General features: G+C 42.7%; 2 protein-coding genes across 2 annotated transcripts; one reads left to right on the plus strand and one right to left on the minus strand.

The window, feature by feature from the left end:
* The first annotated feature begins 8006 nt into the window (after positions 1-8006).
* Ccdc113 (coiled-coil domain containing 113) lies at positions 8007-31625 on the plus strand. Its single transcript, XM_046434259.2, has 9 exons — positions 8007-8197; positions 9716-9842; positions 10568-10726; positions 12692-12847; positions 13883-13963; positions 17388-17543; positions 22316-22423; positions 28799-28954; positions 30349-31625. The coding sequence occupies exons 1-9, from the start codon at positions 8097-8099 to the stop codon at positions 30433-30435; spliced, it is 1131 nt and encodes a 376-aa protein (XP_046290215.1). The 5' UTR covers positions 8007-8096; the 3' UTR covers positions 30436-31625.
* On the minus strand, positions 30503-41171 carry Prss54 (serine protease 54). The gene is made up of 6 exons (XM_058575919.1): positions 41114-41171; positions 37364-37535; positions 33621-33879; positions 32945-33076; positions 31109-31433; positions 30503-31066 (listed from the first exon to the last, which is right to left on the minus strand). Exons 1-6 carry the CDS (start codon positions 41169-41171, stop codon positions 30870-30872), a joined length of 1143 nt encoding a protein of 380 aa, XP_058431902.1. The 3' UTR covers positions 30503-30869.
* Between the last annotated feature and the right edge of the window lie 30757 nt (positions 41172-71928).

The following is a 71928-nucleotide window of genomic DNA, read 5'->3' on the forward strand; positions in this document are numbered from 1 at the left end:
TATTAAGCAATCAGAACATTACCTAATGGGTAATAAATATATAAGAAATAGCAATGGCAATTATCACTATTATTATTTAAGGCCTGAAAGCTGAGTCAGTTTGTCACATAATAATCTACTATGAACTGCTGCCAATCTGGGACAATGGCTCCTCCCAGATGGAGGAGGTGCTGGGTGCCCATCTTGGCTTCATACATTTAAACTACTACCTTTTCTTGCTTCACACCACTTAAGCCTGACAGTAACCTTGTAAGACGCATAGGGTAGTCACTTATAAAGTAATGTCCCCGTTCTCCAGAGATGGAAATTGAGGGACGAAAAGCATTGGGAGACATACGTTTTAAGCAGCCAGTGGCCAAGCCAAGGCTGGAACCCTGGGTCATTAAACAATCTGCTTCTGACTCCCCCACTTCCAAGCCATTCCCTTCCCCACTTCTTCTAGACACTGGCAACCACCTTCAAGAGCCAAACTCCAAGAACAGAAGTCAATGACTTAGGGTTTAGAGTGACTTGTATGTGCCAGTCCCCTCTTCTGGGGTATCTGTAGAGTAAATCTCTCTGTCCAGTGGGCAAACAGTTTTTGGAGCTGAGATGAAATCCTCAGGCAGTGGAGTCCAGATGTATTTATTAGTCAGGATCCTTTAGGAAATAGAAATCCACACAGTGCCACCAAAGAGACCTTAGCAAAGGCAGAGCTGAGGGAATCATCAAGCAAGGCAAGGCACCTGGGGACCTGCAGCATGGCCAGTTTGGTGTGCTTGTACAGGTGCTGTGCCCGGCCGGAACTGTAGTGCCAAAGGAGGGAGGTCGCAGGGAAGAAATTCCTGGGTGCTCTCATTTCCTGCTTTCTGGTCTCCCATGGATGCCTCTCACTGACAGAAACCAGTCAGCCAGAAGCCTGGAAAACTCACCAGGAACGGCCTTCCAGGGCGTATTAGCTTCTGTCACCAGAGGATATACCTCACATAACCAACTTGTGAAGCAAAAGGGTTGACCTTGGCTTATAGTTTTGGAGGTGTCCATCCATGATCAATTGTCCCCATTCCTTTGGGACTGCGGCAAGGCAGCCCATCATGGCAGAAGTGTGCGGCAAAGCAAAGTTGCTCATTTTATGGCCAGGGAGTAAAAGAGAGGAAGAAGAAAGAGCTGGGGTCCACTGTTCCCTTTGAGGGCACACCTAAGACGTCTCACTAGGGCCTTTCTCTTAAAGGTAACACCGCCTCCCAAAAGCACCAAAGCTGGGGACCAAGCCTTTACCACATGGATCTTTGGGGACATTGCAGTTGCATACTATAGCACAGTGTCTAGGGCGGCAGGAATGGGACAGGGGGAAGGGGTCCAGGGAGGGAGGAGTATCAATAGCACAATCATGGGTAGGGCGACAACTTGAAGGGGCAAAGTGAGGGCTGGCAGCCCTGTCCCCAGGAGTGGCGGGGACAGGCTGTGTTGGGGTGAACTCTTCTGCCCTGACAGGAAGACTGAAAACACACTGACTCCGCCCCTTGGATTCCTGGTGCTTGTTTCAGAATCAACCTACTTTGCTGGCTAATTTCCAGGGCTGAGAAGCGGGCAGAATGGAGGGGACATCCTTGAAGGAGAATCAAATCTGAAGAAAGTGAAGGGAGCAGTCGTGTGGCTCACCTGAGGGGAGAGTGTCCAGGCAGAGGGAATTGCCAGGGAAAGGCCCAGAGGCAGAGGCATGTCTGGCATGCTTGAGCAACAGCCAGGAGACCAGTGTGACTGGAAAGGAGATGGAGAAGGGGTCGGGGCAGGAACTGAGGTCTGAGAGGAAACGGCAGGTGCAAGGTGGAGAGGGTATACCGCCATAAGGGACTTCGGATCTTACTCTAAGTGACATGGGAAGTCATTGGAGGGTTCTGTGCCCAGGAGGCATGGTCTAATTTTTATATGGGAGTTGGCAGAATCTCCTTCCTTCCTGTTTTCCTTCCTTCCTTCCTGCCTCTCCCCTCCTCCTCTTTTCTTCTTACCCTCACTCTGTAAGAGTCCCACCCCACCCTCGTTCCAGTTTTATTGGTGTGTAACAATACACAGTGGAGAGGTAACTGCGGGAATTAAGGCAAGAGATGATGGTGACTTGGACCAGGATGGTTATAGCTATGAGAAGAGGTCAAGTTCAGGATTTGTTTATTTAGGTATGAGGGATTGAACTCAAGGGCACTTAACCACTGAGCCACATCTCCAGCCCTATTTTGTGTTTTTACTTATTTATTTATTTATTTAAACACTCTGGATTCTTGGGATTCCAGGATACCAGCTATGGTCCCCTTTCCCCACCCAGGAGAAGTCTATGTTACCCCTTTAATTTATTTATTTATTTGGTGGTAGTTCATCCTTCCCTTTTTGGATAGTATACCACTGTATAACTGAGTCGCAATTTCTTTATTCTTTTATTTGTTGATGGATATTTGGGTGTTTGTAATTTAGAGCTACTAAAAATAAAGTTGTGAACACTTGTGTCTTTGGACATGAAGTCTTTAAATGGGCACAGGTTCTCATTTCTCTTGGGTAAATATCTCAGAGTAGAATGGTTGGTCATAAGGTAAAAGTGTTTTTTTAGCTTTTTAAGAAACTGCTAAACTGTTCTCCAATGTGGTTGTACCATTTTATATTTTGGAAAGAGGTAGGAATCTTCACCTAATACTTAGTATGACCAGTCTTTTAAAATTTTGTGCACTCTTAATTAATAAGTGAATGTAGCTTGCAGTTTTAATATTCATTTTCCCTAAGGACTGATGATGTTAAGCGTCTTTTCATATGCTGGTTTAGCATTTATATAGCTAAGTATTTCATATCTTTAGATGCTATTAAAATGCTATTATTTTATATCAAATAGTTTATTGCTAGAATATAGTAATACAGCTGATTTTTTGCATGATGTTTTATATTCTGTAATGTTGCTAAACTCATTTGTTCTGGTAGATTTTTTTTTTCTGGTAGATTTTTCAGTACAATTCATTGGATTTTCTATACATATAATCATGTAGTTTCTTAATAAATATTGTTTCATTTCTTCATTTCTGATGGGGGCATCTTTTATTTATTTTTCTTATCTTATTACACTATCTAGAAACTTCCTGTACATTATTGAATTAAAGTAGTAAAAGTGGACATTCTGGTCTCTTATTTTTATTTTAGGAGGAAAAAATTCATCTATTACCATTAAATGAGATGTTAAAGTTTTTTTTTCCTTTTTTCTTTCTTTTTTTTTTTAAACATATTTATTTATTTATTTAGTTATTGGCAGACACAACATCTTTGTTGGTATGTGGTGCTGAGGATCGAACCCGGGCCGCACGCATGCCAGACGAGCGTGCTACCGCTTGAGCCACATCCCCAGCCCCCTTTTTTCTTTCTTTTTAATGTGTTATTTGTCAGAGTGAGGAAGCTTCCCCTCTATTCTTAGTTTGCTGACATTTTAAAAAAAAAAACAGAAATGGATATTAATTTCATCAAAATCTTTATACATGTATAAAAATGATTATATATTTTTTTCTTTTTTGTCTGTCAATGTGGAGAATTACACTTATTAACTTTAATGTTAAAACAACTTTGTATTCCTAGGATATATATACCACTTGATCATGATATATTATCTTTTTATATATAGTTTGATTCTATTTGTTAAAATTTAAAAAAATTATGTCTATGTTCATGAGGGATATTTATGTGTAACTTTCTCTTTTTGTTATGCCTTTGTTCACTTTGGGTATCAGAGTAATGTACATCTACTAGAATAAGTTAAGGAGTATTTCTTCCTCTTCTATTATTTCAGAAGAATTTGCATAAATCAGTTTTATCTTCTTTACTTGTTTGGTAGAATTCCCAAGTGAAGCTATCTGAGCCTGGAGGTGTGTGGGTCTTTTTTTGTGTTGTTTGTTTTTGAAGTTTTTTAAAACTATAAAATCAGTTTTTAAGTAGTTATAAGGCTATCAGGTTATTCATCTCTTTGGAAATTTGTGTCCTTCAAGAAATTTATCTATTTCATCTAAGTTGTCAAGTTTATTGACTTAAAGTTTTTAAAAAATATTTTCTTCTTATTCTTTTAATATCTTAGAACCTAGAGGAATGTCTCCTCTCTCATTCCTATTGATAATTTGCTCTCCTTTTTTCTGATCATCCTGGTTAGGGGTTTGTTTACTAATTGCAAAAAAAAAAAAAAAAACAATTTTGTTTTCACTGATTTTTTTTCCATGTCTTTAAAATATTTCATTGATTCCCCTTTGATGTCTACTACTTCTTATTTACTTTGGTTTTTGTTTGCCCTTCCTTTTCTAATTCCTATTAATAATTGTGGTAAAATATGCGAAAAATTTACCATTTTAACCATTTTAAAGTGTATAGTTTTGTGACATTAACTACATTCACACTGCTGTACATCTTCTTTTTCTATTTCCCCTTTCAAATTTTTTAAGATAGAAGCTTGAGGTCATTGATATAAGGCTGACTGGCTGTCCTTTCTTTTTTTCTGGCACTTTAATGCTAGATTGGGTTTCCTTTTTATTCAATTGAAATTATTTCTTAATTTCTTTATTGATGTCCTTTCTAATTCATATATGATTTGAGTGTGTTGTTTCCAAATATTAGGAGATTTTCCAGATATCTTTCTGTTATTAATTTCTAATTTAACTTCATGGGTGTGAGAGCACATTCTGTGTATGATTTCAATTCTTTTAAATTTATTGAAATTTGTCATTTTGTGAATATGATCTTCTAAGTAAGTGCCCTGTGTGTACCTGAAAAAAATATGAATTCTGCTGTTGAAGAGTAGAGTGTTCTATAGATATTAGAGTGAGCTGGTTAATAAAGCTGCACATTGTCTTCTATTTCCCATTGATTTTTATGTTTACCTGCTCTATTAATTACTGAGAGATTGGCAGTGATGTTTTTGAAATCTTTAATTGTGCAATTGTCTGCTTGTCTATTTCTTCTTGCAGTACTACTAATTTTTGCTCCATGTATTTTGAAGCTCTCTCAGTAGGTGCATGAATATTTATGGAACCCTTATTTGTTATAAATGACCCTCTTTATCACAGGTAACATTCTTTGATCTGAAATCTACCAGGTCTGATATTAACATGGCTACTTCAACTTTCTTCTGATTAGTATTTGTATGGTATATCTTTTTGCACTCTTACTTTTTTTTGAGGTGGGCAGGGTCTTGATATATTGTCCAGGCTGACCTCAAACTCCTGGGCTCAAGCAATCCTCCTGTCTCCTGAGTATCTGGGACTACAGGCATCTACCACTGCACCTGGGTCCCACTCTTTTACTTTTACCTATTTGCATCTTTATAATTAAAGTGCATTTCTTATAGACAGCATATAGTTAGGTTTTGCTTTTTTAAATATTATTTTTAATTGCAGATGGACACACACACACAAAAAAAGAATTTTTTTATGTGGTGCTGAGGATCAAACCCTCACATGTGCTAGGCAAGCTCTCTGCCACTGAGCTACAGCCCCAGCCATTACTATTACTACTACTACTACTACTACTACTGTACTGTGCTGGGGATCAAACCTGGGCCCTGAGCATGCTATACAAGTACTCTACCACTGAGTTACACTCCCAGCCCCTACTTGTTCTTTTTTAAAAAACAGCTTTATTTTGGGGCTGGGGATGTGGCTCAAGTGGTAGCACACTCGCCTGGCATGCGTGGGGCCCGAGTTCGATCCTCAGCACTACATACAAACAAAGATGTATGTCCGCCAAAAACTAAAAAATAAATATTAAAATTCTCTCTCTCTCTCTCTCTTTAAAAAAAACAGCTTTATTGAGATATAATTCACATGTTTTAAAATTCACCCAAACCATACAATTCAATGGCTTTTAGTATGTTCAAAAGTTGTACAACCATCACCACAGTTAATTTTAGAATGATTTTTCTTACCTCAAAAGAAACTCTACATGACTTAGCAACCACTCCTCAACCCTCATCTCTACTGCCCCATCCCTAAGTAATCATGGATCTACTTTTCCTGCATGTATTTTCTTATCTTGGGTAATTCTTATAAACGGAATCATATAATGTATGGTCTCCGGCAATTTGCTTCTTTCACTTAGCATAATGTTTTTATTGCAAAATAGTATTCCATTGCATAGACATACCACTTTTGTTGGTCTATTCATCACTTGATGGGCATTTGAGTTATTTCCATCCTTCAATTACGGATTATGCTGCTATGAACATTCATGTTAAAGTTCATACATGAATGTATGTTTCTATTACTCTTGGCTAGATACCAGGAGTAGAATTGTTGGGTCATATGGATTTACCAAACTGCTCTCCAAAGAAGTCGTATCATTTTATACTTCCATTATAATTTAGGAATTTGCTAAATTTGTTTTTATTTTTTAAGTCATAATAATGGTCATTTATATATTCCAAATACAAGTCCCTCATCAGATATATGACTTGAAAATTTTTTCTCTCACTCCATGGATTCTCCTTTCAGTTTCTTTTTTCTTTTTAATATTTATTTTTTAGGTGTAGATGGATACTCAATGCCTTTATTTTCATGTGGTGCTGAGATTTGAACCCGGGTCCCACCCGTGCTAGAAGAACGCTCTACCACTGAGCCACAATCCCAGCCCCCTTTCAGTTTCTTAATAGTGTTCTTTGGAGCACAAGGATTTTTAATTTTGAAGAGTTCGATTCATCTATTTTTTTTTTCTTTGTTGCTTGTGTTTTTCTTGGTTCTTTCATATTTCCGATTTCCTTTTTTGTTTTCTTTTGGATGAATTGGACGTTTTTTAAATATGTAATTCTATTTTATCTCTTTTGTTTATTTATAAGTTCCATTAGTTTCATGTGACTGTTGTAACCTATTGCCACAAACTTAGTGGCTTAAAAGTACACAAATTTATTCCCTTATAGTTCCAGAGGCCAGAATTCCAAAGTGGATTTCAAGGAGCTAAAACCAAGGTGTCAGCAGGCTGCCCTTCCAAACCAACACAAAAAACAAATTTCAGTTTTAAAAATATTATTCAGAGGGGCGCAGTGGTGCACGCCTGTAATCCCAGTGACTCAGGAGGCTGAGGCAGGAGGATCACAAGTTCAAAGCCAGCCTCAGCCAAAGCAAGACACTAAGCAACTCAGTGAGACCCTGTCTCTAAATAAAATACAAAATGGGGCTGGGAATGGCTCAGTGATCAAGTGCCCCTGAGTTCAATCCCTAGTACCCCCCCCCCCCGCAAAAAAAAAAGATATTCAATTTTTGTCACATATTACATATATTAATTAAAATTTGCAGATACCCAACCAAAATACTACATCCTGAAGTTCACATTTGGTTTCACTGCTTTACTTTTTTTTAAATTGTGGTTTAAAATAACAAAATATGAAATTGCCATTTAACCACTTCTAAGTAGACAATTGTGTTAAGTATGTTGCTACAGTGATCAACCAAGTCAAACAGGCTGCATTGGCTTGTTTAGGGGCCATTTTCCTCAATTAACCAGAAACCCTTCGAGGGCCAGAATCTTTTCTGCGTATTCCCCCTGGGTACTCAGGACTCAGCAGAGATTAGTGCCTATTTAGTCATGTTTCTTGAATTTATACGAAGATGTTGATATCTAAGAGAAACTGCAGCTAGCACGCATGAAACAGCAGGTGGTGAGCAGGGTATGGGCCTCGTGGGGAAAGACAGACAAAATGTTTTAACTGCCTGGATCTCAAGAACCTGTTTTGAAGAATAGGCAGAATAAAATAATATCACAGGGTTGATGCAAGGATTTTCATAAACTGTGCTTTCACACAGGGCCAAAAACATAGGAAGTGCTGAGCAAGGGTAGCTGCTAGTATGACTGTCAATTTAAAAGCTATTGTTAAAAAATAAAAAGAAAGAAAGAAACTAAATGCGCTTAGGTGGCTGAGAAGGCCCGGAACTTGGCTCAGGTCAGCGCGGTGACAGGCCGAGGAGCACTGGGCGGGGCCTTCCGCAGCCCCGCCCCTCTGCCGGCGTCCGGTCGCCCAGGCAACGCTCCACTGAGTAGCAGCCTGAGTGACTCGTGGCGGCTGGCGTCCGGCGCTCCTGGGCACACTCGGCACTGGCAAGGGCCGCTTGGGTACAGCGATGACTGACGAGGACTCTGAGAGCGTCCACACCGATTCCCAGACGGGAGAGGACAGCGAGCTTCCTGTTATCCAGCTGTGCGGGCTAGTGGAGGAGCTCAGGTACCCCTTGTCGGCTGTTGCTGGCCGCTTCTCGGTACGGTGGATCCCCTGCCGAGTGGCCTCGGACCTTGGCTCCAGCCTGGAGACCATCCAAGCCCACACTGAACGCTGGGAAGTCCAAGACCCCCAAAGTGGGTGTCCTGAGTCTCCGTTGCCACTGAGCTGACAAGCTGTTGCCAGGACCTGGTGAAGGCGCGAAGGGGCAGGGCCTGGGGGGGGCGGAGCCCAGAGGGTCATTGGTGACGTTGGAGTTTCCGCCTGGTGTCTGCTTAGTGCCAGATTGTGTGCCTAACTGCTCCCCTGTTCTGCACCAGAAAAGGCTTTCCAATGCTAAGATTCTATGGTACAATCAATATGGAAGCAGGACAGAAGGAAGCTGTCCAAATGATTTTGCTGTGAGGCAACCTGGGCTTGAACCAGAGAGTAAGTATGGAGGTAGACTGAAAAGAACAACAGGCCCAGTAGGTTTGTGGCAGTCTGTTTTATATCTGCTCTAGTAAGTAAATGGAATATCATGATTGTATGAGTACATCGCACATCTTACTGATTTTGCACAGAATATCCTGACTCTGGAAGTTGAACAGATGTTATTTCTATGCATCTATAAATAGTTTAGGCCAGAATTGAGGCCTTATTACCAAGAGCAACAATTTTTGAGTGTTATTATGTGCTGTGTATTTTGCATATATGACCTTATATAATGACACAGCAATCCTAGGAGGCACACAAATTTAAGGCACTTTCCTAAATTCACACAGCTTGAGAGTACTCATGCTGGGATTCAGATTCAGGGACAATTCCACAGGCTATACTGGGAATGTGATATATGCTGAGAAAGCTAGACATTTTGGTATTTTGTGTTTTCTAGTCAACCTTCTCCACTAATCTTAAAGTTCAGTCCAACAGGAATTATCTCAGTAACATATGAAAACATCAAAGCCATTCTCACTCATGCATATATAAAATATATATGCATTATGCACATGAAGCTAAAGTAAATTTGTCATCTCTAGTTGTTTAAAAAGATATTGTTCAAAGTTTTTCACAATCTATGATAAACTTCCAGCAGATTCTTTCATCTATTGGGTGCTAGAAATAAAAGAGTTGAGAAATATAAACCAAAGGAAACACCTGGAGTTGGTGAATATGTGTAGTTTCAAAAAAAATAGTAATTCTGAAGGAATTTCACAAATGAGTTAGATGACACTTGAAGATTAAACCAGTACAACAATTTTCAATATAATACCAGTGTTGCGACTTTTGGGGCTCATTAAACATAATAATAAAGATATCTGAGCCTTAAACAGCACTTGAATGTGGCCAGCAACTGTCTTAAAATCTTTGCATTCCTTGTTGCGACACTAACAGGGAGATGCAATTCTTATTTCCTTTTTATAGGTGAGAGAAATAAGATACCAAGAGGCTGCATGTCTTGCACACGTGGCCAATAAATGTTATTGGTTATTTGGCGTTTAAACTCCTATTAGAACTTAACTTCAGTAACCCACTGTCTTGCAGCTATGGAAACTCTGCTCTCAAAACGGAGACAGAGATGTTTGAGAAATATTGCTGTAAACTGGAGTCTAGGGAATACCGACCTCTGCGAATTTCAGATGTTAAAATAACAGCAGCAGAATTTGCACAGGTACCTAATAGAGATCTGAACTGTACTTTATCCTATCTGTCCCCTTATATGCAGGTGGTATTTGTGTTTCTACCTGTGGTGTGCCAGAGTTTCTATTTCAAATCAATGCGAAGGGAGTCAGGTTCAATTAGTGGTGAATTAACTCTCCCAGAATATCTTATTTTATTTGAAAGAAATCCCTTAAATTGGAGGATTCAGCCGTAGAAGACCTGCTGGTAGCCCTTGTCTCAGAGGGCCTATCTGTAGGTTTAATCCTTTGAAAATCAAATAAAGTTACTTTGAGGCCCAAGATTACCTGGATCACTTACTTGTGACCTTTGCCTTAAATGTCTAGGAAATCCAAGACTTTGATTTATTTGTCTGTTTTGCTGAACACTGTGCCCCTGGATGCAGTTTCTCTTTGTGTTCAGTTTAGGAAGCGCTGAGTTCCAGCCTTCTCCTGATCTTGATTTAAATTCTAGTCTACAGTGATTCACAGTCTTTCACCTGCAAGAAGTTTTCAGTTACTAATTTTTAATTCATTGTCAAACATGGGTCTTCAAGGAAACTAGCATAGGATCTTAGGCTGACTTGTGAAATAAATGCCACCTCTGGCCAAATATCCAGAATCCTTTCACCATGAGTTTGTTTCCCCTGGCTCTCCTTTGGGATAAGTTCTAGCAGTTCTGAAGAATCATGTTGATGCCCACCTCTTTGACAGTGGCTTTGGTTTTTTTGGGTTGCAGTTACGGAGCAGGCGTAAATCCAAACCCCGGGCAGGTGACCGTATGATAAGCCTCAGTGTCGAACAAAAACTTGACCTTGTGCAAAAGGAGCTGGAAGACATGAAGGACGAGTTGAGGCACATGAGGGCAAATGCTGAGCGGGACCTGCAGTACCACGAGGTGATCCTCCTCTCAGTCTCATTAACCTATTTGGACTCCCATTTCCACCTGGTCAAGAAGTTCCTGTGGTGTGTCTGTGTTATTATTGATGCTTTGAAAGAAACAGAAGTAGGATAAGACAGATTGAGAGCAGGTCTTTAAAGAACTTACCACTTGCTTGAGGCAACAACAAAATCTAAAGCATTTTAAATGGAAAATTTCAAATGTACTCAAATGTAGAGAATTAACACCACAAATCCCTATGGACTCAACACTCAGATGCAGCAAATGCCAACATATGGCCACTCTTGGATCATCAATGTCCCAACTGTTTCCCCCTCACCCCACTGGGCTGTTATGCAGAGAATCCTAGACATACCATTTATCTCTAAATATTTTAGATATGTCACTAGGATATGGATTTTTTAAAAATGTAACCACAATAACCATACATGCCCTTAAAAATTTGCAATAGTGCCATGGGGAGAGTCCTGAACTGGAATGATTTGCAGTGAGACCATAGATACTTTCTCATTTTATGCTTTAAAATTATGTGTGTGGGGGCCCAGGGTTGTAGCCAGTGGTGGTAGAGTGCTTACCTAGTGTGAGGCGCTGGGTTCGATTCTCAGCACCACATATAAATAAATAAAATAAAGGTTTATCAACAACTAAAAATAATAATAATTTAAAAAATTATGTGTGTGTTTATTCCAAGGCAATCCATATTTGTTATACAGCATTTTAAATTGAAAACATTCACAATGGTACCTCCAACCAGAAGCCATTATGGTTGACCACTGAATTTATCTACTTCTGGAGTTTAGATCATTTCCTATGCATATATGAATTTCTTTTTTTAAAAGGATCATTGTTTTGTGAATTGTATCTTTTTTTTTTAACAATATCTTTCCACATCAATATTCCATAGTTCCCCTTTATCTTCAGAGGATGTGTTCCAAGACATCCAGTGAATTTCTGCTGCCTTGGATAGTATCAAGCCCTATATGTACCATGTTTTTTCCTCTGTATACATCTTATGATATAGTTTAATTCATAAATTAGACACAGTAAGAGATTAACAATAACTAATAATAAAACAGAACAATTATAACAATAAACAGTAATAGAATTGTCCCAGCATCATTACTCTTGCTCTTTGGGGCCCTAATTAAATAAAATAAGGATCACTTGAATGCAAGCCCTGCAGTGCCACCACAGCTGATCTGAGGTGGCTCCTAAGTGACTGATGGCCAAGTAGCATATTATAGAAAGGTACACTGGACAAAGGGATATGCATGTCCCAGCCAGGACAGAGAGGGGCAGCATGAGATTTCATCATGCTATTCAGGATGGTGCACAATTGGCAACTTATGAATTACTTATTTCAGAAATTTTCCATTTAATGCTTTCAGATGGTTAGGTGGTAGAAAATGAAAATGTAGATAAGGGGGGCTCTCTATATGCATATCTATATATAGATATAGATTCATTGATAACATCTTTTAAAACTTTTTTATTCTTTTTAGGTACACATGACAGTAGAGCATATTCTGACATATTATATGTATATGGCATATTACTTCCCATCACTGGTAACATCTTTTTTTTCAAGTTACATAAGTGTATAATAAGAATGCTTCATTATTTCACTACTTCATCTGTTTAGATTTAACTGGGTTCCGGTTTTGCTGTGTATCCTCTCAGGCATTTTCCACATGACATAATTTTTAATGGTTGCATAATATTTCAGATATGGAAATACATACTTATATCTGAGACCTCATTTTTGATTGCTCACTTTTTATGGATACTATCACTTTTCCAAAGCATGCTTTTTAATATTAATACTTATATAGTCAGGTTTATACCTTAGGAGAGCTCTAAAACTAAGAGGCATGTGGCCTGGGGACAAAGACTTGGGTATCCTCAGAGGATTTATCTTTGAGAAGCTTTGGAAACTCTCCTCTCTTGTGCTGCCTTTCCCAGGCTATCATCGAGGAAGCTGATATTCGGTGGACTGAAGTCCAGAGAGCAGTGCATGACTTTGAAAAAGATATTCTAAGAACCATATCCAAGAAGAAAGGGAGTATTTTGGCCACTGAGAAAGTGTTGAAGTACATCGAGGACATGAACCACCGGCGGGTGAGTTGGCTGGAGTTAGAGCTTCCAAAGGGAGAATGGATTCATAGAATGACACAAATTATGCATGTGGGGCTGCCTAACTTTGTATATGTTGCCCACATATGCATGGTTTTCACATCCCATGAAGAGAGAGAGAGAGAGAGAGAGAGAGAGAGGAGAGAGAGAGGGGGTGGGAGGGAGAGGGAGAGGTGTGGTGTGTTTTAGAATGCATTTTTTATCTAGGCTAAAACCAGTAAGGCAGGATGAATATTGGCAGAATATCAGACTAACTTTTTTTTTTCTTTTTTATACCAGAGATTGAACCCACTTAACCACATCCCCAGCCCTTTTTATTTTTTATTTTGAGACAGGGTCTCGCAAAGTTGCTGAGGCTAGCCTCAAATCTGTGATTCTCCAGCTTCAGCCTCCCAAGCCACTGGGATTACAGGTGTGCATCACCATACCCAGCCAACTTCCTCTTTTCTGTTGTTCCTATTTGTTTCAAGATCTAATGTATTTTCTTGAAGAGGTGTGGGGCTGGGCTAGTCAGGTGACTACATGGAGTGGGACAGGTCAATCTCAAGCTCTTTGGGTATTCTTACTATTAGTAAATGGACCCCAGGCTGGCATCGGAATGGAAAGAGAATGTGGGGGCACGTAATGTGTTCATTTCTGGAGATTTTATAGCATGGCAAGATTTGGGCCCTGGGGACAGTTAGATTAGCTTGGTAACTCCAACATGCTATGAGTAATAGCTATCAGAAGAATATACGACCAACATGAATCATGAGATCATTTTTCAGGAAAGTCCCCTATACCACATCCAAGTAGTCTTGAATTTAAAAGCATTGTAAAATTCACATGGGGCAGACCCAGTTTTCTCTGCATCTTGATCGTAAGTGAAATGCCATCACATGGCTTTCTTGGGCAGAAATAGAGAGATCTGAAAATAAACCACTAAATGTTAGGGTTCAGGTTTGGTTTGCACCCCTAGGTCTACTTGTCAAAACAACAGAAAAGATATTCATTAACTTATGCTTTGTGTTTGTTTGTTAGGATAATTTGAGGGATAAATTACGTTTGAAGAATATTTCTCTCAAAGTTCAGAGGAAAAAACTTCTTTTACAATTGAGGCAGGTATGTGGCTTGTTCTTCCTTTATTTATTTATCTACTTATCTATTTATTTGTTTATTTTGTTGACTGAATGATATCGCCCACACCAAGATGTCCCTGTCTTCATCCCTGGAATCTATTGATGCGTTGCCTTCCACGGTATGAGTAATTTAAGGATCTTGACATGGGAGAGGATCCTAGATTACTGATTGGGCCCTAATATAATCTCCCTCCTTATCAGAGGGAGGCAGGAAGATGAGAGACGATGGTAATGGAAGCAGAGATCAGAGTGATGCGATTCATGAGAGAGGAAGGGGCCCTGAGCCAGGGTATGTGGACCGCCTCCAGAAGCTAGAAATTCCAAGGAAAGGTTCTCTCCCAGAGCCTCCAGAAGGAAAGCAGCCCTGCTAACATCCTGATTTAAGTCCCAAACCCTTTTCAGACTTCTGACCTCCAGAACTGCAATGATAACTTCGCCTAATTTTAAGCCACTGGTTTGTGGCAAGTCATTTTAGCAGCCTTAGGAAACCAGCAGTTACTATGCAGGCACGTGGAGGTAGATGGACTTGGATTGGATTTAAAAGACCCTGGTGACATATTCATTGGCCCCTTTGGGGAATATGGCTGATGCAGCACAACCATACTGTGCTTTGGTGAATCTTTGTGCAGCTGACCCTAAGGGCCGTAAGACAGACATGGCTCAGGGCCTTGGGGCATGACGTGTGGCACCCTCCTCCTTGACTTTTATCACTAAGTCAAATATGAGTATTGATGTGCCAAATGTGGGCATATGCATCAGAGGTGGCCGTGGACGGTGACGCAAAACTGAGCAGGAGAACTAACTTACTTGATTGTCTCAGGATCCAGCATGCTGTAGTCAAGGTCACTCCAGGTGAATTGGGCTGAATAATCACACAGACACAGAAAGTACCTTTTTCTTGGGGTTCAGTGATGGCTCCTCGGCCCCAGCTCCCACAGAGAAGGCAAGGGAGGCTGGCAAAAGAGAGACAGCATGCCGAAACCCTATTTATTTACTTATTTTAAAATTTTTATTCTAATTTGTTATATATGATAGCGGAATGCACTACAATTCATATTACACATATAGAGCACAGCTTTTCATATCTCTGGTTGTATACAAAGTATATTCACACCATTCGTGTCTTCATATATGTACTTAGGGTAATGATGTCCATCTCATTCCACCATTTTTTTTTTACTCCCTTGACCCTTTCTTCCCCCCCCCATGCCCTATCTAGAGGTCGTCTATTCCTCCCATGCTCCCCCTCCCAATTCCACTATGAATCAGCCTCCTTATATCACAGAAAAAATTTGGCATTTGGTTTTGGGGAATTGGCTAACTTCACTTAGCATTATATTCTCCAACTCCATCCATTTACCTGCAGATTTTATTCTCTTTTAATGCTGAGAATTGTGTATATTTACCACATTGTGTATATTTACCACATTTTCTTTATCCATTCATCTACTAAAGGGCATCAAGTTTGGTTCCACAGTTTAGTTATTGTGAATTGTGCTACAATAAACACTGATGTGGCTGTGTATACTGTTTTTAAATCTCTAGCAATTAGAGATATGTAAATCAAAACTACTCTAAGACTTTATCTCACTCCAGTCAGAATGGCAGCTATTAAGAATACAAACAACAACAAGTGTTGGCGAGGATGTGGGGAAAAGGCACACTCATACAGTGCTGGTGGGACTGCAAAATGGTGCAGCCAATATGGAAAGCAACATGGAGATTCCTTGAAAAACTGGGAATGGAACCACCTTTTGACCCTAGCTGATCCTACTCCTCGGTCTGAAACCCTATTTATTGAGGGGAAGACACCCAAATGAGGCAAGGGATTGGGTTTCAGGGGGGTAGCCCAGCCCCACTGGGTGACGCCCACTCCCAAAGCTGTAATTCCTTGCTGAGTGAAGGTGAGGCCCACTTGCTTTCGCACTGCGAGCAGAAGCCAGTCTCGCACCTTCATCGCTCAAGGCTAAGGGTACGTGCTCAGCTCCTGTTCCTGGCGGCCCCTGACAATCCTGGAAGATCTCGGCAAGCTGGAATAACTGTAATGACATGACTAAGGACAAATGTGAGTTCCTGCACTTTGATCCCCTGAAATACCTGTACCAGTACCTGCTGGCTACGCCCTAGGGACCTGATAGTCAGCTTGGCTGGAATGCTGTGGCCCAGCTGCCCCCATAGGAACATGGCGCCCAGACCAGGAAAGGGCTGGCCTTGCTCTGTGCTGTTCTGAGTAGCCCTGACCTGGAGTTTTACATCCACCGTGGGCTCCACCCTGGGAAGAATAGCAGACTAGAGTTCATGTAGAGTGAAGATGTTGGCGAGGGGAGTAGAAAACATGTGGGAAGATCTGGGATGACAGGCCCAGGATGGCCATGACCACTGTCTCAGAGGACTTATGGAGGGTGAACATACCAACTGGCAGGGCCCTGAGGCCCGAGCTGGGCCTGGGCTGGAGGTGTCAGGAAAAGAGCTTCGAGTGCCCCAGTGGAGCTGCCTGCAGAGCGTGAGTTCTTGTTCTTGGAGTCCATGCAGATTTAGCCATTTTGAAACAGGGACTTTAAGGTTGACTTGGGGAGAAGGATGACCTCCACCCACACACCATTTCTGCACAGAAATGACACAGATTGGACCCTGCACTGTTGAGCTCAGACTAATGTGTCATTGAGAGAAAGGAAGGAGGCACAGTGCTGTACAGAGGCCACCACAGTAGCAAAGACCCAGAGCTAAAGCTTCTCGAGGCTCAGGAGAGAGGCTGACTCCCAGGTATAAAGAACAGGTTGGAGCGTTGGAGAAGGAGGATGGGTCATATTTGGGGGGAAGGGGAAGAAGCAGTCCTGGAACTCACACAGCCAGAACAGAGCACTGTGGGGAACAGCAGCCCCTGAGTTGGGCTATTGCCACCACAAACATAAGATGGCAGAAACCTGGTGGGGCCAATCAGAGAGGCCATGCAGACACACCTGCTCTACAGTAATGCCCTAGGATCAAAGGAGGGGAATTTAGAGGCTGCTTTTTCTGGGGTTTCCAGATTTTAAAATGACTTTTAATGGCCCGATTCCTAATTTTCCTTCACAACTTTGTTTGGGTACTATCTCTTCTGGGAAGCCTGCCCTGGCCTGGCTGAGGGGCTCTGGGTGCACTCTGCCCCTGTCCACCTCCTGCCCCCCACCCACACCACTCTTGAGTTAGCACCTGCGGCCGTAGACCCTCATAGTATTCCTCAAGGCCAAGAAGCACTGCATTTACTCTAATCTATCCCCAGCTCCTAGCACCACGCCTGGTACCGAGCAGATGTCCAGGACATGTTCATTGAATGACTAAGTGATAACTGACCTCCAAAGTCTCACCAAGTTGCAGGTGTGAAGTCACACCTGAACATAACGTCTTTTCTTCTTTCTGAGCCGTAGAAGGAAGAGGTGGGCGAGGCGCTCCATGACGTTGATTTTCAGCAGTTGAAGATTGAGAATGCTCAGTTTTTAGAGACGATTGAAGCACGGAATCAAGAACTGATCCAGTTGAAACTGTCATCCGGAAATACCCTGCAGATCCTCAACGCATACAAAGTAAGGCCCACCCCAGTGCTGGGCACCCCCACCAGGCCTACTGCTTCCAGATTTCCAGCCCCCGGATGAGGACTAGGTTTCAAACCCAACACTTCAGCATCCAAATGGTCCCACAACCCTGGCTGCACATGAGAACCATGTGGGGAGGGTTTTCTTTTGTTTCGTTTGGGTACCAGGAATGGAACCCAGGGTTGCTTAACCACTGAACCACATCCCCAGGCCTTTTATATATATATAATTTTGGACAGGGTCTCACTAAGTTGCTCAGGGTCTCTGAGTTGCTAAGGCTGGCTTTGAACTTGCAATCCTCCTGCTTCAGCCTCCCGAGCCTCTGAGATTATAGGCGTACAGTACTATATCCAGTGAGATTTTATTTTTTTTTAAATAAACCAATGTTCTAGTCCTACCCTAAGTGAAATAGGGATAAATTTTACACACAAAGCTTTATACACCACCGCATTTAGGGCCCTGTTTAATGTAAGTACTTCCCTGCTTCTAACCCTGCAAAGGAAAAGAGTCTTAGCTATAAAATCAGAAAACTACTAAATTATTTATCATCCAAATGCAATGCTCTTGGGAGAGAAAAGGCACTATTAATAATTAAGCAGGGATTCTGGGCATGAATAGGACCTGTCCCCAGTAGATCAGGCCATCTGGTTACCTTCTAGCAACCACCTAACGTAGTGGTCAGCAAACTGGGCCAATGTATTTCCATCCAGTGTCCTGTGAGCTAAGAGTAGCTTTTATAGAACATCTGCAACTGACTGGATGATAGAGAATACAACTATTAAACCCGGTTAGGCAAAATTACTTCTTCTCTTGAAATTCCATTCTATTCCCTAGTAGACCCGTATTCCAATATATCATACTCAATTATAATTTTATCAATAAAACATATGATCATCAATAAAACATTTGTAGGATTTGGGTTTTTTCTCTTATTAATATAAGTGAATATGTAATAGTTATGGTTGTTTTGCCTCTGGGCCTACGAAGTCTAAAACATTCGCTATATGGTCCTTTATAGAAAAAGTTTGCTGACTCCTGGCCTAGTGCCCAGGTGGCAGCGGTGGCTGTGAGCCTAGATAGGTAGCTTACAGGTGGCCTTCATTTGGCCCACACAGTGTCATTTAAAAATGTAAATTTGAATATGTTTAGATCAGGCTGATGCTTGTCCAACATTTTTCTTTCACAATGGAAAACACGGAGTCTCCGAGATGCAGAGTATTAGCCAGATTCAAGCCACAAGTTAGTGGCAGAGCCAGGATGCCCAGCTCAGTGTGTGTCCCCCCAGCTGCCTTCTCCTGGGTTACAGTATGTAGAAAACATTGTGGCGGCCTTTTGAAGTTCATGTGTCACGAACGTCCAACTTTTAGGTTATCTCATCACACTTGGTATCTGATCACTGTTCTTTCAAGATGAGGCCAGTCCCTGGGCCTCCCAGGCCTTTGCTGCGGACCACCTTGGCTAACAGGTGGTTAGGTCACATTGGACCTGGATCTTATCCTGTGGAATCACTTAACCAGCACAGGACCTGTCTGGTCTTGGGATTTGGGAAGTAGAGCTACTGCTTTATAAAACGAATCTGCCCAGGGTGCAGGCCCTGAGCTCTGTAAAGTCGAATCTAAGCTCACAGTGCAGACAGTGGCAACACCAGAGGAGCAGCAGCTGCACAGGCCACCGGGGGCCCAACAGGAGCCATTCTGGTCCAAAGCTCAGTGGCCACTGTGCCCATAGATCTCTTGTATGTGATGGCAAGCAGATGGCGGAACTTGGGGGAGCTGCCCCACAGGAGTCCAAAGGTAGACACGAGCAGGTCAAGGGTCAAGCCAACCCACTTCCTCCATGACCCACTTCAGCTCTCCTGGGGAAATGGAGGCCGAACAGCTGTGAATGTCGGTCAGACCTCACCTGGGATTGCAGGGGGAGATGCTTCATCAGGGCAAGACGCCTCACCTGTCAGATGTAAGTTTTTTGTGCCTTACCACCCAGGATGGAATTTTGTGTAGTCTGTGCTGTGTCCCCCCGCAGAGAAAGGGCTTAGCCAATATTATCAAATGAACTGCTGGAGATGAGAGAGCAGCACGGTCACAGTCAAAGTGGAGGCCGAGCAGGGCCGTACAGGGGTGTTGCTCCAGGGGGTCAAAACTGGCAAAGCAGAGCCAGAGCCCCCTGCCTGGGGGGACTTTAAGCTCTGGAAGTCATTCTCCTCCCCACTCCTCCTCTCTTCAGGCTGTACTTCTTTAAGACTCATTTCCTGCTGCACATCCTGCACGTGAGTAGGAGACCAGATTCAGGGGGCAGCGTGGGGCGGGGAAGGCAGTTCACTTGACAGTATTGGCTGTGTGTGTGTGGGGGGGAAGACAAGTAACAGGAGGGGCCACTTTGAAATAAATATCAAAGACCCCAAAGTGGACCTTGTTAAAAACACACAGAATAACTTCCCTCTATTAGCAAAAGTACCAAGGCCTACGTTCTGCCAAGCACATCCAATGCCAAGGGTCTAGTGCCTAGACAGCACAAGATAGATGAGGTCTCTTCTGTGACTTTCCTGAGTGATCCTGAATCAGATCATGATCACTCTCCTGTGACTTTATGCCCTCGAACCTGCCTGGTGTGTCTGATAGAGCACAAGCCAATGGCTTTTCGGCTGCAGTAAGTCACTCTTGACTGACAGAACTAGTGACTGGGTGCCCTAGAGAAGGTAGACTGCTAAGACGTCCCCCAGACCCTGCCCCCAGGTGCATTCACTCTTCTCATTCCAGCCAAGGCTGTGAATGTGACAGCTTCGGTCATGAGGTTCTGCCTGTTACATTGGTTATGTCAGATGGCACATTTGACCTGAAGATGGGGAGGTTATCCAGTCGGGGCTGATCAATCACATGATCCTGTTGAAAGCAGAGTTCCTCTGCCAAGGAGTCAGATACGTGAAGCACAGAGGAATTTCCTAGGCCAGACTCTCTCCATTACTGCTTGAAGATAGAGAGGCCATGTGGAAGGGCACTTAGCAAGGCCTCTAGGAGCTGAGAGTGACCTCCTGCTGGCAGCCAGAAAGAAAATGGGGACCTCAATGCTCCAACTTCAAGGAAGTGCATTATTCCAACAATGAGTAAACTTGGAAGAGAACCTGAGCCCCAGACGAGAATCACAGTCCTGGCCACTCTTTGATTTCAATCTGGTGGGGATCATGGGCAGAGAATGCAGCCACCCTGTGCCCAGACTTCTGACCCATATAAACTGAGAGATAACAGATAGCTGTTGCTTTAAACCTCCGAGTCTATGGTAATTGGCCACACCACAATAGAAAGCTCTGGAAGCCTTTCCAGCGGCAGCCTCCTCAAGTGACCGGCATCTGAACAGAGCCTTGGACGCCAGCTCTTGCCACACTTTGTGAAGACCCTGCCCCACCAGAGCCAGCCCTGGCCTTGCCTTGGCCCTTGCAGGTCCACTCTGTCCTAACCCTCTAAGTCGCTGGTACATGTCTTCCCTCTGCTCTCTTTCTGTCCCCCTGAATGGCTGGCCTGCAGTGGAGTCTTGTCCTGCCTCCCCCAGCCCAAGCTGACCCCCTGAGTCTGGTCTCCTATTCAAGTGCAGGAGGCGGAGCAGGAAATGAGCCTTAAAGGAGTGCAGGCTGGAGAGATGAGGAGTGGGGAAGAGAATGACTCCCAGAGCCTAAGGTCCCCCGCGGCAGGGGGCTCTGGCTCTGCTTTGCCTAAGTTTTGACCCCCCGGAGCAGCACCCCTGCCCAGCCCCGCTCTGCCTCCACTGTGGGACTCTGCTGCAATCTCCTCTCCTCTCCCAGTTCTTTTTGCACCTCTTCCCCAGGCTCTTTCCTCAGCTTGGATTGTTGCTCTCTTCCCTCTTTCTGCAGCTGTCCCCAGTTCAGCTGTCTCTCCAGCATTCCTTCCCCAGACAACCTTCCCTGACCCTGTCCTGTCTGCTGTTTCTTGTTGCATTTATTTGACTGCCTCCAGATCTCTGAGCCGGCCTCCCAGAGGCAGGACCTGGCTGGCTACCCTAAACAGTGTCTGGGACAGGGTGGGTGGGTGTGGGTTTGTTGAGAAGCACCTGGAAAGTCCTGGCTCCTTCCCTTGACCCACTCCTCAGCCAGGCAAAGCATATCTCACCTATTCTGGTTGATTTCCCCCTGGGGGACAGTACCCACAGGGGTACTAGTCTGAGAAGCAGGGACCTCAGGGAGCTGGTGAAGAGCAAGTGATGAAATGGGAACCTTTGAGGGAGCTTTGCAGGATCCCTCCGCCCCCCAGCATCATGGTAGATGGAGCCCATGGGATCACACTGCTTGGATTCAAATCCTTCCTTCCCCATCTCTGTGATCTTGGGCAAATTGCTTCAGTGACTTAACTGGAGATAATGGTAGCACCCACTTCCTGTGGAGTACCCCTCCCTCTCCATCCTCACCAGGTAGTCATGACAACTATTTGTCCAATGTCCTCCGTATGCCAGGCACTGTGTGCCCAGCTCTCTACCAGGAACCTGTAACCTTGCCAAAATATAAGGTGACTGGACCAAGTTCAGAGGGGTCTGGGACTTGTACAAAGCGTCCCTTAGTAAACAGTGGATTCTGGTGTCTCCAACCACTGTCCATCTCTCCTCCCCTGCCAGTTCTCAGACTCGAGGTCTCTGAAAACCTGGGCACCCGTGAGAAGGGCAAGCCCGAGTTCCTGGACGGTCCTGTTTTTCTGCTGTCTACCCTCCCACCGTTTTCAGAGGCCTCTCAGCTCAAGACTCGCTGTGTTGTTGTGTTTCAGAGCAAGCTTCACCGAGCAGTGGAAATGTTCATCTGTCTGGGCAAGGAGATCTTGCTGAGAAAAGAGCTTCTTGAAAAAATTGATAAAGAAACCATACAAGTAGAGGAGGTAGGAGAGGGCGAGACGTTTCTGGCGTTTGTCTCTTGTCTGCGAGGATTTGTGTGAATGTCCACCCAAATCCAAGGTGCTTGGTTATGTATCTGGGGAAGCCTAGACCAGAAAAATCAAAAGAGCTCTGAGCCATCAAAGCAGAAGGTGGACTTACAGCCCAGGAGTGTTACATTTACTGTGGAGTGAGGGTCCAGGGTGAATTAAAAATCTCACAGAGTCCACATAACACATCCGTAAAATACGATATTCAAAGTTTTGTCCTGCGAGCATATAGAAAATGTATACAACGTGGTCATATAACTGATATGACAAAAGTACACCTGACAACATATGATGTTTTGAATAAGAGAGAGAGAGAGAGAGAGAGAGAGAGAGAGAGAGAGAGAGAGAGAGAGAAAATGCTCTTTTAAAAATAACTATTTCTTGGTGCAGTGGTGGCACTGACCTTGGTTCCTCGGTGCACTGCCTATCTGTGAAGGATGGCAGACCTATGACCTCGGCCCCAGGCTCACTCCAGAACCTGTGGTCACTGTGTGGAAAGGTGAGAGGGATCAGCTGACCTCCCTACATATCTGGCCTGCAAGTTATCTCTTGCATTATTTTCTGAGCACATGGAGCTGAATTTTTGTAACTTTAATGCACACAAGATGTGACTCAGCTACACATAGGAAGTGAGCTTTTGGGAAGGATGGGAGAAAAAGAGCACTGGACACCAGTTAAATGGCCTGGCCTTGGGTTTCATGCTGCCAGCTTCTGGTCTTGAATAAACCTTTACTTAATTATTTTTTTAATTTCTGGTACTGCTGGGGATCTAATCCAGGGCCTCATATATGCTAGGCAAGCACTCTAACACTGAGCTGTATATATCTCTCTCCCATATGGATAAGACTTCAAATGAGACAGGCCGGTTTTCAAAATGTAACATAGAGGTCACAGCTCTTGTTGTGGCAATCAGGTGAGACCACACATAATGATGCTTTGTCAACTCGAAAGCCATTAGTACAATTAGTGTTGTTGTCTTAAGTAGGTCTGAAGTGTGCCCATCAGTGTGGCCCCAAACCTGCCCCCAGTGGCCCACAGGGTTACTTGTGACTCAGTTTTGTCATGCCATCCACATCATATTTACATCAGTCAGGTTGTCATTGTGACCAAAATACTGACGGGAACAACTTAGAGAAGGAAATATTTCTTTTGGCTCATGGTTACAATGGATTCCGTCCATGGTCAGCTGGCTCCAAGGCAGAAACATCATGGTGGAAGGGCTGGTGGAGTAGGGCTGTCAGCTCATGGCAGCCAGGAAGGAGAGAGAGAGAGAGAGAGAGAGAGAGAGAGAGAGAGAGAGGAAGAGATTAGGGATGAGATAAATCCTTCCAGGGCACACCCCCTGTATCCTACTTCACCGAGGTCCTACCTCCCATTGGTTCACCCACGTATCAATGGATTAATCCATTTGATTAACCCACTGATGAGGTCAGAGCCCTCATGATCCAATCGTTGCCTAATATCCTCACCTCTGAACCTTACTGCATCAGGGACCTTTTCAACACACAAACTTGTGAGGGACATTCTAGATCCAAACCTTAATAGTAGCCTCAATGGAGAATCAACCCTCTCTGCAAAAGTCCCAGCCTCAATACAGTGTGACAGGTGACAAAGCTGAAGCAGAAGCCAGTGTTCTCACTCCATGAAGGATTTTTGTGCCACTTACTTGTTTTCTCCCGGGGTTGATAGTGATTAGATAACAAGTGAAACTTAAAATTGACTTTTAAAAGCCTACCATTCACTACTTAGTGTATTTAAATGCCCGGGATTCTGTTTGTTAACTTTTTGAAACCAGTTTTATTGAGATATAAACCACATACCATATCATTCACCCATCTCACCCATTTAAGTATATAGTTCAAAGGTTTATGGTGTATTCAGGAATTATGTTAACTATCAGCAGTGATGTTTTCATCACCCCAAGAAGAAGCCCTGCATCTATTATAAGTCCTCTCCTCCCTACATTACCTCATTTTCACTCTCCAGCCAGAAAACTACTAATCTACTTCCTATCCTTCAGATTTTCCTGTTCTGGACATTTCATAAAAAAGGGGTCATAAAATATGTGGTCTTTCATGTCTGGATTTTTTAACATGGAATAATATTTTCAAAGTTCACCTTGTAGCATGCACTAATACTTTGTTTCTTTTTATGGATAAATGATATTCTGTTGTGTGGATAGACCACATTTTATTTTTCCATTCATCAGTTGATGGATATTTGGGTTTCTACTTTTTGGCAAAGATGAATAATGCTGGATCTTGAACAGGTTTTTATGTGACTATGTGTCTTCTTTTCTCTTGGACATATACCTCAAAGGAGACCATGAGTTATATGTGGTAACTCTATGTTTAACATTTAGGGAAACTGCCAAATTGTTTTGCAAAGTGGTTACACCATTTTATAGTCCTATCAGCAATGTGTGAGTCTTCCAATTTCTGTACATTTTCATCAACACTTGTCATTTTAAAAAAAATTTATTGGTCATTGCCATTGGTGTGTAATAGTATCTCAATGTGATTTTACTTGAATTTCTCTAATGAGGAGCATCTTTGGTCACATGTCTATCCCTTTTTTTGGAGAAATATATACTCATGTCCTTTGCTCAGTTTTTAATTGGGTTATTTATTTTTTATCCTTGAGTTATGAGACTCTTATCTATTCTGGACTCAGCCTCTTATCAGATATATGATTTGCAAATATTTTCTCCCATTCTTTTTAATGGTATTATCGTTTACAACACACAAAAGTTTTAATTATGGTGAAGTCCATTTTTTTTCTTTTACACTTGTTCTTTGGTGTCATATCTAAGAATCCTTTGCCTAATGCTAGGTCATAGAGATTTGCCTCTATACTTTCTTCAAGAGTTTTATACTTTTAGTTCTTATATTTAGGTTTATGATCCATTTGGAGTTAATTTTTTAAACGGTGTAAGGAAAGGGTTCAAAACTGAAAAAAAAAAGAAAGAAGATAAAGTTTGTTCACAGATTTTGTTATAATAGCTTTTTTTGGTCCTCTTGTATTTTTCTCCATTTCTTCCTGTGGGTCTGAATTACCATCTGCTGTAACTTTCTTATTCAATTACAGTTTTGTTTCAACCTGCCTTCTTTATGCTGTTACCATCAAATATGTTACATTTTTATGTTATAGACCCTCTTTAATACACATGTATTATTCTATTCACTTGCTATTCAAATCAGTTAAGAGAAGAAATATGCAATAATATTATATTTTATAATTACCTACATTTTTTAAAACTTTATTTTTTAAAAACATGTGAGTTCTGAATCACTACCATCTAGTGTTACTTATTTTCAGCCTGAAGAACTTCCTTTACCATTTCTCATAAGGCAGGTCTGCTATTAATGAATTCTCTGGGTTTTTGCTTATTTGGGAATGTTTTAATTACTTCTTCATTTAAAAAACATATGAAGAGATATGAAGTGCCATCTTCCTGGCACTACAAGAGTCTCTAGGTTCATCTTGGGATTCCTGCTCCAGCCCCCAAATCAACCATCCCTCCACAAAGAAGTCCTGAGTCCTTTCAAGAATGGCATCAGAAATCAAGATCTTTGTGTGCTCAGTTGTTTGCTTTTATTATTGAAAAACCGTTTTTGCTGGATATAAGACTTGTGGTAAGAGTCATTTTTTTCTTTCTCCTTTCAGCACGTTTCATCCCATTGCCATCTAGTCTCCATTATCTCACATGAAAGTCCGCTGTTAATCTCCTTAGGCTTTCTTTCATCTTATACAGGGTGAATTGTTTTCTCTTGTTGTTTTGAACAATCTCTTTGCCTTGTGTGGATTTCTTTGTGTTTACCATACTTGGAGGTGTTCTTTGGGTGTATAATTTTAAAATCAAATCTGGGAAGATTTCAGCCATCAAGTGAATATATATATTTTTTTCTGTTCCTTTCTCCTTCTCTTGTTCTGTCACTCTCATTGCATGTACATCCACATTTTTTGACATTCAGTTAATTTGTTCTTTTTTATCCCTGATTTTCATATTGCATAATCTCTATCAATCTACTTTCAAGATTACTGATTTTTTAAAAATAATTTTTTAGTTGTAGATGGACATAATACCTTTATTTTATTTAGTTTTTTATGTGGTGCTGGAAATTGAACCCAGTGCCTCATGCATGCAAGGCAAGCACTCTACCACCAAGCCACAACCCCAGCCCCAAATTCTTTTTTTCTTATGGCTTATATTTTACTGTTGATTCCCTTGTGGTAAAATTCTACTTTCAGTTATATTAAAAAAATATTAAAATTTCAATTATATTAAAAACCAATTTTCCATTTGGTTCTCTTTAAATAATCTTTTAATTGATATTCTCTACTTGATGAGGCATTATCAACATGTAGTCCTTTAAGTCCTCAAACATGATTTACTTTGATTCTTTGAATAGCTGCTTTGAAGATCATCAGCTAAGTCCACCATCTGGACTTCCCCAAAACAGTTTATGTTGCCTGCTTCTTTCCCTGTGTGGGTTGCACTTTCCTATTTCTTTGTCTATCTCATAATTTTTGTTAAAAGCATACATTTTAGATGATATGGTGACTTTGGGTAATCCCTGTCCTCCTTTCTTGGCTTGTCATCATTTACTGACTTGGTTAGACTAGGTCAGGAGTTTGCTGTTTCCCTTGCTATTAGTGTCCTCTGATGTTGTTCTCAGAGGGTGCAGCCTTGGTCTTGATACAGTCTCCCTGACAACAGAGTTGATTTCTGTTTCAGCTGAGTTCTCTTTGGTTTTTCATCTTTCTGCCAAACTTCTGGCTGCCTCAATTGGCATCAAACCTAGCTATTAATCTTTATTAATTGCTACCCAATTTCTCTATTGCTTTCAACAACACCCCAAGACATCAATTTATCACATCCTAATCCAATTAAAGTCAGGGCCCTTTGCAGGGGCAAGTTGTTGCTAGTCTTTGAAGCTTGCCCAAACCTCAAGAGGATTTTTCGTTTTGTTTATGTGTGTGTGACACTGTGGTGCTGAGGATTGAACCCAGGGCCTTGCACACGCTAGGCAAGCACTCAACCACTGAGCTATATCCCCAGCCCTTCTTAAATTTTTATTTTGAGTTAGGTTCTCACTGATTTGCCCAAGTTGGCTTCAAACTTGTGGATCCTCCTGCCTCAGCTTCCAAGAAGCTGGAAGTATAGTTCTGGCAAGAGGGCTCTTCTTAGTGGTTTCTTTCTCTAACTCTGCTGGGCAGGGTGGTACACATCTGTAGTCCTAGTGATTTGGGAGACTGAATTAGGATTTTCACAAGTTTGAGGCCAACCTCAGCAACTAGCAAGATCCTTGACAACAAGACCCTTCCTCGAAATAAAAAAACTAAAAGGACTGGAGAAGGAGCTCAGTAGTAAAGCACCCCTAGACTCAATTACCAGTACAAAAAAAAAGTCAGCCTTAAAACGGAAGGACATGCTGGGTGCAGTGGCACATGCCTATAATCCCAGTTGCTTGGGAGGCTGAGGCAGGAGGATTGTGAGTTAAAAGCCAGCCCCAGAAATGGTGAGGTGCTAAGAACTCAGTGAGGCCCTGACTCTAAATAAAATACAAAATAAGGCTGGGGATGTGGCTCAGTGTCAAGTGCCCTGAGTTCAATCCCTAGTACCAAAAAAAAAAAAAAAAAAAAAAAAAAAGGACGTTCTGATACATGCTATACTGTGGATGAATCTCAAAGACATTATGTTAAGTGAAATGAACCAGTCACAAAAGCACAAATATTGTATGATTCCATTTAGAGGGAGGACCTACAGTAGTCTGAATCATGGAGACAGGAAGATTGGTGGTAACCAAGGGGTGAAGGTAGGAGGAAATGGTGAATTAGTGTTTAGTGAGCAGAGTCTCAGTTTGACAAGACGGAAAAGTTGTGGAGATGGATAGTGGAGAAGTCACACAACAGTGTGAGTCTATGTAATGCCGCTGAATGGAAAATTTTATATGTATTTTACAATAAAAGAAGACAGGAAAGTGAATTGAGACTGATAAAGTGTACTTCAATACACAATTTTTCACATACACACAAAATTAAGAATTCCTTAATAAAGGAGAGAAAGAAAAGAAAAAAGGGGAAATGAAGGGAAAGAAGATTAGTATTTCTGAACTGGATTAAGATATCCCAATCTGTTAAAAACAAAACAAAACAAAACCCAAAACAAAAAAACTCAGCAGAACTTCATGATTTCCCCGCCCACTGAATATGGAACCGTTATCATTTGAATTACATGGAGCCTGTGGGGAGAGATGGCAGGGCCAGCAAGTCCTCAGAGGAGAAGCCACCAGGATTCCCTGGGGTAATTGGTCCTTTCCAACCCAGGATCGGGCCAAAGCTGAGGCTGCCAACAAGAAGTTGCGGAAGCAACTGGCCGAGTTCCGGGCGCCACAGGTGATGGTGTACCTCCGGGAGAAGATCCTCAATGTGGAGATGGAGAAGACCATCAAGATGTGGGAAAGGAAAGTGGAAATCGCAGAGGTGAGCCCCTGAGAGCCCCGTGGGCTGGGACTCCACATTTCCATGGGGTTGTCAGTCTTTCATACCTGTGACATTTTGTTTAGGATTTTGTTTTGGGGGCCAAGACTATGGATGTTTGGGTGGGCTACATCTGTGAGAAATCTCAGCAGTTGCTTCAACTATTAAACCAAAATGAAGGATGATTTAAAAAATCAGTTCCTTTTTCACCATTAGGGACACAGTATTTTTAGGTATCAGGGAGACACTCTGTAGTAATAAAGTGTTTGGGGTTTTTTTTTTTTTTTTTGGTACCGAGGATTGAACCCAGTGGTGCTCAACCACTGAGCCACATCCTCAGCCCTTTTTTATATTTTATTTTAGAGACAGGGTCTCACTGAGTTGCCAAGTGCCTTGCTAAGTTGCTGAGGCTGGCTTTGAACTCATGATCCTCCTGCCTCAGCCTCCCAAACGGCTGGGATTACAGGCATGCGCCACCACATCCCGCAATCAAGTGTTTTTATTTGCTTGTTTTCCTTTTCTTTCTTTTCTTCCCTCCCTCCCTCCCTCCCTTCCTTGCTTCCTGGTTACATCCCCAGCCCTTTTTATTTTTTGTATTGAGACAGGGTCTTGCTAAGTTACTGGGCTGGCCCCTAACTTGAATCCTCTTGCCTCAGTTCCCTGAGTTACTGGGATTACAGGCATGCACCACCTGCTCCAAGGGAGTTGTTTTCTTAGTGAATTCTAGAAGCTTCTGAATCCCTCCACACCATAGGTAATTTGGTGGTTGCTACTTTATACATGGAGAAGCCAGTTTTTTAAAAATGAGATAACAATGGATTTTTAATATCACTCAGAACCCAGTTCCATACATTGACAGAGTTACCGTGGGCCTTTGTCTTAAACTAATCCCACAGCCTTTGAATATGGTCCTGTGTGCCCAGGAAGTGCCCTGGCTCCCTGTGAGCTGTGGAAGAGAAATGGGCAACGTAAAGACACTGTATTGGTGTCAAGACTGCCACAGCCAGGATGCAAACCAAGGCCACTTGGAAGACATCATTTAAATAGCTTCCGGGGCAGGCCGCTTGGAAAACTGGGGGCTTGGTGTCTTCACGTCTAGGACCTCACTCCACTTCCCTTGTTCCTTTCTCCTGCCTTTTCCCTGGTCACTTGGTGGCAGGGAGAAAATTAGGATTCAAACTTGGGCCCCCCAGACTCCAGCCAAAATCTACAACTCCTCAGGCTCCCTAGAAGGATCTCCTGATGGCCACTTCCCCTTGGTGGCATGCTGCAGGGCAGAATGCTGCCCCCTACAGGTGGCCCACATTTGCAGCAAGGCTGGATGAGTGCCCCATTAGGTATAGGCACTCAGATTTCCCCAACTGACCTTCTTCCCCTCCCCTTTTGCCATTTTGCAGATGTCCCTGAAAGGCTACCGCAAGGCTTGGGATAAAATAAAGGCAAGCAACGAGGAATTGCAAGCAATTGGCTCTCCTGGGAAATAGCTAGGGGCAGGAGCACGGATGGCTGACCAAGAAATGATCCATTAAAGCACTCCCCTCTCTTCTAGTCACAGGGTCCTCTCACTGGTGTCCCCAACTCCCCAGACAGGCTGGCCATCACCTCCCAGGCTACATCTGCCCACGGGGAGTCTTCACCGCCTGGCCCCTGGAACCATTGTCACTGAAAGAACCACAGGGCACGCTAACGGTTTGACACTTGTTAGCCCACGTTTAGTTCACAAGCACAAATGAAAGTGACCTTTCCGCATGTGGGAGTGGGACAGAGGAGGGAGAGCCAGCCCAGCGTGTGCTGTGGGGCCGTCCGTGGCAGCCCAGGTGTGCAACTATCAAAAACAGACACCCCAACATCATGGCGAATGCCTGGCACGTGGCATCCTGAGCTTCCTCTTCAGTTTGGTGGATTAGCTCCCCTTAGACTAGACACCGCTGCCAAAGAAAACAAGCACGAAGAAAACCAAGATGATTTCTTGGGGCTGATGTAACCTGTTCTGACCTGCAAAAGACCCCCCCTCCCCAGCCTCCCCACCGTAATAGTCATAGTACATGGGTTGAAGGGCCGCCTCCGAAGATCTGCCCGATTCCCGGAGACCCTTTTCCCTAAAGTCTAGCTCATCTCTAGTGCTGTTCGTCAGCTGTGAAGTCATAGTGGAACTACTTTGTTCTTCGAAGGAGGTTTGGGACCGTCTGGTTTGGCTCACTTCAGAATGTGTGCTCCTGTGGCTCACTTCAGAATGTGTGCTCCGTGTCACGGCAGCGTGCTCTTCGAAAGAGGGACGAGGTATAAAATTGTCCCAGTGTTGGAGTGAGAACAGGGGATGGTCATCCCTGGTAGTCATGGACATGATCCAGTCGCTGTAATCTTCCACCCTGGTGTATATAAAGATGCCTGGGCATGTATCTCCACCTTGGGTCAGGATTCCTCTCAGGATCCACAGATCCAACTGCTGTAGCTGGCACATCATGGGGCTTCCTGCTTCCCCCTGCGACAAAGGACAGAAGGCTTCAGGTCTTAGAAAAACATGTTTTCTTTTTTTAATAGATCCTTGTGCTGTTTTTTCTAGAAATGTTTTACACGGGTTCTCCCTGGAAATAAGGCAGATTGTAGGATACTATTTCAAATCTACACAGCCACCACCACAAATTCCAACATGATTTTCCTTTTATTATGCGAATTATTTGTGGACTCCTATGATTGCCTGAAGTTTCCTGGTTCATACTGCATTTTCTTGTCCCTTTCATGTCCTAAGTACTTTGACTACATCTTCCCTCTTTGGGCTTCTCATTCCTCAAATATTGGTATTACTTACTCTCCTTTCTGGCTTTACTGCATGCTATTCCCCTTCTCCTCCCTAGCTTGCTCCCATCTTTCACCCAAGCTGCTCCTTTCCAAATGCAATCCCAAAGGGAATGTCTAGAGAGTGAGGGCAGAGCCCCCAGGGAATGTCCACTGGGTTAGCCTCCCAGATTTCCCCACCCTAGCCAAGTAACGAGGTTCTCTCTGAGCCCAAGTGGGGACACAGTAAATGCCTCTAACACATGCAAAGCACCATGGTACCGTGCACACAGGATGCACTCTCTATCATCTTGATGTCTATAAAAGGCCACCAGTTTTCTACAAAAAGTTGAGAAAAATGGGAAAAGCAACAAGACCATTACTAGGCATGATTTACTTGTCCCACCCACTCTCCACTCCAGGCCTCCTCTTAAAGGAATGTCCCACACCCACCTCTAGCCCATGGTCCATCTTAGGTCTCTGAAGAGGGCTGTCCTCCAATGGCTACTCAGCCAAATTGGACCAGTGAGGCCTGCCTGGCTGGAAGAGCAGGCAGTGAGATGTTGCTCTCACTGTTTGAACACAGGCAGACCCCGAGTGTCTGACAAAAGGAGCAGATTCATCCATGAGAAGCAGAGAGGCAGAAGAGCGGCCACTGCGGCCCCTTCCCAGGGTGAGGCCAGGGTGTTTGGTCTGTTTGGGGTATCCTCCTTCAATAAGCCTCCCTTTTCCTGAGGAAGTCACTCCAAAAGAGAGGTGAGAGTAAAGAGAAGAAAGAGCAACTTTGCAGGAAGGGCCTATCTGTACAGCCCTCGTATGGGGGGAGGGAAGGGCTTCTCACAGAAGAAAACCCCAATATCTGACATTCACCAGCACTAGAGGAGAGTCTAGATTCCACACAGGCTGGTTTCAATGACTCTTCTCCTACAGACCTGCTCAGATATATCTGCATGTGGAGTTCGGCACCGATTTTCAGCCCATTTAAAAATCTGTGACTTAGACATGCTTAATCATGCCACACTGAACATGGGAACTGGTTTGTTCATTCAGCAGATTTGTGTTGAGCCATCTGCCCGATGCTGTTCCTTCCGGTGATAGCCTTGAATCCCAAGGCATGCCCTCACGGAGGTTCCCATGCAGGGAGGAGGAGCCTCTAGTCCCTCCTGGACGTACCCAAGGCTCAGTCTCAAGAATTAGGTTCTACTTTATCATTCTTACCAAGCAGACGGCTTCGGTTTCCCGTTGTGTGTGACTGCCGCATCCTGTTTTCTGGAGTAGGTGTAAGGGACACAGGTCAATGTCTTTCACGGAGATTCTCCTCAGGATACTCATTGTCATGTGATTTCCTGTCTGGACCATGCAACAGAGAGCCCAAGAATTATTAAGAAGAAGGCAGTCCCCTGTGTCAGTGCAGCTGCAACTCACATATCCAAATGACAACAGGTAGATGTGCCCATAAATCCCTTTTCTTTCTAGAAACCAGAACCTATGTGTAAGTTTTTGTCATTGTTCTGGACTTGAATGTGTAAACAGGCAGAGAACAATGCACCCTTCCTCCACATCTAGAGAATGTCTATTCCCTTGTTTCTTTTCCAGGGATGGCTGGACAGTCAGCTCTAGTCTAGGGAATAATATCCCTACCCCCCACTCCCTACCCCCCATAACCTTGTGCACACCTCAGGCTGTCCACTACCTCTGTACTTCCAGTTTGGGTATAGGCCTAGAGGAAAAAGGACCCATGTAATATAGAGATTCCATGATTGGGTGAGGGTTCCAGCCCAACTCCAGAACTTCAAATAGCCTGAATTATTACAATAAGCCCTAGAACAGTTCATCTGAGTCACCCCACTGCCAGCACACACACAGCCTCCTCTGGGAGAAGGATTGCATTAACTGCAGACGTGGGATTCCATCCTGACACCCAGCAGTTCTGCAAGGCTGGTGGCTTATGCAGCTTTCTGTCCAGGAAGCAGATGGACTGGACCAGGTCGTCAAAATGCATGGCCGAGTCTGTCCTCAGGAGGGCTATGTTATTGCTCATTGAGTGGTTATCAAAGTCCTCGTGGATGATGATGGTATCGACTGGATACTCTGTGTGAGCAATATTTCTGTGATCCATGTTAGCTATACCAACAATAACTATGGCAGACTTCCTGGAGAGAGAGGAAGAAAGAGAACATTGAGAATCTAAGGCAACCAGGAGCTTCACATTTCCTGTTTCCTTACTTCCCAGCCTGGAATGGGTATCCAACTCATCTTCCCTGGGCTTATTTATTTATTTACTGGGGGTACTAGGAATTGAACTCAGGGGTACTTGACCACTGAGTCATATCCCTGGCCCTATTTTGTATTTTCTTTAGAAGCAGGGTCTCACTGAGTTGCTTGGCAAGCCTCACTTTTGCTGAGGCTGGCTTTGAACTCAAGATCCTCCTTGTCTCAGCCTCCTGAGCCTCTGGGATTACAGGTGTGAGCCACCATGCCCGGCCCCTGGGTTTATTTTTACTCACTCCTTTAGATCAGTCTCCAGGAAATATTTTCCTAATCCCTAGGCTTGTGTTTTCCCTTGGGAGCCTGAAGGATCTTTTATTTCACACCCTTTGTTCCAACACCTTGTTACAAATGTTAAACTTTCTATGAATGTTTTTAAAAACATGGTTATACCCATTGTGTAAGCCTCCTGCTTTTAGCACTTGACACTTTAATACAAGCATCTTTCCAATCTGATACTTTGTAAATACACTTTGGAGAAGTTCTGGTTTTACTAATGATGGAGTTAAATTTAAGTTAAGGTGACAAGAAGTCCCTGGCTATCCAGATGAACAAAAGTGAAGTCATTATAATTGGGTCATGTCACTTATTGTTTAACTCAGGGAAGCTGTGATAAGAGAGGAGGGGCTAACAGCAGGAATCTGAGACAGCAGGTCTCAACCAGACTCTTCCCAGGTGGGCAAGACCGAGTGGTCACTCTACCCAGAGGGAGAAAATAGAGCGACCTCAGACTTCTCTATAGCTGAATTCAATTCTAGAAACCAGAGTGGGGTGGGTGGGGCAAAGCCTTTAAAATCTTCAAAAAGAAAGAAGTCATGAGCCATGAAATCTGTCCTTCGGTGATCATCCAAGTTTAAGTACAGCACAATGCTTTTGAATATGCAAAGACCATGGAAATGTGGTTCTTGGGAGCCTTTCACAAACTACACAAAGACACATTTTAGCGAGACCTAGTGTCCAATGGAGGAAACCCAGACAAAGGACTGTTGGGGTATGTGAAATTCATTTTAATATTGGATTAAAATTAAAACAAAAAATTTTCAAAAGTTTTTAGATTACAACAAAAATGTAAACCTTTGCAAAAATCAAATAGCATAACAAGTTAGAAAGCAAGTCAGAGATGGGTATGTAAACCAATGTTTTCATCTTTTTTAGGAGTCTAAACATATTATTCTTGTACAGCTAATATAAGAAATAATTCAATATGCAAATACATCAATGAAATGAAGGGAACACCAACACACATGTGTAATCCATTAAATCTGGACGATAAAAGAGGAGAAAAGAAGTGAAAAGATAGAAATCCTGGCATTTGCCACTGCAGAGTCTAGAAAGAACTGTCCAGAAAGAAGCAGAGGATTGGGGGTCTTGCATGAAATTATAGATCTAAGCTAAAGAAGATTTTCATTCTGAAAAGCAGAATGAAGAAACAAATTTGTTCAGCAGAGACATCTAAAGCAAAAGAAATGTCATATAGTGAAAAGAAAAACAAGAAATAAAAACAGAAAATGCAACCTGAAACAAGAACGAGAAGCAGCAGTCGCAACCCAAACATCGACTCTGAGAAGAGCATTAAGTAAGGCTACAAAAGGCTCTTAGAGATGACAAAGAATTCAGTCTATGGTAAAGTGACACAGTGCCCAAGTAAAAAAAAAAATCACAGGAAATAAGAGGAGAATCAGGCTTGTTCTCGGTAGGAGATTTCAACTCACCTCTATCAGTCTAGTACACTGATCAGGTAGATCTCCTCTTCCCATTTTTTTAATGTAATAAATTATACATCAAAGAGAGTGAACTTTTGGGAAAATATTAGCATGTTCCACATATAATAGACTACAAGACAACCTCAGCAAATGGCTAAATAACTTGCCATGCAGCATAACTCGAATAATGTTAGGAAAAAACTAACAACGGATCCTAGCATCTGGATATTTTAAAACTCTGTCTTTAATAAAACACTTGAGTCAAAGTGAAACTCAAAACCAGAACTCAAAACTCAAAACCAGGACTAAGTGATAGAGAATAGCAACAATGAAAACTCTAACGGAAAAGCAGAACTTCCGAACTTCCGTGCAGGGCTCGTTGGCAAGAGCAATGGAGACTATATAAAGGCATGTCTTTTTTAATTCTGTCTTTCCACACCTAGGTTATTCATACTACACTATATTTACATGTGTGTGAAATAATGTTTGTACAAGTCTACTGGAGCATTTTTGGTACTAGTCAAAGTTGGAACAATTCCAATTCCCATTTTTTGGGGGGATGGGGTTACCGCAGATTGAACTCAGGGACACTTGACCACTGAGCCACATCCCCAGCCCTATTTTGAATTTTATTTAGAGACAGGGTCTCACTGAGTTGCTGAGCACCTCACTTTTATTGAGGCTGGCTTTGAACTTGAGATCCTCCTGCCTCAGCCTCCTGAGCTCCTGGGATTCCAGACAGGCACCACCACACCCGGCTTAAATTTCCATTCTTAATGGACTGTGTAATTATGCTGTATCCACAATGGGGTATTGTACAGCTGGCAAAAAGGTCATAAAATATGCAAATATGATTCTTATCTATAAGATAAATTCTCTAAAATTATCGAGTGAAAAAAGTTAAGAGAGGAATAAGGTAGATGGTATGCTCGTAGTTGTATTGGGGGATGTTGTAGAATGAACTGTGTTCCCCTGCACCCCCCCAAAAAAAATTCATAGGTTGAAACCCTGACCACCAATGGGACTGTATTTAGAGATACAGCCACTGAGAGGGTCATTGACGTTAAAGAGGCAGGTCTCTAATTCAACAGGACACTAGAGATAGACACTAGGGATGTCCACATAGAGAGAAAAGGCCACTCAAGGGCACTGCTGGAAAGCGGTCATCAACAAGCCAAGGAGAGGGGACTCAGGAGAAACCAAACCTGCCAATACCCAAACTATGACAAATTTCTTTTGTTACCCCTAGCAAATTGATACAAATTTTAGCCCTGGAGTGCCACTGTAAGAAAGTGGCTTTGAACTGGGTTCTACAATCGCCAGTTGCCCGGGTGCCTCTGCGCTGGGGACTTGTGAGTGGCGACTGAGGAGCAAAGTGGCTTCTGCTCCATTCTCTACAGGCAGGACATGCATTCTGGTTTTACTATAGTCACAGAGGCACCGACTTTTTTTTTTTTTTTGGCTGGAGATACCGGGGATTGAACTCAGGGGCGCTGGACCACTGAGCCACATCCCCAGATGTGGCAGAGCAGGTGGTGAGCTGGGAGCCAGCTCCCTGGTGGTGGGAATCTACCCTGCCCTGCAAGGTGTCTCTGGACTGAGTAGGGAACAGCCACCCTGTGACCCCACCCTCCGGCCTCGTGCGCCCCAAGGCAGAGGTACTGGCCTGTTTTGAAAGGCGGATGCTATGGTGAGGATCCAGAACTCGCTGAGGATGCAGCCAAACGCCAGGTGGGTGTACTGCAAGTCCTGTATTGACACCACCCAGGGGAACTGTGTGCTGGTGACCAGGTCCTCCTCGGAAAAGTCCCCAAGTGGGGACTTCTGGAGGCCGCAACCTGCAGAGGGAGTGCGGACCTTACTGTGGGGCAAGGGGTTTGTGGCCGCCTACAGGGCCACCAGCCCTGGGACCCCTCTCAAGCCGGCTCTCCGTCTTGCTCATCATGATTCTACCACCCTGTTTCTTTTCTTTCCTTCTCCTAGGTGGTCTTCCACATTAAAGATGCTTGGTGGCATCTTTGGACCGAAACATCACATCCGACATTGATGCTAATGCTCATTTATTGAGCATGCAGCCCTACACGCCAGGCAATACCTGAGCTCTTCTGAATACGTCACCGGTTCCCAAAGTGTCCTCTGGGACCTGGGGAGTCAAGATGCTTTTCTTCCAGGTTTAAAACTATGATTTGCTTTTCTTACTCTCCTTCTGTGACTACGGTAGGTGGAATTTTCCAGAGGCTTCATGATGTCATCCCTCAGATGGCCAATAGTGTGTGTAAATTCATGTGTTCTTGTGTTTTAAGTTTTTCCTAGTTTAAATTTTTAATACGGTAGATACAGAAAGCTATAGCTCCATAAAACAAAAAGTCTTTGGACATTGCCGATAATTTTTCAGAGTGTTAAAGGGTCCTGAGAAAAATTTGATAATTGCCTGTATTCCCTACTTCACAGGATCCCCCCAACAACCCTGAAGGTTGGGCGTTGCCACTCTCAGCTCCTGGGTGAGAAAATCAAGGGTGAGGGTGACTAAGCACTTGTCGGTTTACACAGCTGGTAGCATATGGGGCCATTCCAGACCAATCCAGACTCCAACCTCTCAACCTCAAGGTTTATGTTCCAGCCACAGTTTGTATCCTTGAATCCACCCTTGCTCTCTCCCAGCAAGCTGTGCGTCTCTCCCTGCTACTGGGTCTGTTTTTCTTGGAATATATCCCTAGGGTCTAACATGGTGCCTGGCACCTAGCAGTTGCTCAGTAAGTTACCTAGTTCATGAACAAAAGGGCTCTGCCCGCTAAGGCTCCCCGACCTTTTGTCATTGAGGGGCTAAAAGGTTCTGGCCACTGGGGGTTGTCTGTGTCCTCCACCAGTGCTGCTCAGCGTCTGCCTTCCAATTATTGAACTGGACAATCTCTTGGATAGCCTGGACTTTGTTCCAGTGAGATTTAAATGTTGATTAATGGTTTAAATAGTATACTCCCCTACTAGTACTGGGTCAGTCCAGGGTGGTCCTGTCTTGCCCTGAATTAAAAAAAAAAAAAAAGTAATCTACATATGGAGTCATGGAGCTTTAGGATGTCAGAAAAGGAAGACTCTTAAGATTGATCCAGGGGCTGGGGCAGTGGCTCAGGGGTAGAGCGCTTGCCCAGCATGTGTGAGGCACTGGGTTCGATTCTCGGCACTGCCTTTAAATAAATAAAATAAAGGTCCATTGACAACTAAAAAATATTTTTAAAAAACTGATCCATTTGGGAAGGAGTACCTCACAAATCAGCACAATTTTTATGTGACAGTTAAATAAAATTAAAAATAAAACATATTTGAGACAGGAAGGAGGGAGGGAGAGAAAGAGGGAGGGGGAAAAAGAAAGGGAAGGGAATGGACGTCCTCAAAGCCGCAGGTGGGGTCAGCTGAGCCCCCCAACTTTGTTGCACCCTGGGTTACAAGACGGCAGTTCCAGGGGCTATTTTGCTCTCCGCTGCCCTGTGTCTTCCTTCCCCAGTCAACATGCCTTGTCTGGGGAGCCCCACCCCCACAGGACTTGGTCCCTGTCTACTTTTTGGACCCAGAATGCCCCTAAGCAGAGGTGGGTGCAGAGAGTGTCTGTCCTGGCCATACATTACACTTGCCAGAATCCTGAGCACTGCATTTACTCAGGGTAGTTTCTCAGGATAGATTCTAACGTGTTTAGGAAGGACCTGAACGCAGAGTCCAAAGTCAAGTCGGCCTCTGAGGCAGCTGTGAGAACGTGGGGGAGCCACTTCACTTCTCTGAGTCTCCATTTCCTCTTTTGAAACATGGGGCAGAGTCCAGGACCCGCACACCTCTTAGAGGTGTAGTGATCACACACGGTGAAATTACAGGCAAGTGCTTTGCAGACTGTATCCCTAAGACAGATAATGCTCAACCTCAGGGCAGAATGGACAACTGTATTTTTAAAAATCCAAACGATTGCTTTGGTTGCTCTTTATAAATCCAGATCTGCAAGCACCAACACTTACTTCTAAATCGGTGGCCTTGGGTCACAGGTGTCACATGATGAACACCCCCAGACTGTATGAATTTTACTATTGGTGACTGCACTTACAGCCATGCATTCACCAGCACAGAGCCCTGCCAGGTGTGGGCACAGGCCGATGAGTGATGGCCATGTGGAGATCTGTGACTCGAGGGAGTGCGCCTGGAGTATACAGAAGAGGAGCCGTGAATTCTGCCGTGACGTCTGGGAGGTGACCTTTCTTGTCAGCTCCAGAGACAGTTTCCAAATCATGATACTCTGGGTTACTTGTCATCTACAATATAGTATCATTAAAAGACCACAGAGGACCTCTCTATTATGGGATATGATGTGATCAAATATCTCATTAAGGGACCCTTGGAGATTTTACTGGAACAATAACTAGGCTCACTGTTAGCAAGATGGTATCAGTAAGGCCACAAAGTGCTTCAGGAACCACCAAAGGCAGGATTCCTTATCTACAGTCTGATTTTTTGTTGGGACATTGGCAATCTTTAGAGTCTGGGCATTGATCAATCCCTCCTAACCCAGGTGCCTTTTGCATGTGATGGCTTGTGCCTTTCCAAAGCTCTAGTTGGCCCACTCAGTTGACCTCACTGACCCTTGGGAAGCCAAGTTGTCATGAGATCGGATGCAGAGATAAAATGTCTATCTGGGTCACTCAGCTGTGTTTTCTAGGCATCTCTTTGTCTCCTTGGGGCTGCAAGGAGGCCGTGGAGGTGGAGGAGACTGAGGCAGGCGGAGGGCCCCTGGTAACGTGCGTGGGGGTGGGTGCTGTCCTGTCTCCTATCTTTCCCGGGAAGGTAGGGCCCAGCCAGCTGTGGTGGCCGCAGGGTGGGGCCAGTCCTGATGTAGTGGGCTTAGTCGTCAGCCGGCCCCTGTCTGCCTGCCTTTTGCGGGTTGGAACTCTTAGTCCTAAAGATCCTGGAGATCAGGAGAAGAGGGGATTGCAGCTGCCACAGTTGCCACCTGAGGCTCTTGCAGGCTGCAGGCCACCTACAGCAGGAGCAGCCCCACACTAGGTGGTTACAGTTGGCAGAGGGCAGGGTCGGGGACAGGCCTCCCGCTGACTCTCTGCCTGGCATCCCTCTCTGCGGTCTAAGGCTTATTTTCCTACCCTGAGGAGTAGCCCTGGCATTGGGCTTCTGAAGCCACTTTTCTACATCTACACCCCATAGTTTGCGGGGATGCCTGGTTCCTGCTGTCAGAGCAAAGTGCTGTGTCAGCTCCCTGAGTCCCTCCCTGGACACTGAGGACCACTTCACTTCCTGGCCCAGGTGGGGTCAGCTGAGCCCCCCCCGACTTTGTTGCACCCTGGGTTACAAGACGGCGGTTCCAGGGGCAATTTTGCTCTCCGCTGCCCTGTGTCTTCCTTCCCCAGTCACTCACCGGGCCACTCACCGGCAGAGGATTGGAACAGGCAGAGCAGCACCAGCAGCACCCCTCTCATCTCTGCCATCCCCAGAGAGGACCACAGCGGACACCATGGGCAGCTGGGGAGACAGGAGATTTAGCGACTGCACATCCCGGCAAACACACCCAGGGTCTTCCTCACCCCCCACAAAGGGGTGAGTGTCAGGGACCTTGAAACCAACCTGTCACATCCCTAGTGCTTGGTTCTGTGCAGTAAAGGGGCACGATGTCCAGCTAGCAGTTCGTAAGATGGCTCAAGGAGAGAAGGCAGCCCACTTTTTTACAGTTTTCTTCTCAATACAGCCTGAACCCCTGGACGTCCTAGAGAGTTAGGTCTCTGAAAAGGGTTTGTTTTGCCTCATGGAATTCAACCCTTGCGATAACTCTGTATCCATAAAATGCTGCTGAGAGAAAAAGCAGGGTTTGGGTGGAAGCCCACCCCAGGCTCAGGTCTCTCCTGTGATTTGGCCCCTCTTTTCACCTCTGCAGGATTAAGTCATGCTGGCATTTCTTTTCACTAGCAACAGCCAGTACCTTTCCAAAGTTGCGGCCCCAGCATCTAGCTCATTCATTCACACAACCACCCAGGGAGATAGACCCTCTTATGATCCTCATTTTACAGATTCACACAGTGACACTCAGAGACATTGAGAAACCAGCCCAAGGTCACACATCTCCCAAGCTGTGGACCTGAAATTTGATCTCAGGACCATCTGAATCCAGGCTCTTGGGTTCTGCATGTCATTCCACATCTCCAGGCCAGCACCCTTGCTTCAAACAATGCATGACGCCCTAAGAAACCCAGGTACACCGTTCTAAGTCACCTTGTTCTCCTCATGACACCAGATGTTCCTGGTCCTCAGGATGGTCTTTAGAGTTCTTCCATGAACTGCTCTCACTAAAGAAGAAATGAATTCACTCTGGCGGCCTTACGCAGCAGAGCTCAACAGAGGAGTTTGTTCTACTACCTCGGGAAGAATGTTCCATTGTGGCATCGTGGTTACCATGGTGCCTCCAAGCAAACGTCTGGATGTGGGAACTCAGGAAGACCTAGGATGAAAAGCTTCTTGACATCTAACCTCGTCAGGTGCTGCCCAGGTCTGGCTGGGGAGACATCTCTTGCGAGATCACAGAGTTCTCACTGTTGGTAGCCTGGGTCTGTCTTTGCCCTCAGTACCCACCCTGTAGCTACCCAAGTAGAGGTAGACTGAGGACTGCTGGACTGAGGAAGCCCACAAATGGGGTAGGTTGGAGGTTTCCAGTTCCTTCAGTATCCTATATCCCCAGTGTGGTTCTTCAAGGGTCAGCCCAGTTTTCTTTAGCTCAGTGGGTTCAAGCCAAACAGTAGACCTGCTGGGCTAAGACATGGGGCCAGTTGGAATCTGTGCTTCAGCCATTTATGAGCAACTTTGGTTTCAGCACAAATGCCAGGACTCAAGGAAAGTGTCGACAGCACAGGGGTAAGATTTAACTCGGTGAGCCACAGAGGCTCACAAGCTCCTGGCACCAGCGCTCAGAAGAGATGTACTGTATGGGTAATGATGCCTGGAGGGAGACAAAATGGTGGGATGGGAAGGGAAGCCCCAGTCAGAAAGGGGCTGCTGTCTCCTGGCCCTGGTGGTCCCCTGGATGTCCTGCACACCTGCACCTATCACCATTAACCCCAGGCAGGAATGACTTCTGCTGGGAGAACAGAATGGGAAACATGGGCAGTGGGAAAAGTGGAAGTTGGCTTACTCCATTTACTTACCTTCCATTTACTCCCCATTGAAGGTCTCAAAGAACTTTCATGAACGTTTTCTCATTCACAATCCAAGTCACCAGGGAAGGATGAAGGTTAAGCTTTACAGATAGAACATGGTGGCCCAGAGTGTGGAAGTCACTTCTCTAGAGTCACAAACCTGGAAAGTGACAAGAACAGGACCAAACAAGGTCCTTACAACTCCAGGGTGGTGAGCCATCTCCGAGTCTGGGTTTGTCAGTCTGGGCCACATGATGCCATTAAAAGAAGCAGAAATGGTAAGAGGAGCAAATCCATGGGCTGCTTTTAAGTCACTGCACCCTGAAAGTCAAATTATAATCAACAGTCATAGGGACTGACTGATAATGAACATTTGTACCATGTTTGCTGTGTCTATTAATGCAAATTTTAGTGCAAAGTTTAATGTAAATTGAACTCCAATGAAAGCTTTAGATTGTAAGTTACTCAATTTAAAAGGAATATTTGTAAATTTTCTTTGTCACTAAACTTTCCATTCAATTTTTTTTTTTTTTTGATACAGGGGATTGTTGAGCCCAAGGGTACTTTATCACCGGCCCTTTTTTTTTTAGTAAAAAACAAAAGATTTATACCATCTGAAGAGAAACCAGAGTATACCAGCCCCCCCTTTTTTATTTTTAATTTTGAGACAGGGTCTTGCTAAGTTGCTTAGGGCTTTGCTAATTTGCTAAGGCTGGCCTTGAACTTGTGATCCTTCTGCCCCAGCCTCCTAAGTCACTGGGATTATAGACATGCACTACCATGCCTGGCACCAATTTCTCACTATTAAATTCTATACATCACTAAACTTACAACAGAAATGCTAGAAAACATTATTATCATCTTGTACTTACTAAAAGTTTCCTCTTCTTTCTCCTGCTCCTGGGAGAGAATGCATTTCTTATTCCATTGCTCCTTAATAGGTTTATTTACATGATGTAATTCCTAAACTCTATATTAAGCACATGTGCAAGAGTTTCTCTGGGATAAAGTCCCCCGTATCAGTTAGGACCCTTGGCACCTTATTTAAGAAACCCTTTAGTAGCTGAACATTTGAGAGATCAGTTCCACTTTGTCTTCTCAAAACTTTATAGTTCTCCACAGTAAGTCCTCTGTCTGGATTTTTTTTTTTGAGGTGCACAGTGTGGATCCATTTCTCACTGGATGCCCAGTTGAGCCAGCATTATATGTGTTTACAGGTCTCCAGTGAGACTTATATATATATATCAAAGTTCCATTTATCCCTGGGTTTGTGTCCAAGATCACTCTCCTATTATATTGGTCATTTGTCTTTTGCCCTGTGTGCAAATTCCACACAATCTAAAATATTACAGCCTTTTATGTCTTAATATCCTACCTAATTATTTTTCTTTAGCAGTATCTTGAATATTCTTGGCACTTTGTACTTTTATATAATTTAGAAACAACTTGGCAACTTACATACATACACAAATGAAACCTTGCGAAGATTTGTATTAGAATTGCTTTGCATTTACATATCAGTTTTTGTGGATAGATTAACATCTTTACAATATTGAATCTTTTATCCATAAATACAAAATATCTATCATTTAACTAGGTCTCCTTTAAGATTTTTCAATAAAATTTTATGATTTTTCCACATAGACCTTGTACATCTTTTGATAGAATTGATGCCTAGATATCTTATACTTTTTGGTTTCAATTAAATGATGTCTTCTCTTACTATTATGCTTTAAAACCATTTCTTACTATTTGAATTTGTACTAATCTATAGTAAATTTAAAAGATCTTATTTAGATTATTTTGTGTTTTCCACATAAATAATCATATTACTTGCAAATAATGAAAATTTTGTTTCTTCCCTTTCAATTGTTGAGCCTTTCATTTCTTGTCTTATTGCTTTGGCTAAGACCTTTAGTACAAAGCTGAATAGAATTGGCAATAGAGGGCATCCTTACCAAACTCATGGTCAAAGGAAAGGCATCTAACTCTTCCCATTTAAAATAACATATGATAGAAGTTGTTAAGTAGATTTACTTAATTAGGCTAAGGAATAACCCTTTTATTTCTAAGTTTGACTTTGTTTTAATAAAAATCTGAGGCTGAATTTTTTCATGACTTTTGGCATTTATTGAGATAAGGATATGCTTTTTCTTCTTTAATTTGCTAATGTGATTAATGAAGTTTATGGACATTCTCAAACCACTCTTGAGTTTCAGAGATTAATATTTTCTCTTTTGAAACACTATTACTCATCAATGTTTCAAATAGGATTTTTGGTGAGCATCTTTATGAGTTATACTGGCAGCGAATTTTCCTTTCATGTACTCTTCATGTACTCTTCTTCTTAGTTAAACTGGCTTCATGGAATTAGCTAGGGAGATAGAAATGACATGTTCACTGAAATTTTGCAGAATTAGTTTGAAACTCTCTAGGTCTGGTATTTGCTTTGTGTGAAGATTTCTAACTATGACTCATTTTTTAAATTCCTCCCAGACTACAATGACTATTTATCTTTATTTGTTCTTTATCTCTGGCTCCTTTTAAGAACTTTTGGTATACTATGACTTCACTATAAGTTGAAGCATGAATCCCTTTTCATTTGTTCTGTTCAGGATACACATGTTTCCTAGATTTGTGTGTTTATATTTTCTTATAGGTTCTGGTTGTTATCTTTTCAAATAATGCCTCTTCTTTAGGTTCTCTATTCTTTATTTCTGGGGTTCCAAATAGGTATATGATAGACTTTCTCATTTTATTCTTCACATCTCTTGTCTTTTCATATTTTTATCTTTTTATCACTCTGTGTTGTGTTCTGGGTGATTCTTGTGATGTACTTTCCAGTGTATTAATTCTCTTTTTCATCCATCTTTAATTTTCTGTCCAACCACCTTCTGGAGGTGTTTTTTTGTTTATTTGTTTGGTGCAATTGTTTTGTTTTAATTCAACAAAGAAACTTTTTTTTTCTTTTTGTTATTTCTAGAAGATCCATTTTTAAGGTCTCTGTTTATTTCTGAATATATTTCCTGGGGTCTTATGTTCGTTATTACATCCTTCATCAAACACTTCATATATACATATATCTGTTCTATATTTGGATTCTGACAGTTCCAAGGTCAGCTCTCTGAGAGGTGGAGGGATTCTAAAATAGTTTTTTTTTTTGTTTTGTCTCCTACCTGGCACACACAAGTGGCTCCTTGTACTTTCAAAATACTTGCTACTTTTTTCCTCTTGCTCTATATGGGTGCCCTAAGGGTCTAAATTGAACGCATTTTCTCCCAGAGAGAATTGGCCCCAGAGGGCACCACTAACCAGGCCTGTGGCTTGGCTTCCTGCTCTCTCCACTGGTTTGTTTTCACAGCTGGGCTGCTGAGAACACCTGCCCTAAGGCGACCCTTCCTCTCCCAGCTGGTGCTGCTCTGACCTCAGCTCACTTTTCTTGGAATCTTCTCCTGGGGATTGTGAGATTAAAGATAACTCAAAGGGGTGTCCCCTGTGCTGTGTTGCATGAGAGGCCTTCTCAGGCCACCTGGTCTGCAGTGATGCTCCAAGTTAAAAGGGGCTGAGCTTTGCAACCCACCATGTGCTGGAAGATGGACCAATGGCTTCCCTGTGGAGTGAAATGTAACTTCAGGTGGTCTCATACTTCCTGTTTGCACCCCTGGGTTTGGTGTTGCTATTGTTTGGTTTTATGCATCCTGGCTTCTGGCTGCTTTTTTTTCCTCTTTCTGACTCGAAGTCATCATACCCTTGGATTCACTTATTCCAGTACAAATGAATCACACTTGAGTTCGAGCCACTCTTATTTCTGAGTTACAGTATTTGTTTCCATTTCTCATCACTGTACACTTTGCTGAACTCTTTAGCCTTCCTTTCTCCCCCGCCCCCTCTTTCTCTCTCTCTTTGTGAATAGAGGCTATAATGACACACAGGATTGACATGCCCATGAGCCCCAGGGTGAACTTTCAGCCAGAGCCAGATCTGTCAGATCCCTTCATCCCTGAACTTGAGTCTTGAGCCAAGGGTTAGAGAGATTGAAGCGGATGGAGCCACTCATTCAGGCCAACAGAAGGTTCTGGTTCTGCTGCCACCTCAAGGGCACGTCCCCATCCCACCCTCCACAAGATGTTTCTCCTGTGAAATCTCACCAGCACACTTCTGCATAGCAGTCGGAGGAAGTTTCCTTTGTTATCAACCAAAGAAAACCTGACTGACACTGGGTACAGTGGCGCATGCCTGTAATCCCAGCAATTCAGGAGGCTGAGGCAGGAGGATTGCAAGTTCAAGGCCAGTCTCAGCAATTTAATGAGACCCTAAGCAACTTAATGAGGCCTTGTCTCAAAATAAAAAATAATAATAATAAAAAAATAAGGTACCTCAGTGGAAAAGTACCCTGAGTTTAAATTCTCAGTGCAAAAAAAAAAAAAAGAGGGAAAGAAAAAGGCAAATAAAGAAGAAAAAGATAACCTGACTGACCCACCAGTCTTGTGCTCACAATACCTTCTATATCTCTTATTTTATTCCATGTCTGATAAATGACTAGTGCCAATAAGATATCATCAACAATAAGAACAGCAGCAATCACTGGAAAACAGGGTCCCCATAGAGTGAACTTGAGTTTCATCTTGGTTGACATCCCAAGAATTTTTTTCTCTTATTAAAAATACATTATGAACTATGTCCGAGGCATAGAAGGAGACACTTAAGTGTATATAGTAACAACATGCTGTGGTTGGGATATGGTCTGAGTGTGTCCCCCAAGGGGTCGTGTATTTGGTGGTGACGTTGGGAGGGTGGAGCTTAATGAAAGATTATTAGGTCTTTGGGGGTGCTGTCTCTCAGAAAGGATTAACATTGTTCTTATGGGACCCCAGTTAATTCCTGAGAGAGCAGTTGTTGTAAATGAGCGAGTTGTTCTGGCTTCTTGTTTCACCATGTGACCTCTCCCTCTCACACGTGCTCCTCTCATGATGCCATGCACCATGATGTGATGCAACCTGGCAGGGGCCCCCTCACCCGAACCCGTGCCATGATGTTTGGACTTTCAGCCTCCAAAACTGTGAGCCAAATAAACCTTTTTGTAAGTTACCCAGCCTCAGGTATTTTGCTATAGCAGTGGAGGACAGGCTAATTCACAACATAAACACACAAAAACAGCATTCCTGGTAACCACAACCCAGCATATAAACTAGACTGGAGCATCACCATGGAGTCCATTTGAACTCCCCAGTCATATCCCTCCTCCTTCCCAGCAAGGGTGGCCCCACAGTTGTTTGTTTTTTTTTTCACTCAGCCAAATATGTAAAAATGCTCATTATTTAGTTTAAACAAAATTACGTTATTTTAGTAAAAAAAATAAAATAAATTCCCTAGCATAAACAGTCCTACACAAATGTTTATTTAATCCAGGTTGATATAAGAAGGATGTAGGCCAGCCTCACTAACTCCCAAGTCCCTAAGTTAGACCAGACCTTGGGTCACTGCCTGTTCCCCACACCCACAGGAAGAGGTCAGATACACACTCACAAGTGTTTCAAAGTGACAGAGGCACCTCTAGAACAACTAGTCACATGATCACAACATTACCTGTAGTTTTATAGGAAAAAATTGGAAACAACCCAAATGTCCACTAATAGGGTATTGATTCAATAAGCAATAGTACTATGAATATCCAGATACCTGCTATGATGGTGATATAAATATACAGGCACCTAAAACGTGTGGGTGGGGCAAGACTGAATATGTCGGATTCTACATTTACAAAATGAACACTAATGACATGTTGCTAGAGAAAAATTGGATGAATTATTGACCCTGACTTGCTAGAGGTAGAATGAAAAATTAAAATTAGCCTGGTGCAGTGGTGCACGCCTATAATCCCAGCAATTTGGGAGGCTGAGGCAGGAGGATTCGCAAGTTCAAAGACAGCCTCGGCAATTTAGCGAGGCCCTAAGCAACCTAGCAAGGCCCTGTCTGAAATAGTCCAGAAATAAAGATAAGCTTTTTGGCTAAAATTTACTTTTTTAAATTAGGGGAAAAACATTGTGGGGGGGGCTGGGGCTATAACTCAGTGGCAGAGAGCTTGCCTGTCATGTGTGAGGCTATGGGTTCAATCCTTAGCACTACATAAAAATAAATAAAATAAAGTCATTTCATCCATCTACAACCACAAATTTTTTAAAAGCATTTTTCCCTAGCTGAAGTTAAAAACTATTTCAAAGATTCCTCTTAAAGATTTCCACCCCCTAATCCAAGCCCCTAAAAGCCACTTGTTCTTTATTAATCAAAATATCCCTGATGTCATCTATAGAACTTGAAGCATTCAGCTCTTGAAGACGCCTTTTCCAACTAAGGGCAATTAGTGGAGCTAAGGTATGTTTTCACTTGCCAGTTATTTCATAAACGGCACAAAGAAAACTCAAATTATAGTATGCTACCTGATTTTGTCACTTTAGACATAAAATTATTATACTTTCAATGTTGGGAGCAATTTCCACTAAGTTATGAATGGCACTTTGGGATTTACTTATAAAAACATAAGCTTTTATCAAAAACAAAGAGTTGTTTAAAAAAAAGCCCAAAAAACTTTTTAAAAAAATTTTTATTAGTTATTGATGGACCTTTACTCATTTATTTGTTTATATGTGGTGCTGAGAATCGAACCTGGTGCCTCACACATGCTAGGCAAGTGCTCTACACAGCCCCATCCTCAAAATACTTTTGAGGGAGCTCAGTTCATTGATTCCTCTCTGGGACTGTGTCTGAAGTAAAGAGATCTATTTCCAGTCTCAAAGAGTGAGGTCTTTGGGAAACATTGAATGACTGTCTGGTATCTCTCTTCACTCTTGGTGACATTTGATAAAAAGGAAATAAAGTGATTGACCAGGATTGCAGATACTTGGTACCCACACTGCAGCTCCCCAACGTCATGCCCTGAGCTGACATCACATCCTACTAAACCCGCATCCTTCCCCTCTGAGCCTGAACTCCTCCCTCCTTGGAATCCTCAGAACAGGCCATCACTACCAATCAGTCAAAGTTGTTTCATAAGGAAAACTGTATTTGTCATCTCTGGGCCACAAGAATAAAATCAATAGACTCACTTTCCCCTCCAGAGAAAAGTGCTGAGAGCCACAGCTGAGTCGGAATGGCCCCTGGCATTTTGCCAGAAGTAATGGTTGAGAGGAGAGCCATTAAGATGATGATAATTAAGCTAAACTGTCTATAATTGCTGTGACTGGATGATGCTGGATTGAAACAGGCTGTGTATTCAATTGTATATAGACCCCTGCTGTCCGCCTCGCCTCGCGTTCTCTCGGGGATTCCTGGGGAGTTCCCATTGGTTGGTGAAGTTCCGGTGGAGGGAGTTCCGGTTGGTGTGGTATCCCTGGAAGGGCCGGGTGGGTGGCGTTAGGGGGAGTTCGGAAATAAAGTTTGTTCCTGCTTGAGTGGCTCCTGATTTGTGCCCAGCCAGACTGCGGCAAAAAAGACATATTTATTCAGCACCCCCCATCCTTTAAAACAAGGTTATCTCATGCCAATCGCCTAAATCAAATATTAATTTCTAAGCTAAACATTTAAAATTACTGGAAAAAAAGGAAAACTTACGGTTATGATTTATGGCTTAATAAAAGTAGCCTAACAAATAAATACTCAGACAAAAGGGTCCTTTGTTATCTTGTATTTACTATCCAGTAGATTGAAGTTTTTAGTAAAGGGGATTTTGTTTTGTTTTCTGAGACAATATGCACATATTTTATTAGGTGAACTCAACACAGTCTGACAAATGCATAGTAGCAGAGAAAACAAAGCAATCCAGAATTTGATTTTAAGGTAGAGTCAGTTCAAGAGTTGCATGTAAGAGGGGAGGAATATGGCCCATCTCATGTGTCTGAGTTCTCTGCTGAGATTGTGGACCTTAGGAAGACAGATTCCCCATCACTCTGGACAACCTGGTGCAGAAATGAGAATGGATTGCAGTTAAGAGGTCAAAGCCTCCAGTTAAATGAGGAAGCACCATGTAGGGCTTTCAACATATTTCATCTGTAGCCATTGGCCTTGGAGTAAGTTTCCCAGTCAGGCTTCTGGGGAATGAAATGTGGCAAGGAAGAGAAGGAAACCCAGTGTTTTAGTCAGCTGTCCACTGCTATGACTAAAAAATCTGACCAGAAAAACTGTAGAGGAGGAAAAGTTTATTTGAGGGCTCACAGTTTCAGAGGTCTCAATCCATAGACAGCTGTTCCATGCCTCAGGGCTCAAGGTGAGGCAGAGCATCATGGTGGAGGAGTGTGGCAGAGGGAAGCAGCTCACATAATCATCAGGAAGCAGAGAGAGACTCCACTCTCCAAATACAAATATATACCCCAAAGACATGCCCCCAGTGAACCACTTCCTCCAGCCACAGCTCACCTGCCTCCAGTTAACCACTCAGTAAATCCCATCAGGGATTGATTTTTTTTCTGATTAGGTTAAGGTAACACAATCATTTCTCCTCCAAACTTTCTTGCATTGTCTGACACGTGAGCTTTTGAGAGACACCATATCTAAACCATAACACTCAGGAAACAGAAGAAACAAAAGGCAGAGGGGAAAGGTAGAAACGAGGGAAGATGGAAAGAGGGTAGGAAATAACTCAAGACTCAGAAAACCTTTTCTGTTAAGAGCCAGTGTCTTAGTCAGCTTCATGTAACTATAGTAAAATACATGAGGCAATCAACTTACAAAGAAAAATGGTTTATTCGGCTTATGGTTCTGGAAATTCAAGTCCAAGATCAGGTGGTCCCATGGGTTTGGCAGAGCACATGTAGGAATGAGTGCTCACATCTCTTGCCAGAAATAAGAGAGGGCCAAGAGACTGGGGTTCTATAATCTGTTTTCAAGGGCATGTCCCAATGACCTAAGGTTCTCCCACTAGGTCCCACTTCTTAAAGGTTCACTACACCTTCCAAGAGCACCACCCTGGGGACTGAGCCTTTATAGCACACAGACCCTTGGAGGACACTATCCATATTCAAACCATAGCAAGCAGGTAGAAAATATTTTAGGCTTTACAGGGCCCTAGAAGCAAAATTGAAGATATTATGTAGGTATTTATATACAAAAGAAAAAAAAAACAAATTTCCAAAAATTTTGATTGAAAAATGATCATCAAGTAGGATTTTGTTGTTGTTAATACAGGTCTACTGAGAAAAATGAAATTCTTTTTAGGAGATCATATCTCAGCTGGGTGACGGTCCGAGCCCTCAAGGCAGCCTCACCTTGGGGGAGAAGAAGAACCAACCAATCATGCAGCTTCCCCGGGACAGGAGCCTCAGGGGGAAGAATAAGATGCTGCGGAAGGCATGAGGACCCCGGGAGGGTGCCTGCTGGGTGAGGGTCAGGGACCACCAGGCCATAGAAGCAATGCTGGGTGACCCCCACCCACCCTTTCCTCCCGTCTGCTCGGTGAAAACCAACCCTACTGGACCTTGCAGGAACAGGCAGCAGCTGGGTTTGTCCCTCTGGTTGGATTTGCCAACTCCTGGTTTAAGACATTATGGAGATGAGTGGGGAGGAAAGCATTCCCCAGGGATGATGGAGTCCATGTAAGGACCAGGTTCTTGACCTGGCCACACGATGGCGTTCCCATTGATCCCATTTATTTTATTGAAACCTTAGAAACCTGTAGAGATTGGGAAATGGATACCCTGTGACTGGCAAGTGAGGTCACAGCTGCTGACTGTGGCGACGTGGGATGAGAAGTCATCTCCCAAAAAAATCATAGCAGCAGAGCAGAAAATACATATTTTGCTGTTAATTTTTCATATGCAATTTATTTTTATTTCACATTATTATCTTATAAATCAGTTTTTTTGGGGGTGGGGTGCGATACCAGGGATTGAACTCAGGGGCACTCAACCACTGAGCCACATCCCCAGCCCAATTTTGTATTTTATTTAGAGACAGGGTCTTACTGAGTTGCTTAGTGCCTCACCATTGCTGAGGCTGACTTTAAACTCGAAATCCTCCTGCCTCAGCCTCCAGAGCCACTGGGATTACAGGCATGCACCACCACACCCAGGTTTTTTTTTTTTTTTGAGCTAAAATTCCCATTAACACCTAAGTACCAATTCCAAAACCATTTTAAAGTATACATGCATTTCTGTGGTCTTTAGGGTGTCCCGTGTTGTGCAATCATCAGCACTATCTACTTCCAGAACACTTGCCTCATCTCAACAGAATCCCTGTGCCCCGTAAGCTGTTCCCTGCCATTCCTCCTCCTCTCCAGCCCTCATAATCACTCATCTACTTGGCGCCTCAGTGAATTCCCCTATTAGGGACACTCATCTAAACTGAATCCTATGCTATATGGTCTTTGATGTTTAGCTCCTTTGATTTATTTAGCATGATGGTTTCAACGTTCATCCATGTAATAGCATGTATCAATGCTTCCCACCATGATATGGCTAAGTAATACTACACTGTATGGGAATGTCACGTTTTTGTTTATTCATTCATCAGTTTCAAGAACATTTGGGGGGTTTCTGCTTTTGGGTTACCATGAGTAACGATGTTTTTTGTGTTTAATCCTACTTGGAGTTTGTTGTGCTTCTTGGATTGTGGATAAATGGTTTTCATCATATTGGGGGATTTTTCAACCATTACCAAAAAATATTCCCACCCCTCCCTCTCTTTCTCCTTTTCTCTCATTGTACATATGTGATATGCTTAATGGTGTCCCATAAGTCTCTTGGGCTCTGATCATTTATCTTTGTTGTTTTTTAATAATCTTGATATGGACCATGCTTTCAATTTGCTGATTTCTTTTTCTGCCTATTCAAATCCATTACTGAAATCCTCTATTGAATTTTTGTTTCAGTTATGGTGCTTTTCAGAATTTCTCTTTGATTTCTTTTTATACTTTCTACTCTTTGTTGATTCTCTGTTCTAGATTCCTGGGAAAGTGTCAGAGCTTTTCAAAGCTCTTATTCCCTAAAAATTTAATTCCCCAGGTTTTTCTTCCAAAATTGTGCCCCATTTTTTCCTCTCAACTATTATCCACGGCCTCGGGTAGCTGCAACAAACAGATCAGCATGTAACTGGAGAGCTGCCCAGAGCTGCAAGGGTTCTGATAAAGGTAAGCCCTTTAAGCTGTTCCTCCAAGGAAACACCAGACAGGTCAAAACCACCAGCCACAATTCTTCATGAATGAGGTCCATCTGTTCCCCCTCTGATGTAGCCCCTATATCCAGATAGGGGCTCTTCTCTCCAAGGGACCTACTAAGCTGGTAAGTGGAACGCATTCCCTAGTAAACAACAGCACCCCACTCTCCCCTCTGCCAGCCCCTGGTAACCCCCACCTTATTTTCTGTTCCTAGGAATCTGACTACTCTCGCTACCTTATATAAGTAGACTCTTATAATATTTGTCCTTTGGTGTCTGACTTATTTCATTTAGCATATTGTCTTCAATATCCATCCACCTTGTAGCCTGCATTGGAATTTCATTCCTTTGTAAAACCGTACATAATAAACATTTTATACAAATACATATCGCGTTGTCTACATTCATTCATGGATGTACATTTGGGCCATTTCTGCCTTTTGACTACTGCAAGTAATCTCATTAGGTAGCAATTAGTAATGAACAGGGAAATGGGAACCAATAAAAGCAAGATCATGGGGTTTCTTTGAAATTGCCTTTAATGAACAATGAAGTAACCCAAAGAATAACAAAAGGTGTACCGACCCCAAGAATAAACAGGGAGAAACAAAGGGAGTTAATTAAGAAATAGGTCAAGAAAGAAAGATCCATGGGGCTAACTCCTGGCAGGGTCTACTGAGGTCATTGTAAAGCTGGGATTTATGGTTATAGGTTTCTCATTGTATTTCAGAAGAGAAGTTTCTTCAGTAGTGCAGGCACACTAAGGGAAGTGCTGTCCAGCCACGGACCCCAGTGCCCACATTAACATAGGATTGGCTCGTAGATGAATCCTCTCTGAATTGGATGGCCATCACCTGTCATGGTGATGAAGGTCTGAAGAAGACCAACTAGGGTCAAAAACTCCCCCACCGGATGTGAGGGAGGAGATAAACATGTGATTGATAAAGACGGCAGGAGATAGAACCCAATTCTCCTGGCAAAAATCAACAATAAATCTAAAAGCAACATTGTACCCATTGTTGATTTCTCTCTCTCTCTCTCTCTCTCTCTCTCTCCCCCTCTCTGGTTGTTCTTTTGGTTGAGCCTTACTTTCACTCATACTCAAGTTCTCTCATTTGACTTTTTGTGTCTGAATTTAAATTTTCTTTGGTGGGGAGACCAGAACTGAGGTTTGGAGCTTCAGTCCCCACTCTCCTGTGACAATGCTGCTATGAACATTGATATACAAATATCTATCTAAATTTCTTGTTTCAATTATTTCAGGTATGAACCCAGCAACACTGTATTTTTAAGTGCTTCACACTAGGATTAAGTTGGAATCTTATGGTCAGTGTTGGCAAAAATCTCAGCTACCGACCCCCATTTCTTTAAAAGACCCTCTGTACATCTCTGTTTTGCGACCTGAACCTGTAGCAAAGGAGACCCGCCCATGGAGCTCAAGCAGCAGTGGGGGTCCACAGCCATCCATTCTTGGGGTCCCCCAAGAAGAACTTCAATCACGTCACACAGTATAGACAGGGGGATAGTAGACAAGTGAGAAATGAGGATACCATACAGTATAACTGCCTCTGGAGGGGAGAGAGCGGAATCGATTTTAGAGTCCGGGGTCTTTAAGGGCTTGGGATTCCTTTGTTCTTAGTTTTATTTCCCCCCTTTAAATGGGTGGTTTCTCTTTCTATAGCCTTCAGCAGATTTCCTTTGTGAGGATCCCGATGACTGGTCACAAAGGGTGGGTCCTGATGACCTGGCCACAGGGATGGGGCATGACATGAACTTGAAACAGTAGTTCCCTTAAGGGGTTATAATTAACTAAGGCTGGGAGCTTTTTGACATACCTGTTCCAGATGTTTCTTTTGATAAGTTCCCTGTGACTCCCAGTCCTGTGACCTAAGGACCCTCTTTGATGTATATGTCTGATGTCTTTGCTACCAATTTCCACCTTTCCTTGTTCTTCCCCCACCTACATGTTCATGGCTGACACCTACCTAACAAACCCAGGGAAGAGCCTTTTCTCTTAACTATGCTGCTGTCCTCGTTGGCCCACATTTTACCATTTCCAGATGGGAAAGCTTCCTTCAAGCTGTTTCCTTGCAACCTCTATGGACCAAATTCACTCAACCTTCGAGTTCACGTCCAATGCCACATTCTGCATGAAACTTTCTCCCCACTCCATCAGCTGGAGGTCATCATCCTCTCTGATCTTTTTGCCCTGAGTTTGTACTGAGTTCACCTTTATTCTTTCTCTAAGTCAGAGCAGTTTATGAAGTTCCTATTTCCAAAAAGGCTTCTAGAAGGCACTCATTGCACATTCTACCAGATTCACACAGGGCTTTACCCCGAATTAAGTCTAATTCTAGAAAACCCTAATTTCATGCTATTTTGTTTTTGTACTTTTCTCCACTTCTAATGTCAAAAGTCGAATTTAGCAAACAGCTTTTGTCCCCAAATGACCCGATTGTCGTAGTCATAATAGTTCAATGGCCTCCCTATAGCCTCAGTTGGCTTGCCCTCCATTTGTGTATCTCTGTTTCTGCTTCTGCTAGAAGCTGATGAATTTTTCATCACTCAGTTCCAATCCCTTAAAGAATATCCCTTCGGGACAGCACTTACTTTTATTCCAGTTTTCTCCAAGCCACCTTTGCTTTAATAACTAGCAAGGAAGTCAACTAAAATTTGACAAAGCACAGAGAGCACACAATGGGGAGAGGAGCAGCTCTTCAGGAAGGGGTGCTGGGAAAACGGAACACCACCCACAAGCCCAAGAGTGAACTTGGACCCCTGTCTCACACGGTGTACCAAATCCAACTCAAAATGAATCAAAGATGTGAACACACACTCTGAAGCTGGAAAACTACTAGGCAAAAGCCGAGAAAAAGCTGCTTCTTGACATCAGCCTGGACAATGATTTTTTTTTTTTTTTTTGGACATGACCCCAAAGCAACAAAAGCAAAAATAGATAAGTGGGATCTTACATCAAACTAACAAAGCTTCTGCACAGCAGAAGAAATAACTAAGAGTGAAGAGATGATCTATGGAAAGGGAATAAAATATTTGGAAGCTATACATCTGATAAGGGGTTAATATCCAAACTACAAATCAATAGCTGAAAGACAAGTATCTGGATGATTGTTGTTGTTGTTGTTGTTGTTGTTGTTAGGGTAGCAGGGATTGAACTCAGGGGCACTTGACCACTGAGCCACATCCCCAGCCCTATTTTGTGTATTATTTAGAGACAGGGTCTCACTGAGTTGCTTAGCACCTCACTGTTTCTGAGGTTGACTTTGAATTCGCAATCCTCCTGTCTCAGCCTCCCGATCTGCTGGGATTACAGTCATGCGCCACAGCACCCAGCATAATCTGATTTTTTAAAAAATGGATGAAGGACCTGAATAAGCATTTCCCAAAGATGACATACAAAATGGACAGAAAAAGTATGTGGAAAATGTTGCACATCAGTAATCATCTGGGAAATGCAAATGAAAACAATGAGGTATCACTCCCCTTTGTTAGAATGGCTGTTATCAAAAATGATAAAAGGTACACACGGCAAAGATGTGGTGAAAAGGAACACTGTCCACTGTTGTTGGGAAATTAAGCTAGTAGAACCATTATGGAAAACAATATGGAGCTTCCTCAAAAAACTGAAACCACGTTCCAGCAACAGGATGGGATCCAGCAACGCCATTTTCTGGATATTCAGCTAAAAAGTGAAATCAGCATATCAAAGCAATATCTGCGTTCCCAATAGCTAAGAGAAGGAATATTCACAAGGCCAAGATAAGGAATCAACATCAATGTTCATTAACACATGAATTAATAAGGAAACCATGGTATTTATCCACAACAGGATATTATTCAGTCTTTAAATAGAAGAAAATCCTGTCATTTGCAATAACACAGATGAATCTGTAGGACACTAAGCTAAAGTGAAATAAGTCAGGCACAGAATAGAGACAGCATGATCTCATATGTAGAATCTTAAAAAAAAAATCAACCTCAAAGAAGCAAAGGATAGTATGGTGGATGTCAGGGACAGGGGCGAGGGAATAGACACTCCAAGGGTACAAAGCTCCAGTTAGGCAGGATGAATAAATTCTAGAGATTAACTGTACTAACATGGTGGATATAGTTAATATATTGTGGCCAGGCACAGTGCACGCCTGTAATCCCAGTAACTCAGGAGGCTGAGGCAGGAGGATCTCAAGTTCAAGGCCAGTCTCAGCAATTTAGAGAGGCCCTAAGCAACTTAGTGAGACCCTGTCTCAAAATAAAAAAAAAAATTGGGATTGTTGCTCAATGATTAAGTTCCTCTGAGTTTAATCCCTGGTACTACTATTACTACTACAACTAATAATAACAATAATAGTAAAATTAATGAATTGTATGCTTGAAAATTGCTAAGAAAATAGATCTTAAATATTCTCACCACACACAAAGGATAACTGTATGATGTCACAAATATATTATCTTGTGACAATCATTTCACAACATATATGTATATCAAAAATCACCTTGTAGATGGGCACAGTGTGCATACTTTCAATCCCAGCTACTCAGGAGGCTGAGGCAGGAGGATTTCAAGTTAGAGACCAGCCTGGGCAACTTAGCAAGATCTGGTCTCAAAAATAAAATTAAAAGGGCTGGGGATGTATCTCAATGATAGCGCACTTGCCTAAGCATGCGTGAGGCCCTGGCTTCAATCCTCAATACCGCCAAAAAAAAAAAAAAATCACATTGTACATCATAAATATATACAATATTTTTCAGTTATATATGCATAAAACTGGGCCCCAAAAAGTGGGGTGGGTAAAGGAAAGACTTCAAGAGACTCTTCGAAAATTTCAAAAAAAGAAGAAAAAAAGAAATTAACATCACAGTTGTGGATGAACTCATCAATATTGGCAGCTGGTAAGCTTTCTCCCTATCTCGACAAGGTCATCTGTACCATTTTTCTTGTGTTTTTACATTTTTTTACCACAAATTACATGCATCTATAACATTTTGCATGTTTTTAAGTGGTCTTACACCATATATACCATCTGCTACATGCTCTTTCACTCAACTTTAAGACCCAACCACTTGTTTTCATTATATCAAGTACTCTATTCTATGAATGTACCTCAATTTATTTATTCACTCCCTTGCCAATGGACATTCAAATTCTTACCAGTTTTTAAAATATTAATATTGCTGCGGCAAATGTTTTTATAGAGGGCTCTGTAAGTGGCGTGCATTGTGTGTTTTCCATATCACCAAAGAAGCATCCTCACTAGACCCTTCTGAGTGAATGCTACAGTTGGGTTTTTTATCTTAATAAAAATCAACTTGCCATTATATTTCTCAATGTCAGTGACCAAAGCCCTGGAGGAAATGCAAAATGTGTTTAACCATGTTTTGTTGGGGCTCTTGGGATCTCCTGCAAGAATCTGAACTAGCAACAAACCCCCTGCTCCTACTCTCTGGGGCTAGCTCTTGCCCAGTTCCGCCTGGGACCTCCTAATTCCTTAAGGGGGTTTGGAGTTTCCCTAAGTGAGAGGCACTTGGCATCTGGCCACAGGCCAGTACTTTACAAAGGATAAAAACAGTCCTTTTTCCAAGAATCCCAATGCAAATTAAATTGGTGGAATTGAAGTCTATTTTTTCTACTAAAGATGTCCCATAAGAACAAATCTTACACAGAGAGGACTCAGCAGCCCAAACAGAATGGGGTACACTCAGTGCCCGGACTTCCAAAAGGCCATCTATTGTGGAGAAAACCAAGCTACAAAACAGGATGTAGAGTGTGGGCTCATTTCTGTTTTTTTTTTTTTTAAGTACATTATAAAAAGATACATTTAGAAAATGTCTGACAAGCTACATCCACACCTCGGAGGAGTGGGTTAAGGATGCGGGGGTGGTGGGAAGGAGATGGGAATCTTTTATTTTGGCTTCATTCAATTTTGTGCTTTTTCTTTAATAAGCCTGTGTCAGTTTTATATAGTAAAGAACATTTCTAGAATGTAGGCTGTTGTCCCTCCAGCCTTTCAGTGGGACTCAAAGGAGCACAGTTAATTTTAAGAACATTCTAGTATAAATAATTAGTAACAAAGATTATTGTGTTTCAAAAACTACATGATATCTTTAACATTTATCAGCCAATGAACACGTATTGACTAAGACCTAGAATGAGAGGATCTTTTTTGGGGAATGAAGCATGACGTAGCCCAATCAACCAACTATCTCAGGAAAGGCTCCACATGTCCCTCCATGTGTCCCTCGCTATAGAATAAAGCAATGTCAGAGACGGAGGATCCATCTGTCAGTCTAGCTGTTAAGGTGTTCCACCTCCTTGTAGAAACAGACCCCCCGGGTCACCTACCTCCTCTCACTGAGAGAGACGAGAGTGGCAGGAAATTTCTGGCAACAAACACTTCAACTGACAGAAGAAATGGGGGAAAAGCAAGAAGAGTTTTCATCATCTTGGTCCAGCTCTTGGCAGGGAACTGGAGCTCCTTTGAGTGCCGGCTTCTTCCCTCGCTTCCATCTGCCATCCCCCCCTCCCCCTACCCATCCCCATGACATGTGTGGGGCCCGCCCCTCACTGGTCTCCCTGCCTCATCCAACCCCCAACTCCCACACCCTGTGCTGCTTTGTCTAGGGCTCCCCTCCTCACCCGCAGGCAAGAAGCCCTCCGCACCTCAGTGTGGTCTCAAAGTCTCTGCCATCAGCTCCCGCCAACCTGTCTAGGGACATACCCATCGCTCCCCCACCTCAGTCCCCCGACACAGTCTCACATTCCCTCCTCCTGGAAGTTACCCCTACCTCTTGTCCCTGTCCCTCTGTGAATCCTCTGTGTGTTTGTTTGGAATCTGGTCTTTAATACTCTAGTGCCATCTTCACCACCATAAAGAGATGATCAATTAATCATCAATATGCAAAATGTGTATTTATTAGCTCAGTTAATCTTCACGACAAACCTAAGCAGTCATTGCTACTATTATTATTGCAATATAGATAAAGAAACTGAGACTTGGAAAGGTTAAGACCAAGACTCTGAACCCAGGTCTCTGTTACTCCAAGTGCTGGGTGCTGGTGCGCTGGACCACATCAGGACTGTTTGTGCACATGTCTGTCTTCTGGAGAGTCCTCAAGGGAGAGCTGTGTGTCTGATTGACCTTTATACTGTATGTGAAGCATAGGGCCTGACATGAAAGCACAAAGAAGGAATGGAGGGAAGGAGAGAAAGAGGAGAGTCATTTTCGGTTTAGTAGGGAAAGTTTAGTTGGGTGCTGGCCTTCCCAAGCATTCACTTTTTTTTTTTAATCCAACTCATGTTTATTGAGCAATTGCTATGTGCTGACTCAGTTCTAGATGTATAAACCAAATAAAGTCTTTGACCAAGGGAGCTCACCTGCTATTAGTGAAGACAATTTAAACACACATACACACACACACACACACACAGATACAATATAAGGTCCGCAATAAGTTCTAGGAAGAAAAATAAAGCTAGGTGAGAGGCAGGGTGTGTGTGTGTCTTATTTGGGATAGACTGTGGAGAGGGGTAGATGACTGTGGGGAGAACAGACCGGAAAGGCTACAGTAGTGGCAGCAGGAAGTCCACTTAGGAACTTTCTTCAATAATCCAAGGGAAAAGGTGGAAGCACAGACCTGGGAGGTAAAACTGGATTTCAGTGAAAGTGGTCCACTTTGAGATACATTTGAAAGTAAAACAGATTGGAAGGCCCTAAGATGAAGGTGGCCTGGTTTACCATAACACACTCATGAAGCGGGATCGTAGTTTTGCTTAGTGATGTCTTTGATGAAATCATTTAAATTATTAATTCAACTAAATTTTCACATAAGTCCACAATTTTCTAATATTCTGTGTGATGAACTAGGAAAACTTCTTCTACAAACTAAAGAACAAAGGTTATTTCAAGAAAAACAACTTTGTGCTGGGCACAGTGACGCATGCCTGTAATCCCAGGGGCTTGGGAGGCTGAGACAGGAGGATCATGAGTTCAAAGCCAGCCTCAGCAACTTACCAAGGCACTAAGCAACTCAGTGAGACCCTGTCTCTAAATGAAATACAAAACAGGGCTGGGATGCAGCTCAGTGGTAGAATGCCCCTGAGTTCAATCCCCAGTATCTCCCCCCGGAAAAAAAGAGAAAAAAGAAAAAAAGAAAAACAACTTTGTGATTGAGTTACTAGCTCAACTAACCCCCTTTATGATGAAATATCATTTTTATTTGAAAAAATGGTCGACACACATAGATTCTCAGACTAAGGTATTCAGCAAACATTTTCTTGAAAAGAAAGCAAGTCTGTTACTTAAGGAAAACAACTAAATTATTTGTTAGCAATGATAAAATTTGAGCTTTTCAATGAAAAGTAGCATTTGGAAAATGTGTATCCACTACAATGAGCTTGACAGGTTTCTGAGATATCCATACTTTTCGAATTAGATGCTTGGTGACATCAATGAATGTAATTTTAAATTTCCAGACATTTGCCTTTTATAACTCAATGAATCAATATTTTCCAAATGACCAAAACACAATATTATAAAATCATGCATGAGTAAAGACCCATTCAAAAAAGGATGCAAACCAATAGATTTTTAATATAAGAGAACAAAAAGTTAATTCATAAGGTTTCAGAGTGCACAGTGCTACTCACCTATAAGATAAACTATCAATTAATAAGTTTGAGTCCACTATCAAAGATGGGTATTAACAATGACTTAAAAAGATCATTAATAAACAGTCTAGGGCTGGGGTTGTGGCTCAGTGGTAGAGTGCTCGCCTAGCATGCTTGAGGCACTGAGTTGGATCGTCAGCACCACATCAATGTAAAATAAAGATATTGTGTCCACTTAAAACTAAAAAAAATAAATAATTTAATAAAATAAAATAAACAGGGCTGGGGATGTGGCTCAAGCGGTAGCGCACTCGCCTGGCATGTGTGCGGCCCGGGTTCGATCCTCAGCACCACATACAAACAAAGATGTTGTGTCCGCCGAAAACTAAAAAAAAAAAAATATTAAAAATTCTCTCATTCTCTCTCTCTCTCTTTAAAAAAGAAAAAAAAGAATGAAATAAAATAAACAGTGTACTTTTTCTAGCTATTTATCTGTATGAGGCCAAACTTTTTCCATTAGTATTAGTAGACTGGTACAAATACCAAAACAAAGCTCCACCAAGTGGGTGACTTAGAAAGCAAACATTCGTTTTCCCACAATTCTGGAAAGTAGAAGTCCAAGATCAACATACTCGTGGTTTCTCTGAGGCCCCTCTCCTTGGCTTGTGTTAGTGCAGTGTCTTCACATGTCTTCCCATGCCTCCATACATCTCAAACACCAGTCATAGTGGGCTAGAGCCACCCCAATGTCCTTCTAACTTAATTATGTCTTCAAGTAACCTGTCTCCAAATAGTCACATTCTGATGTGCTGGGTTGGACTTCATGGAACTAGGAGACAGAGGGAGATAGATACAATTTAGCTCTTAACAACATACTTCAACACAAGAAACTGAATAAGGAAGCAGATTTAAGAATCCAGCTGTCCACTACTAAGCCAGATATCAGAAAGACTGATGAAGATGTAAAATAATGTGACTCTTTTCTGAATTTTATTGATTTGTTTTGGAAAATGAAGTTGTTTTTCACAAAATTATATTGTGTTAAAATTACTTTATTGTGTATAAAAGTATTGATAGAAAATAACTTTAAACTTTCTCAGTTTTAGCGTTTAATAGGTAATTTATTTAGGGTTGATATAATTGGCATAAACAAAGGCTCTTTGGGAAAAAAAATATATATATATATATAAAAATTTTTTTTAGTCATACCAGGGATTGAACCCAGGGGGTGCTCTACATACCCAGCCCTTTTTATTTCTTTAAATTTTGAGACAGGGTCTCACCAAGTTGCCCACACTGGCCTTGAATTTGCAATCATCCTGCCTTGTCCTCCCAAATTACTGGAATTACAGGCATGGATTGCCATGCCTGGCCCCAATAATTCTTATAAAGGGGTCCTAAGACCAAAAGTTTGAGAACCACTGTTTTACAATGAACATAATTTGTGTTTAGTTCCTTTATCCAAATAACCCACTAGAACACTGACCTCGGGACATTTATACTCTTTTTGGTCATCTCATTCATCATGTCCAGTTAGGGTGTTTGAGGGGGGCTTATCCATCACCTTCCCCTGTTTCGTTAGAGGTAGACAGTTTCAACAGCCCCTTCCCCTTCTAACTTGATAACTGTCCTAAGTCATCTCCTATATAGAAAATTGCCATTGTTGAGGTCTTCATTTAAATGTCACTTCCTTGGGGAGACTTTGCCTGAAGCCTTCTTTAGCACCCTACCCATAGAGCAGAAATAGACTCTTCTGGCTTCCTTCCTTCCTCCCACACCAGGGGGTTTGGAAAACTATTTCTGAGAGTACTTGTTTCCTATCAGTCTGTCCCATTCAAAGTAGATCCACAGAACTAGTTCCCTTGCCTGGTTTACTGTTGTATCTTTTGTTCAAGGAATGAATGAATGAAGCTGTACTGTGGTGGCTACCAATTAGAGTGAGCCCTGGGGCTCTGCAGCTGTGCAGAGGGCGTGGCTGGTACCCAGAAAGATTTATGAGGATACTTCCCATCTTAAACCACAGCAAATTTCATTATAGTATCCATTTTCAGCTCTTATAAAACAAGATGTTGCTGTGTTGAGGAAGGAGTGGAGTGTTCGAGGTTGGTTATAATCTTTGCCTCCAGCTGTGTTGACCTTGACAGGCAAGCCCATTAAAGGAGCAAGAGAGTGAGGGACAGGACCTCCTTCTTCCTGGGATCTCCTTTCCCTCCTCCTCTCCAGGGAGAAGGCAGGGTGCAAATAAGTTTTTTTTTTTTTTTGGTCTTGTGTAGATTTGGAAAATGTGCCATTTAAAGAGGCCCCGTATGCATTCCGTGGCAGTTCCAGAAAATAAGTTTTAATGATGAGGAAAGAAGGAAATGATTGTCCAAAATATGAATTCATAAAACATAGTCCCTGGGGCCTGTTTTGGCAGTAAAGATAATTAAGCTTACGTTTTAAAGGTCAGTTTTAACCAGCTCATGAGGCAAATGGCAATAGTCACATCATCCTGGTCCTCTGTGTCTATGGCAACAGACTTTCTGAGCCTTGATTAAACATACAAGCAGAAGTACTGCATCAGTCCCAGCACCAGCTACAAATCACCCACGTGAGAACAAAGTGGGCGAACCTTACACACCTTTTTAGGAGATTTTGGCCATTCACAGGGAAAACAAGACAAACAGACACTGCTATTAAACCTGCCTGCTAATGAGGCTGGAGCCCTGGTCCCCAGCTCCCTCTGCAGCTTGGTGTAAGAGAAGGATGGATCCCAAGTCAATTATTGGTTTTTGTTCATGGATTGGTCATAAACTGGAGAGCAAAGGTATCAAAAGAAGGTGATTACACCATTTTTTTAAACATTTTTCTCATCATAGAAGTAAAAAAGAAACCAAGACATATTTATTGTGGAAAATTTCTAAAATTCAGACAAATATGAAGAAGAAAAAAGTTGGGCACTGCGACTTGGGGGAGCTGAGTCTGGAATGAAAGCAAAAATAACCAAAATTGGGGGCAGGGGTTGTGGCTCAGAGGTAGAGCGCTTGCCTTGCATGTGGGAGGCACTGGGTTTGATTCTTAGCACCATATATGAATAAATGAATAAAAATAAAATAATGCCCATCAACAATTAAAAAACATTAAAAAAAATTAACCAAAATGGTTTAGGCCCCATAATGAAAGCACAAATAACTGGGAGGGAAGCAGACTTCATGGATCAGCAATTCATTTTATTCAGCCACGAAGTCAGCCATCAGAGGGGCTCACTTTTGGGGTAGAAAATGGCCCCCCAGTTACAGAAGGGGTCTGGGTTTTTATAGGTTACAGTGAGAGATGACTTTATCACTTCAGCAGAATGTGTCAGTTTGGGCATTCAGGAAAAGGGTTGTAAAAATTTTAAACTTGGGCTGGGGATGTGGCTCAAGCGGTAGCGCGCTCGCCTGGCGTGCATGCGGCCCGGGTTTGATCCTCAGCACCACATACCAACAAAGATGTTGTGTCCGCCGAAAACTAAAAAATAAATATTAAAAAATTCTCTCTCTCTCTTTAAAAAAAGAATTTAAACTTGTTTTTACTGGGAAAGGATGGAGGGTCCAGAGCTCAGCCTTCAGTGCTTATCTGGTCCTTTGGGGGTCATTTTATTGTCACTGGGACAGGATTTATTGAGTGGCTTCATTGTCACTGGGAAAGATTTACTAGGAAAGGATCAATATTCGCCCTCTTTCCAGGGACTGTCATTTTAGGATTAATGTCCGCCTCCTTCCTAAAGATTGTCTTGTCACTGGGAAGGATTTATTGAGGAAGGATCAGTGTTTTGCCACCTTCCTCTCTTCCTTCTCTGGGATCACAGAGTCTTGGGAAGTTGTCATTTTCCAAATCCTTCAAGGAGGATCACAGGTAGTTAAGGCCAGCCTGAGACCCTCGGCGAGATCCGTCTTGAAATGAAATGAAAAGGGTGGGGGATGTAGCTCAGTGATAGAGTACCCCTGGGTTCAATCCTCAGTGCCAAAAAGAAAAGGTCGGGGAGGAAGAAGAGAAAGAGGAGGAGGAGGGGGAGAAAAAGTACTTGAAATCCTAGTTGGGGCATTTCTTTCTTTTTTTCCATATACATATATATTTATTTCATAACATTAGATGTAATCATATAATTTTCTGTCCTGCTTTTGCCCCTTAATAATAGGTTATGGTCTTTTTTCTACATCATTATTCTTCAAAAGTACAACTTTTAACAATGGAATAAAATTCTACCACACGAACCTACCATAAGTTATTATTTTTTTCTTTTTTAGTTATAGATGGACACAATCCAACATGTGGTGCTGAGGATCGAAGCCAGTGCCTCTTGCATGCTAGGCAAGCGCTTTACCTCTGAACCACAACCCCAGCCCCCATAAGTTATTCTTATACTTTAATCTTGTTCAATGCTAAATATAAGATTGTTCTTTTTCTTTCTTTTTTCTCTCCTGGGTGCTGGGCATTGAACTAGGGCGTTGTGCATGCTGATGGGTGCTCTACCCCTGAGCTGCACCCCAATCCCCAAAGTTGCTTGTCTTTATAGCCTCTTAGCATTTCCTATATAGACAGTCTGATTTCTACAGAGGTGGGCTCTTAGCACCTGTGGCACTGATCTCACCCCACTTTGGGACCTCAGCTAAAGCTGAAAGAGAGGCCCATTTTATCATCCTGTTACATATGTAAAGATAAATTGCAGGAAGAAACTAAGACAAATCAATAGAAATAGGAATATAGTGGTACACTTCCACCCACTTATTCAGTTCTCATTGGATTAGGCAAAGGGGGAAAAGCAGGGTATTAAAGATAAGGAGAATATAATTACTATATATTCTGAATTCTGACCTTTGGAAAGAATAGGCTTTTTTTTCCAAATAGGAATGGAAAAAATTATAAGAGAGTCAATCGATGGATGAATGGGTGAACAAAATGTGGCATATATATAATGGAATAGTATTCAGCCTTTAAAAATGGAAATTCTAGCCAGGAGCAGTGGTATATGCTCCAGCTACTTGGGAAGCTGAGGCAGGAGGATTACAAGTTTGAGGTAAGTATAGGCAACTTAGTGAGATCCTGTCTCAAAATAAAAAATAAAAAGGGCTGGGGATGTAGCTCAATACACACACACACACACACACACATACACACACGATCTGTCTGTCATATAGAACAAGGTGGATGAATCTGGAAGACACTATGCTAAACAAAATAAGACAATTGCAGAAGGACAAATGTTGTTCGACTCCACTTACATGAGAAACAAGAAAATGGTGGTAGCCCAAGGATGGGGGAGATGGGAATAAAGAATTGCTAATCCAGAAGATGAGTAAATTCTGGAGATCTGCTATTTGACAGTGTGCCCGTAGATAACAATACTTTATTGAACACTTAAAAACCTGAGAGGGGGCAAGGATGTGGGGGGAAAGGCACACTCATACATCGCTGATGGGATTGCAAACTGGTGCAACCACTCTAAAAAGCAGTATGGAGATTCCTTAGAAAACTTGGAATGGAACAACCATTTGACCCAGCTATCCCACCCCTCGGTCTATACCCAAAGGACTTAAAATCAGCATATTACAGTGACACAGCCATATGAATGTTTATAGCAGCTCAATTCACAATAGCTAAACTGTGGAAGTAACTTGCAATCTTCCTGCCTCAAACTCCCAACATGCTGGGATATAGGCATGCACCACCATGCCTGGAAGTTTGGCTTTTTTTTTTCTTTTTAGCAGATATATTGAGATATAATTCACATGCCAAAAAATTCACCCATGTAAGGTATACAATTCAGTAATTTTTACTAGATCCACATATTTGTGCGCACATCCCCATAATCAATGTTAGAATATTTTTATTGCCATTTCTCTCAACCCCACCCCATCCTCAGCCTCTGGCAACAATGAATCTGCTTTCTATAGCTATAGATTTGCCTGTTCTGGGTATTTCATATCAATGAAATCATGTGGGGGAAGATGGAATGGACAATGACAGCTTAGTAGGTACAAAAGATGGTGGGAAAGTTCTGGAACTAGATAGTGATGGTCACACAATGTCATGAATGTATTTAACTCCACTGAATTATACACTTAAAAAGGCCCAAATGGTTAAGTTTAATATAATGGGTATTTTCCCCCAATAAAATTTTATAAATCCAAACTAAGGAAAACCAGTATTTGTGAAGTCCTTGGACAGGATCATACCTAATTTGAGAATTAATTATGAATACTTAAGTGGATTATTTTTGTGACATTGTAATTAAGAGAAACAGTAAATATTGCCAGCCTAATAACATCCCAAACAACAAATATTTAATGAAAACAAGGATTAGGCATTTTGTTTTTTCAACAGCAAATATAATAATTCTAACTAAACAAACATATAGAGTTAAAAAACGTTTTAACTATAAACATGAAATGTGATGTTGGTGCATTTTAATAGACGCTTGCATGGCTAGGAAAGGCTTGGGATGTCCGATCATGAGGCTGGCTTCATTTGCTCTGTTTATTAACAGATTTGAAAAGAAAGATGCTCCTTCCGCTTTTCCAAGTCCTTCTAATGTCTCACATCAGCTGCATTAAGCCAAGTGGACCTCAAGGCCCTGCTTCCTGGCTTCAGGTAAAGCTCTCCTCACCGCTAGTCCGCGCCCTTCTTCAGCCAATGGATGGGGAGAGCGGGTGGTCTCCTCCAGGGGCTGTCAGACCCCAAGGCAATAAGGTTCAGAGAATAGCATCAAATCTCAGAGCCAGCTCAGTGTGGCTAGTAGGGCTGGGCTACACTCCTCTGTTTCCAAATGTAGGCACACTGGGACCCGCTTCCGAATGGTTTAGAACTTTTAAAAATGAAATTATTCGAGAATGCTGCAACCAAGCATTAAGGCACAGGTTTCTGATCTTGGCTGCACTTTTAGATCATCTGGGTAGTCTAAATCCCTCCACGCCCCACCCCCCTTTTCCCCCAGACCAATTGGCCCTGGGTGTGAGCCTCGGGCATCACTAGAACCTTGACGCTCTCTAGGATCCACTGTGCAGAGGCTGGATGGGCAGCCGGAGAAGCCTGACGATCGATCGAGAAGTTGGAAACAGCTGGAAACACCTTCCAGCTGCCAGCCTTGCAGCTTCTCCTCTCTGCAGGAACAACCTGCAGGAAGCCCCGCTGGCGAAGAACCCTTCAACAGCTCCCTTATGAAACCCCGGGCAAGCGATGGATGGAAGAAATACTACCGGGACGGAGGAACCTCGCTTCCATTCACTTGGTCATTCCCACACCCGCCCACGGCGTCATTTCTACCGCATTCACCGCTCGCTCATTCTTTCGTTCACTCATTCCCGGATTCGCTCGTTCACATCATTCCCTCAGCCCCGCCAACCCAACGCCACGCTGGAGCTTGTTGCAACGGTTCCTTCCGCCGGTAGGTGGCGGTCTTGCTTGCAACATTACGCACGCTTTTGCAAAAAGGGTGGCCTGGTGGGCTGGGGCTGGGGCTCGGGGGTAGCGCACTTGCTAGCATGTGGGAGGCACTGGGATCCATTCTCAGCACCACATACAAATTAAAAAAAAAATCTATCAGCAACTAAAAAAATTAAAAGAAAAAAAAAAGATAAACAGGGTCTGGGGCTGTAGCTCAATGGCAGAGCACTTGCCTGGCACGAGTGAGGCACTGGGTTCGATCCTTACCACCACATAAAATAAATAAATAAAATAAAGGTATTGTGTCCAACTAAAACTAAAAAATAAATACTTTTTTAAATAATTCAGATAAAAAGTTTCAACACTGATAATTAGTTGGCACAGAAACTGCCGTTTGCAAACAAGAGAAAACGCGCTCAATAGCAAACGGAGCCGATGGTTGTTTTTAGGAGGAAACGCTGGGGCGGGAGAGGAAAGGGGGCATGACACTGCTTGCTTTTTGTCAACCTATTGAGAATGTTAAAACTTTGATTAAAATTAATATGTGTTTTTCTTTCTTCTCTTAATTGGTGTCAGGTGACTTTTTTCATTTGTCTCACTTCCAACGAGGCAGAGTGACAGCCTCCCCTTTGGCTCGCAGAAATGAACTCTCAAAGCAGATTGGCCTTGCAAGAAAGGGTCTACCTGTGGCTGTCACCATAACTAGATGGCAGTGCTTAGAACATTGTTTCTGTTGGAAACTTGTTATTCCAGTCACACTCTGGCTTCCTTGCAGCATCTTATAGACCAGAGTGAACCCCGAAAGTATGAGTATAGCCCTTTTTAGCTCTAGCACCTGCTTTCGCATTAGAGTTCAAAGGTAAGGATTCATATGTTGGAAATTCTCTGTTGCTAGAAAAACAAATTCTCCAAAACCATTATTTTACAGAGTCTTAAGGGTGTCAAGTGGCATAGAGAGGCAGCTGGGGATTAGATTTCAAATCTCTAGACAAGAGAAATAAATTAAGTTGGCATAGATAAAAACCTCACTTGGCAGACAGAATGTTTAAGCCCTATTTATGATAGATTTGAAAATGTTCTCAAAAGTTAGCATTTACCAGGTGTGATGGTGCATCCCTGGAATCCCAGCAACTCAGGGGGCTGAAACAGGAGGATCACAAGTTCAAGGCCAGCTCCAGCAACTTAGCAAGACCCTATCTCAAAATAAAAAGCAAAAGCAAAAGGGGACTGGGATGCAGCTCAGTGGTAGCGTGTTCCAGGGTTCCATCCCCAGAACTATCAAAAACCAAATAAAAAAGTGTTTGTGAGCTTGAATTTTAAATGGAAGTTCAAGGACATCAAGGCTTCAGAGAAGAAAACTGTAATCACAATGGTTTTTTTTTTGTTTGTTTGTTTTTTGAGACAGGGTCTTGCTCTGTTGCCCAGGCTGACCTCAAACTCCTGGGCTTGGGCAACCCTCCTGTCTCTGCCTCCTGAGCAACTAGAATGACATGAGCACACACCAGGCTTGTCTGAAAATTGTGATCACAATGATTTTTAAAAGATGACCAACCTGCAACCCTTTCAATTTTCCACAAATGAGGACTATTCCAAACCTGGAAGGGTGAAAATAGGCATGACTACTCAGGGCACATATGAGCTCCCAGGAGCACCCGGGCATGCGACTGCACAGCACTCATGAGGTCACCTCCTAGTGGTGGACAAGAGGAAATGCCTAGAGGGAGCCCAGCGGTCCAGGACAGCAACCTGGACACCTGCTTTTCTCACTCAGCCGTTTTTCCAGAGAGAGAATTCTGTCCTACCTACCTGGCAGGGAGGGGCAAGTCTCCATGCCTGGGGGCACCTTCTCTGCTCAAACACCATTGAATTCCACTTTGCTGCCTCCCAGAAAAC

The sequence above is a fragment of the Marmota monax genome, unplaced genomic scaffold (genome assembly GCF_021218885.2).
Source record: "Marmota monax isolate L192 unplaced genomic scaffold, Marmota_monax_Labrador192_F-V1.1 WCK01_AAM20220418_F8-fsc00024, whole genome shotgun sequence".
NCBI lineage: Eukaryota > Metazoa > Chordata > Mammalia > Rodentia > Sciuridae > Marmota > Marmota monax.

What these genes read in the sequence shown, in the direction of transcription:
- Ccdc113 (XM_046434259.2), top strand. Translation starts at nt 8,097, where the DNA reads ATGACTGACGAGGACTCTGAGAGCGTCCACACCGATTCCCAGACGGGA. An exon ending in GGGCTAGTGGAGGAGCTCAG is followed by an intron (nt 8,198 to 9,715) that starts GTACCCCTTGTC and finishes ACTGTCTTGCAG; the next exon opens with CTATGGAAACTCTGCTCTCA. An exon ending in TTCTTTTACAATTGAGGCAG is followed by an intron (nt 13,964 to 17,387) that starts GTATGTGGCTTG and finishes TCTGAGCCGTAG; the next exon opens with AAGGAAGAGGTGGGCGAGGC.
- Prss54 (XM_058575919.1), bottom strand. Translation starts at nt 41,171, where the DNA reads ATGGCAGAGATGAGAGGGGTGCTGCTGGTGCTGCTCTGCCTGTTCCAA. An exon ending in CCTGTTCCAATCCTCTGCCG is followed by an intron (nt 37,536 to 41,113) that starts GTGAGTGGCCCG and finishes CTCCCTCTGCAG; the next exon opens with GTTGCGGCCTCCAGAAGTCC. An exon ending in AACCTCCTTCGAAGAACAAA is followed by an intron (nt 31,067 to 31,108) that starts GTAGTTCCACTA and finishes ACAGCACTAGAG; the next exon opens with ATGAGCTAGACTTTAGGGAA.